Source organism: Phyllobates terribilis, unplaced genomic scaffold (genome assembly GCF_046119375.1).
Source record: "Phyllobates terribilis strain yellow unplaced genomic scaffold, ASM4611937v1 Scaffold_13__5_contigs__length_258822181, whole genome shotgun sequence".
NCBI classification, from domain to species: Eukaryota; Metazoa; Chordata; class Amphibia; order Anura; family Dendrobatidae; genus Phyllobates; species Phyllobates terribilis.
The window spans coordinates 125,155,887-125,216,834 of record NW_027362773.1 but is presented as its reverse complement, the minus strand read 5'-3'; the positions used below and the strand labels follow the sequence as shown (position 1 = coordinate 125,216,834).

The following is a 60,948-nucleotide window of genomic DNA, read 5'->3' as shown; positions in this document are numbered from 1 at the left end:
GCTTTTCCAAGCGATTTTAGCATCACTTGGAATAATGCTTGACAACTTGGTCACACTATATAAATCCATGCAATCGACTCCGTGAACCAGGGAGGGAGCGGGCAGGTGGACCAGGTGCCACTCTGGGACCGACCTTGTATGAGAGCAGGTGACTCCCACGGGTCAGATGACAGAAATTGACCAGTACAGCGGATGAGAACGGCAGGAAGGCAGATGGGTGGTCCGGGTAGACAACCTAGCGGGCACGACAGGTAACAGGCAGGTGCTCCAGGTAGGCAGGCAGGCGGGCACAACAGGCAACAGGTGAGGGGAACGGCGTCGCCGATGCTACACCCCTGTAATGTAAACTTCCGTAATTGTGCATCCCAGTTATAGTGGTGCACAGTAGATGTGCAAGAGTCTCCTGTGATTTACAATCGACGCTCCACTATAACAGGGATAGCGGATAACAGGTATTTGCATATAGATGTAAGGGGCCCCTAGGATAAATTCCTCCTGTGGGCCCCAGTCCGACCCTGGTTGCAGAGGTAACGCTTCCTCTGCCAGTAGCTTGTGAGAGATCAGTCAGTTTGGACCAGAGGTACGACCATGCCATTGGCCTGAGCTGTCAGCCTTCAGGAGCGCACTGCCACTGGCAAAGCAATACGCCAGGGGCTGGGAGCGGTGCTCTTGTGAAGACTATCTTGAGACAATCAATTTTAACTTTTTATCTAAAGGAGACCATGCACCTTAGATAATTTGTTTGACCAGCAGCTCCTCTTCCTACTCCCTTATAGACGTTCAAACAACTCAATCCCTCTCTTCCATGAAATCATTGGTAAGGAGAAAGTGAGACTGCCTCTCTACACAGTACCTGATCAGACGGTCTGCTGGATTTCAGTGGGTTTGGATCGTAAGTGCAGCACCATTCAATGCTTACATCGGGCTGCCGCCAGGACTGGTAGCAGCCGATGGGTGGTGGTGGCCACCAATCAGATAATGATAACCTATGACCAAGGAAATCCTCTATAGCTACAGACTTGTGGAGACTTTATCATAGATCCGTACTCTGTTCTGGTAGCCAGGAAACCACGGATGGAACCACGACCCCAGGGTAAGTAGAACCTAAAGGTATGCTGTGAAGAATTTATATCTGAAAGCTGACATTTCCCATTATAACCATTATTCAGGAATAGGATCTACAAATGCACCCAATCCAGTTCAGATGGCTGCCTAACCACTGGCAAAGGTGACCTCATGTGTCCATCAACGCTGTGGTCACCTGACATGCAACAGAAGTGCGGTTAGTGATAGTCTGCCAGTTGTTCTACCTATCATGCAGTTTGTCAATGATAGCTGAGGCTCTAATTTACAGATTTTTTTTTTCTTGAAGGGGATGTCCACTACTTTAGCATTGATGACCTATCCCTAGGATAGGTCATCAATGCCTGATCGGTCAGGGTCCAACAACCGACACCTCGCCAATCAGCTGTTATCGGTGTCGGTGGCCGAGGCCGCCGGCCAGAAGTACTCACTAGCTGAGCTGGCCGTCTTCTGATAGTGGCCGCCACAGGGTTCTACACATCCGCCCCTTATTGATTTGAATAGGAGGCAGATGTTTAGTACCCTGCAGCAGCCACTACTAGAAGATGGAGCAGCTCCGCAAGTGAGCACTACCTGTCGGCAGCAACAGCTGACCGGCGGGGGTACCGGGTGCCAAACCCCAACCGATCAGACATTGATGATAGGTCATCAATGCTAAAGTAGTGGACAACCTCTTTAAGTTTAAAAGGGGTAGATACATCTGATGCATGAACCAGAAAGAAAGACAATGGGACAGATTAAAAAAAAGTGGTGTACTGCCAAGTGGTATTCTAATACAGCATGTAGTGTAGATGTGCTGTAGTCACCAAATTGTACCGTATGTGAATGACCCTTCTTATCTTTAAGGGGTTGTCCATTTTTAGAAAAAAAGATAAAGCTTCCTTTATTGTAAAATAACAAAATCAGATAGTACTCACCATTCCTGGGTCCATCACTTTACCAGCCTCAGTGTATTGTCAGCTAAAATAACCACTGCAGCCAATCATTGAACTCAGCGGCTTGGCAATGCAAGCGGCATGAGCCACTGAGCTCAGTGATTGGCTGCAGAAGTCATTTGAGCTTTCAACGGGATGTCACCGCTGTGGCCAATACAGTGAGACCGGAGCAACGATGGAGAGCTGGCAATGGACCTGGGGAGGGTAAATACTATATGATTTTGTTGATTTACAGTACTGGAAATGTTTGAGGTCCACTTTTCTAGAACAAAATCGGAGAGACTACCTATACAAATGCGACAGACTGGACACATGAACAGTGGCACTCCCAAGACGATGATGGAAAGCGAATATTGGCATACAACGGGGAAATGTGATTGTCGCACATCGTCGAGCCTTACATGAATGATGTAAATATTTCACAATTTTCCGGGTCCTATACTCATGTAAGCACATTAACTTTAGAAAGAAAAAAGCCATATAGATATACCAGGCCCTGCCACAGCACGCAGCATTCCTTTCTTCAAGTTCCAACACCTTGAAGAACTTCTAACAAGCAAAGTGATCAGTTTAACTATATGGAAAACTCGACCAAAAGACTCATCAATCATCCTGAACTTTATTTTTAAGGCTGGGCCTAATTGAGGGACATTTGTTCTCTTGGTGCAGGCACTAAGTTGCTATAATAGGGACATAACATGAAGCAGCACGCAGCTTTGAAGACGGACCATAGCCTTGATTATTTTTTCATGGTCATTCGTTAGCCAAAGTATAATATTAGTGAGTGCAAGTGCCAGCAACAGTCACATAACGCTGAGCTATACGTCTGCTATGTGGTTCTTTGTGAAATTCACAAATTACATTCTAACCAATATTTTTGTGGGTCTTTTACCTGTTATGCAATGTAAAGACTTTTTGTAATATACAAAATGTGTGGCTGTGAGTCTGTAGGAGGTATTGACTTCTTGCTGATGCTGGTGCTAGGGAGCAGAAAATAGATGCATGCATGGCGGTTTTCTGCCCATTTCCCAGCTGCGGACTAGAGAACGGAGAGCGGCGGCTCCCTGCTCCACCATAGGATGCAACCTTATGGGTGTCATGTTGACAGATCAAACTGGTGCTTGCCTGGAGATGTGGGGCACCCGGCCAAAGGTCTGGGGCATGTGCACTAGCCTGGATCTTCAGCGCTTGCAACGCAACTTCTTAGGGGCCATATACAAAATGTATGACTGTAAAGTCTACCTGCCTGTAGGAGGTATTGACTTCTTCCTATTTTCCAGTTGTGGACTATAGAATGAAGAGTGGTGGAATGGGGAGCCGACGTCTCCCTGTTCCACCATAGCGTGCAACCTTATGGGTGTCATGTTGACAGGATCATAGATCAAAGAGGTGCTTGCCCGGAGATGTGGGGCACTCGGCCAAAGGTGCACTAGCCTGGATCTTCAGCGCTTGCAACGCCACTTCTTAGTGGCAAAAATTTTCAAAAGGAAATAGAAAAAGGTTTTTTTCTTATATTTTGCATCCATATGGCCCATTCTTAAGAGCCAGTCAGTTTTCATTGAGGGCAGGAGTTCTATAATGAATGGTTTCTGCACCTCCATTCACTACTTATATGGTGCCCGTTGTTGCTACATGCTTACTAGTATGATGTAATAATGTCATCAGGCCAGCCAGCGTGAGGCTGAGGACTGCCCAGCGAGAACAGCCGGCCAAGAACTGGTTAACAGGAGGACGTACGGCTGGTTTAGACAGAGCAGGTTCACTATAGGACTGCACGGCTGGTAGGCAGGATGGATACTGGACCCGGCACGGACAGGATAGGTTCAAGAACACAGGACGGACTCAGGTGCAGAATCACAGGTGCTGGTTCAGACTTCACAGGTGAGGGTAACGGTAAAGATGTGGACAAGACGGAACAGGCTCACGACTAGGTGAAAGCAGGACTGGCTCAGGACCAAGATCAGCAGGATGGGCAGAATCAGATTCTGGGAGCACAGGCACAGTGACCTTACAACTAAGTAACAGGAATACACACTGATCACTAATGATGCTACGGCACCTCCTTATAGGGGAAGGTGCCTTAAATATCAGATGTCTCCCAGCGATTGGCTGGGGACATTTCAGAATAACCCCTTTAAGAAGCAGGGAGTGCGCATGTACACATGCCCTAACCACACTCCCAGGAGACCAGCAGGTCCTGGGAGGAAGCTGACACGACTGGGACCGGAGCAGAGAGGGTGAGTGAGCGAGCATGTCGGCGTCCCTGCCGGGAGGAGGAAGGGGAATCATGCAGGGATGCTGACGCTGTCATTAAATAGTGTGGCTCTCCTGCTAAGGGCAGGTGCAGACGACCGTTTTTTTTTCTCCATCTGAGAAAAACGGTCCAATTATGCTAATTCCATTCTGATCAGACTTTGATCAGAGTTTGATCAGAGTGGGATCTGTTTTTCTCTGGAAGTCGGAGAGAGAAAAAAAAGTTTCTCCACCTTTTCTATGCAGTCAGTCTATAAAAATCGGACCGAACTCGTTTGTCATCCAAACGCGGACCGATTTTTTTCACGGACCCATAGACATGAATGGGCGAGTGCCATCCGATTCTCGGAGGCAAATTGTGCACGCTGAGATTTTTTTGGTGCGAGGAGAAAATCTGGCATGTACACAGTGCCATAGAATAACATGGGTACGGGTGAATCCGACAAAAAACACTTGTCCGATTTAAACAGTCTTCTGCACGAGCCCTAAGTGAGGGGCTGGGAGCGAGTTACATTGGAGTTCCAGGAGCTTCACAAATACGGAGTGACAAGTGAAGAGTTTGTAAAACTAGCAAAGTAAAAAGTTACAGATAACTCTTACCCCCACACCCTTCACCTAATAAAGCATGGCTTAATTATGAGTGTGACTTTTTCCTGTACCCAGGGTGTATCCATTGAGTCAGATGAGTTGTGATCTAGTGGAAGCGAAATTTTGCTAATGTCAGTAGGTCAGTGCTAGCAGGTGAGGAGGAGTTGGCCGAGTACCAAAGTTCTAGTCATCATATTAAATTACTTTGACTTCTCCATAAAAAAACATTGGCTTCCTGCATAAAAACTATTCTAAGGAAACGTAATTACTCTTCTCATTTTCAAATAGGCCATGGGAAAATGTAAGCTGGAATGTGAATAATTACCTTTTTTATTATTTTAGGATATTTTTATGCATGAGTTATATCTCACCTGAAAAGGTGGATCCTCGAAACCCAGGATGGTCTGGTTGGACGGACCAAAAAAGGGGGTAGAGATCAGACAGCAACTGGATCAATTGAGTAGAAGTCCACTAGGAAGCCAGAGGTTCAGGGTAGGGAGGCTGATGAGGCAAATAGTGGCACAGCAGAGTAGATTTAGTGATGATGCAGAGTAGAGTATATCATGGAGTCTTTTGAAAAACTGTGGTAAAGTGGTATAGTAGAGCCAAGCAATATAGCAGAGTTGAGTAAGTCAGATGAGCTACTGTGGCAATGTAGCAGAGCCCAGCAATGTAGTAGAGTTGAGTAGGTCATGAAACCCACTGTAGTGAGGGTGCAGAGCCCAGTGATGCAGCAGGTCTGAATATATCAGGAGGTTCACTGTGGTGATATAGCAGAGTTCAGTGATGTAGCAGATTTGAGTAGGTCAGGAGACTCACTGCGGAAATGTAGCAGAGTTGAGTAGATAAGGGGATTCACTCTAGTGTTGTAACAAAGTTAAGTATGTCAGGAAACTCACTGTGGTGATGTAGCTGAGCCCAGCAATGTAACAGAGTTGCGTAGTTGAGTAACTGGGTGTTACAGTTACTAAGGCGACTGTATGACATAAAGCAAGTTTTGTATACATGACCATATGATACTCATCAAATTCATGACAAGTAGCAGCTTCCTTCAGTCCCTGACTGTGGTAAGGTTTGTGGTGAGGCGCACAAAGAGGGACACTCTACTTCGTGCCTCGCCTGATTCTTTAACAGGCATCTGTCACGACATCAGGGCTGCAGGCAATCAATGAGCTCAGGGGCTCGTACTGACTACATCAGCTGCAGCCAATCAACAGAGACCCAGGCGGCAATGGAAGGCAGCTCTGGACCCATGGAGGGTAAATAAAGCTCAGTTTGCTATTTTACACATCACTGAGCCTTTAGCCTTCAAATTGGTGAATGAGGAAAACCCCTTTAAGGCTAAGTTCAAATTTCTATTTGCATATTACATTTCTTCTCCATTTAGAGGAACAGACAAATGGCAGAGGCACTCCACTGATTATTATGGGGTCCGGCTGGGTTCCATTCTGTTTCATTTTTTTAGACAGGATGAAGAAGCGAAGTTTGCAGAACTTTCCCTTCTTTTCTAAGAACATAAACCGATTCCAGACAGACCCCATAATAATAACATATAATGGAGTGATAATATGGGGAAAACAGAACTCCTGCATTGAATATATTGTACTTAAGCTATGTTACATTTCCGCTCAAACTCTTTCCACTTGTCTAATCTATTTACAGGAACAGACAAATGGAATTCATGTGAAAAACTGCCGTTGCATAACTGATACAAGCAGAAACAGAAGGAAGTAGGGTCCTGCTGTTTCTGCTTGTATCAGTTATGCAATGGATCGGTTTTTCACATTAATTCCATTTGTCTGTTCCTGTAAATAGATTAGACTAGTGGAAAATGTTTGAACAGAAATGTAGTGTAGCTAAAGTACAAATGTATTCAATTCAGGAGTTCTGTTTTACCCATGTTATAACTCTGCTATGTGTCTGTACTTCTTTCCAAGTTGAAGCAGTAGACTGAAATATGAATATGTGAGTGTCATGGTCATTTATTAAAAAAAGGGGGTGAATATTTCCATCATGACCGTTATGTATATATGGTACTCTGCTTTTCATTGCTTGTGTACAGATGTATGATTAGTTACAGAAATATTAACATGTGAACACACAGGTGAAATGTAGAAGCTACGGCACAGGTACTGTAGAATCACCATCTTATTATGCAGCCATATCATCAATACTGACACTAAACATTATTATTTTAATAGTGCCCACTGCTGATATGATAGGAAGATGTGCTGTATACAGATAGGCAATGATGTTGGTCATGAAACCAAAGCAGTGACCATTTAAAAACAGTTGTACATTTTGTAACCAAGTGCAGAGGCTCTGGTGGTCCTACATATCTTCGTTTACAAGCGTCCGGCACACGATAATTGCAGCCGTGGCATCATACTCCCGTTGCTGAGCTGTGATGCCAGTTGACTACTGCAACCACTGATTGGCTACAGTGGTCACATGTCAGTTGTTGATACACAAATACCGGAAATAAGATGTAAATATAGCTATTTTTTCAGATATAATGTAAAAAAGTAAAAGTTGGATAACCCCTTTACAGTGGACATTGCTTGAATTTATGAATCAGAATATTTTACATGTGGCTCATAAGTGGAGAAAGAAGCATATTCCTCTAGTAAAATATATTACAAAGTTTCTTATATTAATTTGAAAGAGCCCTTACAGTTATCTGATTGATGTGCATCAAGGTATGAGGTATGGCATTCTAAGCTTTTTGGTAACACCTGGATGGCTGAGCGGTGCAAATAGTCCCCTCCATTATAGTATCGTTCTGTGGGTGGGAATAAACCCGTAGGCTCTGATTCATCACAGTATTTTTGCCAAAATTCTAGCATAAAACACTTTGAAATATCTCAAAATTCAGAGTCAGACAACCATATAAATCGGAGCGAGATCAGAACGCAGTGCACGGATTGGCCGGCGACTCTCCCCACCCAAGTGTGACAGCTTCATGTTGAGTGATAAATAATAGCATTTCCTATTATTTGGAGGTTTTCATGTTTATTTCATGTGTACAACTGACATGTTGTGTATTCTGCAGATTGGTACAATTATGGCAGTACCAAATGTATGTTTTTTTTAATGTTTTACTACTTTTACAACATAAAATCAAATATATTATTCTTGCTATATACGGAGACCCATAACTTATGTTATGGGCTCTTCTGGTGATTCTGTAAACCGTAGGTCAGGGTGAGAAGGAGAGCAGCGGGGACTAGAGATGATGATGCAGCACATGGATCAGCAAGGACCAGGACAGCAGGGCATACACATATGCAAGCGAAGCTGGAGATTGTGTATATAACAACGCTACAGCATCCACTAACAGCGAAGAAATATATAGAATCAGAGACTTTCAGCAAGGATATGGTTAACTGTAGGATAGCAGTGCAACCCTGGAACTTGCCAAAGGGACATGGTTAATTGCAGGTTAGCAGCAATGTATTGGTAAGCTGGTAACTTGCTTACAGATATACGGAACACACATAAATAGAAGTACTTAGCAAACTGGTAACTTGCTTACAGAGATGCATTAACACACAAGTATTTTGACAGTAGTGATGATGGCAAGAACAACAAAAAGAACAGTTGAGAATCTTGATAGCAGGATTATAGGTGGATAAAACCTACACTAGCTGGACCAAGCTTGGAAATAAATGCTGGAACTACAATTTTAATTAGGTGTAGCAAAGGATATAATTAGACATATAGTTGGAGCAGGGCCTAGTAGAAAATGAAACAAGTCATTGGGCAACATGGTGGCTCAGTGGTTAGCACTGCAGCCTTGCAGCGCTGGGGTCCTGGGTTCAAATCCCATCAAGGACAACATCTGCAAGGAGTTTGTATGTTATCCCCGTGTTTGCAGGGGTTTCCTCCGGGTTCTCTGGTTTCCTCCCACACTCCAAAAACATACGGATACGGAATTTAAATTGTGAGCCTCGATGGAGACAGTGCCCATAATATCTGTAAAGCGCTGTGGAATTAATGGCACTATATAAGTAACATAAATAAATAAGTCATGATAAATATGTGGCTGCTAAAGACTATGCTTTCTCAATACTCAGGCAAACGACAGCTGCCCTGAGGCCTTAAATTGCCTAGGATGATAAAATCAATAATGAGTGCTGGGATATCACAATACCTGGCGCTGTCAGCACAAACAGAGCCAGCTATAGGGGAAGGAAGCAAGACCCGGCTCTGGAGTTGGGACAGATGACCAACACTCTGTCATTCACATAGAGGAGAGTGATGCCAGGCAAGGATAACTTAAGAAGAGCGACCAAGTGCAGGTGCACTGATACCACCCCAATGCACTTGCAATTGAATTTGCATATTAGGAGAAATAAGATTTCTCAGCAATATAGAAACAAGTTAGAACAAAAAAGTAGTTTTCATTTCTGAACCCTGATAAACAACGTACCATCACTCGTTGCCACACTTAATTGCTGTTGACAGACTCCCTTTAATCCCTGTCCGTGCATCTACGGGATTAAATTGCCAAGATTCAGAGTAATCAAGAAGAATTTTATACGGAGCCATAAAATGTCACCCATTGAGGTTCTCCTATAATTACTATATATGACCCACAACTTCATTCAAAAGGATGTTGGTCATAATTTGAAAAAAATATATAAAAAATTAAATTATAAAAAAAATAATTTATTGGATACTAAACTATGCAGGTACTTCCTGCTAAGCCACCATATAACAGCACATGGAAACCCAAAGGCCACATAACACATAGTACACGTGGCTCTGAATGCATACATTAAATTCCACAAACATATTAACACAAACTTTTAATACAGTTTTATTAAATCAAACAAATAAATATTACAATAGTGTTTAATTTTAATTAGCAAAGTGTGACAAAAGGCAGGAACTGCTATTCCATAACACTATAAAATAGGATGAAGCGGCTGTGCCCTTCCCACTGTAGAAGCATCATCTGGCAACTCGATCACCTTGTCCCAAAATCGCTAAATATGAACTTATTACTTCTGGAAAGGTTAGAGACTATTTTGGGCTCATGAAGCGCTGATTGATTTTGTCTGTAAAGTATATGTGACTATATCCGTATACACAGACAGATTCAGAAGATGGACACCATTGTGTTTCTAAGTCCTTGTTTTTCCCCATTTACTGGCTCCATTTGAAAGACGAAAAATGGTTCTGGGCGAAAACTAGTGATTCTACAGGAAATTGAGGCTGTAATTACTAAACATGCATTTTTGCCTTATGTGTACTTAAGAGCTTTACAAAGCAAAGTCTGAAGTCAACAGGTATGCTATGGCCTGTGCAAGGCCAGTGGGGGGCGGTGCAAGACATTAAAGGGCTCCATTCACATTAGACTAATGTCGGCTAAACTTGCCGATAATCGACAGGTTCGGCCAGTTGTCTGATGTGTATATGGGAGCCAGACGCCTGATTATCGGGAGAGGTGTTGATCTGACATGTTTGATTTCGGACTGCTGATCGCGTTGCTCTCCCAAAGATAAATTGAGGGCCCAAATGTTGGGCGGCAGCTTCTTCATGGAGAACACAGGAGCACTTGGCCGAACGAGCGTTCCGGTGTATGGGTGACTTGGCTGAGATGAATAACCGGCCAAAGCTTTGTCTGGCCGACAGTCATCTAATATGTATGGCCAGCTTAAGAGGCAACCAGAGAATCCTGTCATATCCCACCCCCTCCTCCGGGGGTCCAGGTATCAGTTTCAGTGCAGTACTAGGCACGGCCATTATAAAACATATGGAGCTGTACCGGGTGAATAATGAAGGCGAGTCAAATCTTTGTAGAGCGCCATGTCTCATTTGACTGATCGGTGGAGAATTCGGCAGTTTGATATTGATGGCTAATCCTCAGGACAGATCATTAGTGTTATGGACCTAAAAAACCTCTTTTCAGGGAGTTAGTACAAAATGACTGCTCAAACCAAGTACAGGTGCACGGTGCACCCTTGGCGTGGCCAAACAGTTCAGTGCACCTTCCCACCTACTTGTTTTCCATATATCTCTGTCCTTCTTCAAATCAAAAGCCATAAATCAAGAGGCAGTCAGAGATAGATGGAAAACAAATAGGTGGGAAGGTGCACTGAACTGTTTGGCCACACCAAGGGTGCACCAAGCATCTGTTCTTGGGTCGAATAGTCATTTTGTGTTGACAGACTCCCTTTAATGTCTTTGGCCAATTTTTGATCCTAATAGCAGAAACTGCAGGTATTACTTTTTGATGCATAGGTTTCTGACGCCCTGTGTACACAATGCTGAAATGTGCAGGGTAAGATGTGAGGAGTAGTACATCGACTCACCTAGAACTATAGCATTACGCTGGCTGCAGAATATGTCAATCACTGCACATTCTTACAGTGGAATGTTCTTGATTTTACAATTTTAGAACTTAGTTCAAGAGAAGTGAGAGGGAATCCCTGTGGATGGAGTGTGACATATCATACTCATAACTCCTGCTGCGGCATCTTTGCATGTTTTGACCTAGAAAATCACAACAGCATTTCTGTCTTGCTTCTTATACAAAACGTAATACTGGTAGGAGCGATGATCGGCCATCTGGCCACAAGACATTGTCTTCACATCGGGTGTAAAAAATATTGATACACAAGATAAATTTTATAACAACGAAAGACAAAAGGAGCTTTTTGATGCAAATAAGGAAATACTTTATTAAATATATTAATACACTATAAAAATTCATATAGAGTCCATAAAAAGATTTTATAAACGATGTGTTCAGAAAAAGAGCAGACACCCCAACAGAGTAATCAGCCCACGGTAAGAAGTGCAAGATAAAGAGAGATTGTAGTAAGGCACAACCAAAAGTCAGCACATTAGACACCTGGTCAATTGAAGGCTTAAGGGACAGGGAAGCAGACAATGCTGCTATAGTACCCCACAATGAGTCAAAACCAAGAAGACAAGAGGCAACTGGTAGGCGATGTAATGATGAAATATGCTGAAAAATGGAGCATAGGTAAAAAGGGTAACAGGGCACTTACCCATGGGCTGAGAACCCCCCAATGGGGATGAAAGGGTGCAATGACACCTACCCAACGCGCGTTTCGCGTGGACAATGCGTTGCTTTCTCAACAGGGGGGGGGGGGGTGTTTCTCAGCCCTTGGGTAAGTGCCCTGTTACCCTTTTTACCTATGCTCCATTTTTCAGCATATTTCATCATTACGTCTCCTACCAGTTGCCCCTTGTCTTCTTGGTTTTGACTCATTGTGGGGTACTATAGCAGCACTGTCTGCTTCCCTGTCCCTTAAGCCTTCAATTGGCCAGGTGTCTAATGTGCTGACTTTTGGTTGTGCCTTACTACAATCTCTCTTTATCTTGCACTTCTTACCGTGGGCTGATTACTCTGTTGGGGTGTCTGCTCTTTTTCTGAACACCATCGTTTATAAAATCTTTTTATGGACTCTATATGAATTTTTATAGTGTATTAATATATTTAATAAAGTATTTCCTTATTTGCATCAAAAAGCTCCTTTTGTCTTTCGTTGTTATATGTATCTTGGAGCTATGCTGCTGGCACGACACGTGCGTACTCACAGGTACCCATAGGTATTGACGTGTCCCCAGCAATCATGCTTTTGGGTTTATTGTTTCTACAAGATAAATTTTGTCTGATGATTGGCAAATTATATGTACCCGACTAAGATTATTGTCTGCAAAAAAAATGTAAAAAATTACACATACATATTATATATATATATTTTTTTTTTTCCTGGGTGTGATCATTTGAAACTACACGTGTATGACATGACGGTCCAAGTTTGGTCAATTGTTATTAGTGTTTTTTATTTTTGAAGCAGTCTTCCTAATCAGTAGCATTCTCACCAATCATGTTTATAGTCTCTGGAGCCAAACCCTCCCTGATCATCAATGCTATTCAGAGACTATAAAAACCTTTTACAAAATATTACTTACACTTTAAGAAAAAAAAAAAAAAATTACAATTCTGCTGGCTCATCAAAAACTCAATCAACGGTTCCTGCGGACTCCATGGCTGTCCAAAACTTGTGCTGGTAATTTCTGTCAAATGTAATTTTCACGCCATGTACCGTACAGTAATCTGAAGTAGGCAAAACTAAACTTTCCACTGCATTATAGGAGTTCAGCTGCGTGTGCAACTGTTTTGGTAGAATTGTGAATGCAGCACTGGGTGATATAATGCCTTCAGTCAAGAGGATCGGTAAAGTTTCTGCTTGTACACAATACATAGGATGACGCCCTTTTATGCACTAAATAAAGCCTGGTTGCGCCTTTCCTTTTATAAAGTAAAATTATGATTCACTTCACGTCATACTTTCGAAAAAAAAAAAAAAAAAAGTGTATAAAGAAACCAAACTAAAAAATAAAACAATGCAAAACACTCCATTCCAGTGTTCCTCAATGGACCCCTATTTTCTGCCACCGGACCCATGTGAGACCCTATTTCAGCAAAGATCCCGTTTGTGAGGTCTCCGTAACTCCATTCACACTACATAAAAAAATTTCAGAGCGGATTTTCATCTTCGTGGTGGAGCAAAAATCTGTGGCTTCTGCATAAGAGAAGCTGGTGTCTCAGCCATGCAGCACGTCAAGTCTCGGGATCATGTAGTAACTACTTGTCTACATGTGTGAATATACCCTTAGGCGAATATCAAGCATTCTTCGTGTTCATAATCACTTGAAAAATTCTTGATAATTTTTTTTTCTCTAGAAAAATCAATAATGGGTGTTTGTCTCTCATTGTTAAATGGGTTCGGTACTATAAGAAAATGCCAAAAAAAAATTATTTTTTTTTTCAAGAAATCCTCAAACAGCGGCTACCAGATAGTAGTAACAGCCAATAGTTCAGCTAGTGGAAACGTGAATGAAGCTAGAAAACATATCACAGCCTGGAAACCAGCTGCACAGGCAGATGAACATTTTAATCAACATATATTAGTGATCCTTAATAATGTTATCTTGCCTGGGATTCTCACTTTCCCCATTTCTAAGGGTGCGTTCTTATTAGCTGATATGCAGAGTTAAACGACCACCAAGCAATACATTTTTGTGGATCGGCGGCCGAGTAAAAGAATGTTTAGAAAGGCAGACCACATATTAATACGTGCACAGAGCGACCGATAAAACAATTGTTCGGTACCCATAGGCTGGCATTGTTCTCGGCAGCACAGGTCTGGTTTACGCCCAATGATGATCTTTTGGGCAAACTAAAAGATGGACGAGCATTTTGCTCATCTGTTGGGTGATCGGCGGCTTATTTAAACTGCGCGATTATAGGGAAATAAGCGAGAATCGTGCACTATAAGTCTGTAAAAAAAATAATAATTTGTGCCCATCCAACCAGTCTTCGTTTAAGGACTACAGAAAATGTGAACCAAAAAAATGTGAGACAATATTACAAGATATTCACTGAAAAAAAAAAGATCTGTACAGCGAATGTTACAACCGATCATACTTGGTTTATGTTATTCTCTTAGAGAGAGATAAAATCCATTGTACACAGAAAATCAGGATTATTAAATTAAACTGAGGAGCAAATATGTCGTCCACGACACCTCTATGATGTTTGACGCGTGGTGTGTGCCATCTCTAAAGGCACTGAAGGATCCCACAGCCCATGTACCCACCGATTCCTCCATACATCCAGATCTCCACCCTGGGTAGAGAAACCATTACAGTTGGAATAATAAGTCAGTTCTCCGAGTGTAAAAGAGACTTGAGACCATCCCATTACACAAAGGAGACCACCAATGTACTTTTCCACCTTGGAATCTGGGATTTTTTGGAGGCCTTAGAACTAATTTGCGGTGGGGACAAGGTCCATTTCTTCGTTCTTTCCTTGGAATGCTGCAGCATAATCTACTACTGCCCAACCCGGATATGAGGGTTGAACAGAGGGTTAAGGTTTGGGTCATTGTCAGCGGAAGCTCTGCCCCATTTTGACATGAGAAGAATTAGAGTTAGAAAGCCCAATACACCAATAATGAGAATAATCAGGAACCGTTGTTTGGTGGAAACAGGTCGGGACTTGGATCCGGTGCGATTGCTGCAATGAAATAAAACAGAATTATTCTCTAATCGGACTGTAAACGATTACAAGTCATAATCGAAGTGTGAGGCGATGTACCCACCAGTTGTTGGTAGAGGCATAGCTATGTCTTCTGGATTACAATGATAATTGCCTCACATTGTTGAAATTAATATAATATTAAAATGAGAACAATTTTAATATTATATTATTTTCAACAAATAAATTAAAGGTAAATTAGGATACACTTATTATTGGCAGAAGACTCGGCCAACTAATGGTGAAGACCATGCATTTCCATGGTCTGTATGGTTAAAAATAAAAAAAAGTTTGAGAAGCCCTGGTGTAAGGAAAAAGTACAAGACGATACATCTTTCCACTTATAAGATATATCACCAATTTTCCTATATTCAAAGACAAATGTCTACTTCCCGGCTGAAGAATAGCAACATGTGAAAGTAGTTTTAAAAAAAAACAACCCTGAAATGAATGGTGGCAGACAGCTTACCGGAGTATCCGAGCCAACCAACTTAGAGTTGGTCTCCTCCTGTATTTGTCATCATCAAAGTCGATCACGGCGTCTTGTGAGACGGCAACATCTCGAGTGTCGTAAATCTTTCTAGGAGTGGAGGCTACAGTAGGAGGAAAAAGAAAAATACACGTTAAAGGTGTTTTCCTATTATTAACACTAATCGCAAGAGTTGAGCAAAAACATTCACAGGACCTTAGTACGGCAACAAGGTTGGAAGTCCGAGGCCACAGGACCACAGCCTGGAGATCCACCTCCTACCTGTTGGCATCTCCGGCGTCAACTTTGTGGCATGACGTTGCGACGGGCCATACTAATCAGAAGAGGCACATAGGATGCTAACAGGTTCTCAAGGCCCTGGTCCGGTGGCCACTCGTCAAGGGTCCTGCAAGTCTTTTGCTCAACTCTACTCATCACCTACATCCACAGAATAGGTGGCAAGTGTCTGACTGTGCAGGCGCACCTGGTGTAACCCCCAAGCATCCCAAGTACAGGAGTCCCATGTCTCCAGCTGGAACGGAGGTCAGCAAGTGCAATGCCTCTTTATTCAAAGACTATGGAATGGCTGAAATCAGAACTCAGCTTTTGCCTAATTTCCGGGCAGTAAAGCATGTTTGTGATGCAACACCACTTATTCCCTGTAAGTAAAAAAATATATAAAAAGCGACCTTGGGCTTAAAGCGAGAAATTTTAAACCCCAAAAGGTAATAACTGGAATTGCAACCACAATTTTCCGTCACCTTATAGCGTATGCATTAATAAGGTGTTTTCTGGCATTACCTGCATTGATATTAACACTGTCAGCTACTGTATCTCCAATCATCACATTGTGGTCTTTAGAGATGCTGCCAGATAAGCCGTGCTGAGCTGTGGGGGCAGGCACCGAACTGTACAGATACCCGGACTGTTGCTGTACTTCTGAGCTTTCCGACATGTGATCAGAGGAGGAGGCTGAAGATGAAGCAAACAGAAGAGTCACTAACACACAATTATACCTGCAATATATATATATTTATATGGACAATAAACTTTACAGCTAAAACAGTACTTTCTTCAGAACAAATGAATAGCAAAACAGTTCTTTCCCTGAGTAACAGAATTCATCATCTTTCCCCCATCTCATTCACCCCCCCCAACCGACCATTCTATCAACGTCAATGGCTGTCCACTCTCCCCAGTCCCGCAAGCTCGCTGCCTTGGAGCAACCCTGGACTCTGATTTCTCCTTCAAACCACATATGGAAGCCCCTTCCACTTCCTGCCGACTCCAACTCAAAAATATCTCCTAGATCCGCACCTTCACTCAACCACAAATCTGCAAAAACACTAGTGCATGCCCTCATTATCTCCCGCCTCGACTACTGCAACCTCCTGCTCTGTGGCCTCCTTTCTAACATTCTAGCACCCCTTCAATCTATCGTAAACTCTGCTGCCCGACTAATCCACCTGTCCCCCAGCTATTCCCCGGCCTCTCCTCTCTGTCAATCCTTCACTGGCTCCCCATTGCCCAGAGACTCCAGTTCAAAACCCTAACCATGGCATATAAAGCCATCCACAACCTGTCTCCTCCATACATCTGTGACCTAGTCTCCCGGTACTTACCTGCACGCAACCTGCGATCCTCACAAGATCTCCTTCTCTACTCCCCTCTTATCTCCTCTTCCCACAATCGTATACAAGATTTCTCCCGTGCACCCCCCTACTCTGGAACTCTCTACCCCAACATATCAGGCTCTCGCCTACCGTGGAGACCTTCAAAATGATCCTGAAGACCTACCTCTTCCGACAAGCCTACAACCTGCAGTAACCATTGCTCCACCATACAGCTGCACGATCAGCTCTGCTCTCACCTACTGTTTCCTCACCCATCCCTTGTAGACTGTGAGCCCTCGCAGGCAGGGTCCTCGCTCCTCCTATACCAGTCGCCGTCACGTTTTGTTCAAGATTACTGTAATTGTTCTTGTATGTATACCCCTTTTTTACATGTAAAACGCCATGGAATAAATGGCGCTATAATAATAATAAGGCAATCAAACAGTCTCATCAACTTGCTTGTCCACCATCAATGGTCTTTCTCCAGCTCCAAAACACCACATACCCTGCTGAGCTATTCCCAGCTGCCTGTTATTAGACCTGTAATACCCAGACTGGAGTATGGGAGCGACCTTTCCCACCCAGCCTCTTTTGATCGCTCCTAAATCCTGGACCCAAAATAAAAACCATCTCAGTAACTCATACCTGTTATCCAGGACCTTACCTCCTGCTTTCTTACAATAAATATTACACACACACACACACACACACACACACACACACACACACACACACACACACACACACACACACAGTAACATATGATAAAAGCACTCACAATTGACAACTGACCAATCCCTGTAATCTGTGACATCGTGTTCTGTGACCTCCTCTACAGCTGCAGTCTCTTCAATCTACCCATAAAAAAATATATAGGTTACATATCTATGGACATAGAATACAGTGTGGAAGCTCTGAGGTCACAAAGTGACTTAGTAAAACCATAGTCATCAAAATATCCTTAATTACGAGGGCTCACCCTGCTTGTTCTTAGTGGTAACTTACCAGAGGGAGGCCCAGTCCAGCCCGCGCCCAGTTAACTGTAGAAAGCTTCTCCCGCAGGGTGGAGGCCACTGGACTAACAAGATTTCCCGGGGGAAAGATGGGTCCTTGACAGCTTGGACACTGGTACCCAGCTGGTGCAGTGTTCGGTGGAAGCTGCGAGGCCAAGTCATTCAAACAGGACCAGTGGAATAAATCTGGAACAACACAGAAAAATAATGGTCATTTCTAAACTACAAAAAAGGCGGTCACTGGTGTGTAATACAGCAAAATTAATAAATAAAAACACTAAGTGCTTTGTACATGGCGTTCTATTGCTGCTGTGTAGGTGGTATAATAGTGGTCGTGGACATTTGTCAGCATATCCCATTTTGCTCAGCCAGATGTGGCGATCACTTAATATCTAGCGGCATCTGAACAATCAACTAGCATTTATTTTTCAGAAGAAACAAAGCATCGATGGTGGGACCGTAAAGGGGTAACAATCAGCTTCTTCCCATAGTTATTTTATATTTATGGCTAGCATTAAAGGGTTATCCTCACCCTACCTTCAGGAGTGCAGCTGCCACTGCCTCCTGGCTTCCTGCTTGTCAGAGGGCGGTGCACGCCTGCTTGATTGACAGATCAGACCAGCGGCATCAACGCTTTGCTGGTCAGAACGGAGCATTCTCCAATGCTGCATCAGAGGAGTGTAGTGACACAGTTGGCCAGATGCAGTGACCCAGCAAGCTTTAGAGCAGCACTTACAAGCTCTATAGAAAACAGCTTATAAGCACGGTGTGCCATTCCTAGGAAACCCGCTACCGCTGATAGACATAAAATTAATAAAAAAAATATAACAAATAGGTGGGAAGAAGCACTGAACTGCTTGGTCATGGCAGTCCGAAATCAAGCACCTCATTGGCATATTTTAATAAAGAACCATTTCTGGCAAAAGAAGCAACAAATTAGAACAATAAATTAATGATTTTTATTAGTGCTACGCCCCCAGCAAAATAATGTGCTTAGTTTGAACAGTCATTTTGTGCTGATATTACGCCGATTGCAAAGCTGCTTGTTTTAACAAGTAATTTCCTATTTTAACCATTTATGAGAAAGAGAAAACCCCTTTAATGTTCTTTTACATGCACCTGATGTGCAAGAACTGCAGAGCCCCTGTGTAGAGATGACAATTTATTTACTTCCAGAGTTATTTAAGAATATAAGACAATCTCATACCATAACACACAAGGCGGGCGGTCTCTTTAGAAGACAACAGGGTGTTACACAGCCGGCAGTTCGGATTGTAGTCGCTGTCCTGAAGCCACTGTAGGTACGACTGAACAATGCACTGGAACACAAAACACAATTACATGTCTCTACAGGGTTAGTCCCAGCTCAGATATCTATGGCAGGTCCTCAGCAAGCGTCCGAGGGTACTGTGTGAATAGGGGCAGCCTGACGTGTGGCCACCACTCTATTCACAGCAGCCGCAAGACCAGCCTCCTTCATGAGACAGATGAAGGTCTCACCGAAGAGCCTGCATCTATCAGACATATCCTGTGTATGTCAGAAATGAGAATACTCCTTTACGAAGTGGCAGGAGATTGTGGACGATATTAAACACAGGATCGGCCCGATGGCTACCAGCCTCACCTTTGGATGATTGGCCACCAGACAATGTTCACAGACATTTACACGATGTTCAAAGCAGAAGAGATTCGTCACTTTCCTCTTAGGACATTTGCAGAGACCCATGATGGCAGCGACACCTGTTAGAGAGATCGAGAAAAAAAAAAAAAAAAAAGGATTATTTAAAGGGGTTATCCACTTTTTGTTATAACAGATCCCTGACCAATAAGCCAATCACAAGATATCCTATAGTTGAGTTCTTCACGAATCGGATTCAGTCTGTAATGGAAACTGGAAGCAAGTGTTATCCCCTGAAACAGCACAAAAAGCGAAACTAAGCTTCAATTAAAGGGACAAGTCAGATCTCATGCTAAAGGGGTTTTCCACTTTTTGTTAGAGGGATCCCCTTCCAATAAGCCAATTACAAGATATCCTGTAGTTGAGTTCATCACTAATCGGATTCAGTCTGTAATGGAAACGGGTGGCAAGTGTTACCTCCTGAAGCAGCACCAAGAGTGAAACTCAGCTTCCACTAAAGGGACAACTCGGATCTCATACTGTGGACTTACAATCTGCACCGCAGGTTAACTTGCGTGCAGATTTTCATCCAGGCTGTGGATAAGATTTGGCAAAATCTCATCCTATTTGCTAGTCCTATAATTGTCTCTGGATTTTCCATCCGTCTCATGTGAACATTCCCTAAGACGGAGTTAGCCTGTCTTCACATTTGCGTTCTTCATTTAATTTATTCTGCTCAGTTATAGGAGCAAAAACAAGAAAATGACAGCAGTGTAGCCGTGCCATCTAACGCCGCACGCGTTGTCCTCCTAACACACGAATCACCCCCCGGGAAATGTGCCAAAATAAGGAATAACATCCATTATAAAGGTATAAACTCAAATGCAAAAATTACAACAGTAATCACCAAATAAATCAGATCAAAAAGGATTCAGATAACAATGAGTACAAAAAGAACTGGAGCAAGTGAGATCCAGGATAATTATATTACAGGTCTGTCAACTAGGGCGACTACAGAAGTGATTCAACAATGCCCGGACACACGTATAGGTGGTGCAGACACTAGGGAACAGCGCATATATTATAGCAGGACGCTTAACACCAGCGACTACTTCCTGGGGGGAAAATAGGATGTGTAACAAATGTCCAGGAATCAGGGAACGCGATGAAGCAGAACATGCTCACCTTGTAAATTCCCCACCGCTCCGGTGGTTAGTTGTCTTGCAGTCATGATTTTCTAACTGCTGCACACAATCACTGTCGTCACTGGTCATGGTAGCAAGGTGGGCCCGTCACTACTGAGTACAATGATTGTCTGCAGCGGTCTGTTCCATCTGCTATCCACCTTTTTTACAGAATAAAAGGATGTGTGTTTTTGGGTCTGTGCAAAGACGAAACGGATGCAAACTGGTGACAGCGCAAAAGAGGAGGAGCGAGAGCAAAAGAGGAGGAGCGAGAGCGAGAGCAAAAGAGGAGGAGCGAGAGCAAAAGAGGAGGAGCGAGAGCAAAAGAGGAGGAGCGAGAGCAAAAGAGGAGGAGCGAGAGCAAAAGAGGAGGAGCGAGAGCAAAAGAGGAGGAGCGAGAGCAAAAGAGGAGGAGCGAGAGCAAAAGAGGAGGAGCGAGAGCAAAAGAGGAGGAGCGAGCGCAAAAGAGGAGGAGCGAGAGCGAGCGCAAAAGAGGAGGAGCGAGAGCGAGCGCAAAAGAGGAGGAGCGAGAGCGAGCGCAAAAGAGGAGGAGCGAGAGCGAGCGCAAAAGAGGAGCGAGAGCGAGCGCAAAAGAGGAGCGAGAGCGAGCGCAAAAGAGGAGGAGCGAGACTGAGATTTACCAGGTCCGTAGTCCCGATCCCTTTTGATTTCAATGGCTTCTGGGTACAGTTCTGGTTCCCGAATGGAACTTTGAACTAAAGTTTGGTTGGGTACCAAAACCCGACCTTCCCTGGGTCCGCTCATCAGAATAGAGCGGGCAGTGCGTATGCCCATTCATTCCCGATGGGGCTCGGCTTTTCCAAAGTGGTGGTCAATCATTGTAGTGGGATAACAGCGCCAGTTCTGCCGATCTGTTAAGGCCCCAGCGGCCTTGTTTTCACTGATGAACTTCTTTAACAAAAGCCCAACTGGCTGTGATTTTATAGATTTAGTTGTTGTTGTTTTTTTTCCAGCCAAATTATTTAGCCTGAAATGGCTGATAATAGAGAACACTAGACGGATTACATAGACTGTATGTCTTGATTGCTAAAAGCAAGACCCCACAGTGATGATGCAATGTACATCCCACCCAGTGCCATCAGCAGGTGTGGAAGCCTGGGATGGCTGATAGCAGAGAACAATAGATTGCATAGACAGAATGTCTGGAGCCCTGGTCACACACAGAGGGGTTACAGCCTTACCTTACACTGCCAGGGTCAGTCACGCCCCACTTCCGTGTTATCTCCTTGGTGTCACTGTGTCTTATCCTTTCCGCCCCCGCTCCCCATTACACTCCACAGCCGGTGACTCTCGCCCTTCACCCCCTCAAGCTGTTTTCTATTTTTCCTTCCCCTCCACCAAGTCTGACTTCTATCTGCCACGTCTCTTCCGTGTGACAGTGACAGCCTCGGTGTCAGGGCGCAGCTCACTGCTCGTCACTTCCTCCACACGCAATATGGCGGCGGATTGCATGTAGTGACGTCACTTCCTGTTCCGGGAGCAGAACGGGCGCGCGGGACATTTGAACGCGCTGCTTTCTCCGATCTTGGCAGCAGAGATTGTGGCTTGTGCGATGGTCGTCGGGTTCAGCTTTATATAGAGTTGATAGACTTGTAGGAGGTTTTAACAAAGAGGAATCCAAAAAGGAAGCTGCGACCTGGGAGTGGTGTGCGCGTTATGTAATCCGGTGCGGTACCGGAGCGATATACTGTCATCGTGTCCTCGGGGAAGAGATCTGGAGCCGCTGCCATGTCTGATCGGAAGAAGAGGGGCGGCAGCCGAGGGACGGTCACCTGGGAGAAGGACAGTGAGTGTCCCCTGTGCTGTGATGTCCCCCATAAAGGCTGCACCCAGGGCAGGTGGGGGCCACAGGGACCTGGACTATGTCGTCGTCCCCCCGGCCCGAGCTGTGTCCGTCGTCGTCCCCCCGGCCCGAGCTGTGTCCGTCGTCGTCCCCCCGGCCCGAGCTGTGTCCGTCGTCGTCCCCCCGGCCCGAGCTGTGTCCGTCGTCGTCCCCCCGGCCCGAGCTGTGTCCGTCGTCGTCCCCCCGGCCCGAGCTGTGTCCGTCGTCGTCCCCCCGGCCCGAGCTGTGTCCGTCGTCGTCCCCCCGGCCCGAGCTGTGTCCGTCGTCGTCCCCCCGGCCCGAGCTGTGTCCGTCGTCGTCCCCCCGGCCCGAGCTGTGTCCGTCGTCGTCCCCCCGGCCCGAGCTGTGTCCGTCGTCGTCCCCCCGGCCCGAGCTGTGTCCGTCGTCGTCCCCCCGGCCCGGCCCGAGCTGTGTCCGTCGTCGTCCCCCCGGCCCGGCCCGAGCTGTGTCCGTCGTCGTCCCCCCGGCCCGGCCCGAGCTGTGTCCGTCGTCGTCCCCCCGGCCCGGCCCGAGCTGTGTCCGTCGTCGTCCCCCCGGCCCGGCCCGAGCTGTGTCCGTCGTCGTCCCCCCGGCCCGGCCCGAGCTGTGTCCGTCGTCGTCCCCCCGGCCCGGCCCGAGCTGTGTCCGTCGTCGTCCCCCCGGCCCGGCCCGAGCTGTGTCCGTCGTCGTCCCCCCGGCCCGGCCCGAGCTGTGTCCGTCGTCGTCCCCCCGGCCCGGCCCGAGCTGTGTCCGTCGTCGTCCCCCCGGCCCGGCCCGAGCTGTGTCCGTCGTCGTCCCCCCGGCCCGGCCCGAGCTGTGTCCGTCGTCGTCCCCCCGGCCCGGCCCGAGCTGTGTCCGTCGTCGTCCCCCCGGCCCGGCCCGAGCTGTGTCCGTCGTCGTCCCCCCGGCCCGGCCCGAGCTGTGTCCGTCGTCGTCCCCCCGGCCCGGCCCGAGCTGTGTCCGTCGTCGTCCCCCCGGCCCGGCCCGAGCTGTGTCCGTCGTCGTCCCCCCGGCCCGGCCCGAGCTGTGTCCGTCGTCGTCCCCCCGGCCCGGCCCGAGCTGTGTCCGTCGTCGTCCCCCCGGCCCGGCCCGAGCTGTGTCCGTCGTCGTCGGCCCGGCCCGAGCTGTGTCCGTCGTCGGCCCCCCGGCCCGGCCCGAGCTGTGTCCGTCGTCGGCCCCCCGGCCCGGCCCGAGCTGTGTCCGTCGTCGGCCCCCCGGCCCGGCCCGAGCTGTGTCCGTCGTCGGCCCCCCGGCCCGGCCCGAGCTGTGTCCGTCGTCGTCCCCCCGGCCCGGCCCGAGCTGTGTCCGTCGTCGTCCCCCCGGCCCGGCCCGAGCTGTGTCCGTCGTCGTCCCCCCGGCCCGGCCCGAGCTGTGTCCGTCGTCGTCCCCCCGGCCCGGCCCGAGCTGTGTCCGTCGTCGTCCCCCCGGCCCGGCCCGAGCTGTGTCCGTCGTCGTCCCCCCGGCCCGGCCCGAGCTGTGTCCGTCGTCGTCCCCCCGGCCCGGCCCGAGCTGTGTCCGTCGTCGTCCCCCCGGCCCGGCCCGAGCTGTGTCCGTCGTCGTCGCCCCGGCCCGGCCCGAGCTGTGTCCGTCGTCGTCGCCCCGGCCCGGCCCGAGCTGTGTCCGTCGTCGTCGCCCCGGCCCGGCCCGAGCTGTGTCCGTCGTCGTCGCCCCGGCCCGGCCCGAGCTGTGTCCGTCGTCGTCGCCCCGGCCCGGCCCGAGCTGTGTCCGTCGTCGTCGCCCCGGCCCGGCCCGAGCTGTGTCCGTCGTCGTCGCCCCGGCCCGGCCCGAGCTGTGTCCGTCGTCGTCGCCCCGGCCCGGCCCGAGCTGTGTCCGTCGTCGTCGCCCCGGCCCGGCCCGAGCTGTGTCCGTCGTCGTCGCCCCGGCCCGGCCCGAGCTGTGTCCGTCGTCGTCGCCCCGGCCCGGCCCGAGCTGTGTCCGTCGTCGTCGCCCCGGCCCGGCCCGAGCTGTGTCTTATGCCCCTTCCTCTCGCCCTACAGGTGTCACTCCTCCTGCTAGAAGATCCCAGAGAAATTCTGCGTCTCTCAACAAATCTGCAGACACCCCGGTGAGTGTATGGCACAGACCTGTCATATATGTTGGGTGTGGGCAACACTAGCCGATCACTGAGTCATTAAAGGGTTTGTCCTTGCCTCGCTCTCCAGTGACAGGTGAGTGTGACAGGTGACGCCTTGTTAACAACCTGTCAGTGGCGCCTCACATTGCAGAGACGAGTGGGTCAGGACACAACCTTTAAAGAGGAACCGTCCTTTAAAATCAATAGTACACTTGGAAATAAGTAACTTTGTATTAGATCTTATCAGAGAAATTGCATATTTCTCCTCTTGGACTGATCAGTAAGGCTGTGTGCACACTATGTGTTTTTTAAGCGTTGCCGCAGCGTAATTTCTGCCGCGGAAACGCTTAAAAACGCTTGTTAAGTTGTCTGCAATGGTCCCCAAGGATAATCCGCATGTGCTGTGCACATGCTGCTGAAATTTCCGCTGCAGATTATCATTGTGGAAAAATCCGCAACATGTCCATTAATTTGTGGAATCGCGGCGTTTTAGCCGCCATTGACTAGTCATGCTGATATTAAGCGATTCAATGCGCGGATAGTACCTGGGTCTGGAGAAGAGGAGACTCTCTCTCCTCCAGACCCGGGTACCATAGTACCTGTAGTTAAAAAAGAATTGAAATAAAAAGTAAACATATACTTACCTTCTGATGGCCCCCTGTCTGCGCCTGGCGGCGCTGCTGGCTCTTCGGCTGCTCGCGGTGGTGTACAAGGACCTTCCATGATGTCATTTAGTCATGTGACATGTCACGCAACCGCTGACGTCAGCGGTCAGGTGATGGTTGCTTGACCTGTCACATGACTAAATGACGTCATGGAAGGTCCTTTTACACCACTGCGAGCCGCAGAAGACACCGGACGCACCAAAGGAGGAGACCGAGGGCCATTGGAAGGGGAGTATAATGTGTTTTTTTTTTTTTTTTTTTACTATTGATGCTGCATTTGCCGGTTACATGGATTTATATAGTGTGACCAAGTTGTCAAGCACTTTTCCAAGTGATGCTAAAATCACTTGGAAAGCGCTTGACAACCCTCATGCGAAATCACATGTGCAAAACGCTTCACTTACGCTTCTACCTGGCAGAAAAAACACATGTAAAATCTGCATGCTTTTTTTCTGCCAGGGAGACACAGAAACGCTCAGGAAAAATCTGCATCAATTCTGCATCGTGGGCACATAGCCTTATTCTCAAAATTCTAAATTTACAGGTAAAATCTGTATTCAATGAAGACAGATAATTACATTACTGAGATAGGAGATGGCAGTTGGTGCTGATAAGATTCTATGTAGATGGGAGAAGAGTAGGGAAGATCTGCCCCATCTGCATAGACTCTTATGAGCACCAGCTGTCATTTCCTATCTCAGTAATGTCAAAATCCTTCACTGAATACAGATTTTACTCTTGAATTTAGAATTTTTAGAATGGCTGATCAGTCCAGGAGGAGAAATGAGCAGATTTCTCTGATAAGATCTTTTACAAAGCTGCTTAGTTTTATTGTGCACTACTTGTTTATGGAATAATTCAAATATCGGTTACACTTTAAAAAGTATGTCATTTTAATTTTTCATAAATCAGTAGTTGCAGAACAGGCAGATAGTTGGCAAAATAAAACCCTAATAGTCTTGGATAACCTGTCATGATCCTATAGAGGAGGAAAAGCTGGACAGATGAATATATAACGTATTCGTACCATAAGACACATCTAGTTGTTAGAGGAGGAGAATAGGGGGGAAAAATTATATACTGATTTAATGGATACCTGTAGAAGTTTTCGTGCAATAGTCTCTTCGAGCATCGGGTGGGACTGTAGGTGTTGTCTTAGACTCTGCCCCTCTGCATTTGTACAAGCCACCTTTTTTAAACTTTGTGCTAGCGCCACCTATGCCACGGGTGGTGCTTGCGCACATTCAAGTCCTGGCATTCTCCAGCAAAATGGCGCCGGAGGCGGGGTTCATGCTCAGATTAACCTCCGATGGTTTTCAGCAAAATGGCGCCGGAGGCGGTGCATGCTCAGATTGGGGTCTCTGCTCAATGACAAGCTGAGATCTCGATTTGTGCATGCACCGCTAGCGGCGCCATTTTGCTACACACCGTAAGGTGGCCTCCTCCGCTGGGACACCCCCTCCTCCCAGCCCAGGGCCTGCAGCATCGCCCCACTCCTGCCAGTGATCTTACTGCCCCAAAGCGAGCCAGGTGAGCTGCATTTGGATTATAAGTCGTACCCCCATGTTCCTCCTAAATTTGAAAAAGTGCCTCTTATAGTCCGAAAAATACGGTGATTTTGGATTTTGTTACTGTACTTTAGGACTGTGCATAGACAGCTGTTAATCACACTGGTGCACAGAAGTGAGAATAATACAGTTCTCCCATCTTACATGTTCTTTATTCCAGATGGCTGCGCCAGTAATGAAACGATCCATCACCGCTAAGAAAATCCTCCCTCGTAAAACACTGGTGAGTTAATTTATTCTCTTTTACCTTGGACCATAATTGTCTTTCTGCACTGATTTTACCCCTGTGACATGACAATATTTATTTTCCAAAAATAATGGAGTTGATCTATGTACAGATCTGTCCTCGCATTTCCGCTTGGCATCAGATATCCTGAAATAAACAACTATAGGGGAAAAAAAGTCAGAACTGTTGGGCTTTGTTTCCGCTATATGTTTGTGAGCGACGCTGTATTGAATTAGTGTGATGAGAAATTGGAGTCCTTAGTAAAGTTTGCAGAAGGGTAAGGATAGACATCTGGAAATAAATTACTCCACTCAAAAGGAAAGTTAAAGGGATTGGCCACTTAACTTTAAAAAAACATGACTTTGTGGCATCTACAAATATATAAGGGACGTGACTAGACTCCTTTAGAGGGAACCTGTCACCTGGTTCATACTGCCTAAACCGGTGACGACTGCCAGGTATGTTTCAGAGTCCATATACTTTAAAGATCCCACCACGGATGAAAGGAATAGACTTGACTAGTCCGGTGCGCCCCTGGACGGCTTTTCTCCGTGCCACTGCAGGTGATTGGCAGATCTTTTGCATAGCTAGAGACATGTTACTCATCTCTAGAAATACCTTAGAGAGCCAGATGGGGGCGACACCAGACTAGTCTTGTTCATTCCTTTGGTCCTCTGCCATATTTTCTAACTATTTTCTCTGAAATGCTGGATAATTTCACAAAAGATATATACCTGTCTGCAATCGTGCAGCAAGGTGCTGATTCTTGCTGCCGAGGTTTAGACAGTATGAATCAGGTTCCCTCTAATTAAAAAAAAAAAAAGTTTCCAGTATGAAGTTTTGTTTCAATAGGAAGAGACTGATTGACAGGTCTGGTCACATGATCCTCAGTCAGCAGCCAGGAGCGCAGGTGCGAAATTCGGTTTGTGATAAATGCTGTATTAAAAAGTGCTGGAGGAGAACCTATAATACTAGTAAGCACCGCAAAATCATCTCCCCCAACACATCTGTTAAAATAAGGTGGCTAACCCCTTTAAGGTTGCCATATTTGTGAGATGGCTATATGCCACTGCTCCTGACTACCCAAAGGCATGTAAACTGAGGTAGGTAGAAGAGAGAAACCAGTATCCGACTTGTCTAAATCAATAACTCTGAAAAACAAAGGATGAGGCCTACTGAAATCCAACATGTCCAATCCTTCTTTCCCTAATGTTTGGCACCTTAGGATATTCGGGTTGCCCCTATACACTATGTTGGTCCACTGTTCTCTATGGAATCAGCAGACATTTATATAATGTGTATGGACAGCTTCAGAAGATCTCTCAGCATTATGAAATGGTCCATTTATTAGGGTAGATCAGCGGCTCGTAAGTAAGGACCCTCTTTTACATGGGCCGATGCAAACTGCAGGGGGAGGAATGATTGTTAATACAATCGGTTGGTTCCCATATAGTTTACATATTGTCGGCAGCACATCTACGGTTTCCATGGGGAAGGGGGGGGTGCTGCCAACAATCATTTTTTAGGCCACATAAAAGATGCTGCCTAATTGGGAACTAGGGTTCTTAAGACCCATTTTTCAGCTGAGGGCTTTCGGTAAGGGCCCATCTACAGACTGATGTTGGGTTTTTTCATAGATGTAATGGTAAAATGGGACCAATATCAAAAGCATCTCTTGAGAGGGGATGTCATCCTCATATTGAATCATAGCTCTTTTTTCCATTTCAATTTATGATGAAACTAACATTCTATCTGACCCTGGTTGCTTTATGACCTCCTGCTGTGAACAGGTAATTGAAGTAGGTCATCTGATGGAGATCATGAAGTCCAGACAAAGTTTGTACAAGAAGCTGGGAGGTGTGACTTTTCTCGCCTGTGGAAATAAATTTCGGCTCTTCAAAGCCACATTTGAGCAAGAATGTCAGACAGGATGGCACTGTTTCAAGTTATGAATATTTGGGTTTTTGTGACCAGTGTGGGTTCTATAGTTATGGGAGACATATTTTCGATTGAAGTGGTGAACATAATGCATTTACTTACATCACTGAGCGGCCTGCGCATCAGCTCCCAATTAATATCTGCTCCCTGGATAACGTATATCCCATGTTTCCTTTTTATAGAAAGCTAAGATCATGATGGGAAATATGGCATTAATATCTCTCGCCTGGGACCTTCAGGGGGTAGATATCCTGAAAGATGGGGTTCTCTTAATTTTTGTGACAGGAGTAACATCCCATTGATCAGCCCCCTCTAAGCTCACCAAGTGGAGGTATGGGAGTGACTGTTATCTAATAAAAGCAGATTCTGAATGATAACCATTGTTCAGCACTGGGAGATGGAGATCGCTGTAGAACTGCTCCATTTTCCTGTCGGAGCGCTCTCCTCCCTAAGATCTGCACAGTTTCCGTGACATCAGATCTGGTAATTTTCTTCTGTTTATCTTTTTTATTTTGTGTGATTATATATACTCTATTGCTTTGTCCATTTTCTAATGTCTTTTGGTTATTTTTATAAACACTGACTCATTTTTGGGATTAAATATATAATATTTAATAACTTCGAGAAGAAGTAAATTTGCGCTAGTGGTAGTGAACAGAAGGACGGCACAAGAGATTTTGAGTGCAAGGGATAATTTTATTTAATCGAACATGTGCTTAAAAATAGCTACCGTATATTCCGGCGTATAAGACGACCTGGTGTATAAGACGACCCCCCTACTTTCCTGTTAAAATATAGAGTTTAGGATATATTCACCGTATAAGACTACCCCTTTTCCAATGCATACCAAACACCGGTAAAAATTAAAAAAAAACAGATTTGAATTTAACATGGTCCTTTTTTAATTTAAATTCTTATGACATGCAGGTATATAGCAGGAAAACTGTCACTCATAAACATATTAAAATAGGGGGGACCCCACGTCATTTTTTGGGGGGGTCCCCCATTCTAATAGCTAGTAAAGGCTAGGTATTCAGCTGGGGGCTGATATTAGTAGCCTGGGAAGCTCCGTGGGTATTACCCCCTTCCCAGACTTCAAACATCTGCCCCAGCCGTCTGCTTAACCTCCGCTAGAGACTATAATGATGGGGGATCCCACGCCAATTTTCTTTTTAAAAAATCCTTTATTTTAACACTAAATGACAATTGAGGGGTTAATAAAGATGCAGTCCCTAAATTATTATTAATTTTGTAATTAATTTTTCCCAAAAATGTTGACGTGGGCTTCGCCATATTTTTGTGTCCAGCCAGGTACAGCAGGCAGGAACGGGCTGCCCCCAACCACCAGCTGCCTATTTGTACCTGGCCGGACACAACAATATAGGGAAGCCCTTTTTTTTTTTAATTATTTCATGAAATAATTAAAAAAAAAAAAGACGTGGGGCTTCGCCCTATTTTTGTGTCCAGCCAGGTACAACTAGGCAGCTGGGGGCTGGAATCTGCAGCGCAGGGAGACCCAAGCTTTCTGGGCCCCCCCCGCTGCAAATTGCAGTCCGCAGCCACCCCGGAAAATGGCGCGTTCATAGAAGCGCCATCTTCTGGCGCTGTACCCAACTCATCCAGGGCCCTGGTGCGGTGGCTCACTGGGTAATAAAGGGGTTAGGGCCAGCTTGGCATTATCAGCTGGCCCTAAGCCCGAAATTCATGGGGTCACGCCAATATTAGACATGACCACCATGAATTTCTAGTAAAGTAATTAAAAAAAACACAACACCCAGAATAAAGTCCTTTAATTGAAATAAAGACACAATTTTTTAATGTTCTAAATTAAACCATACTTACCGTCACGCCCATTCCAGCTGAAGCCAACGATCTCCTGCAATAAAAGTAAAATAATAAAGCAACCTCATCCTTACCTTTCCATGGTTCCCAGGACCGGTCCAGCTCTGCTACATTCACATGACAGGCTGCACCGCAGCAGAACGCTGCCGTTCAGCTTGCCATGCGGCAGACACTGAGAAGCGCAGGCATGCTTGTGCTCCTCAGTGTCTGACTGTGACGGCATCCAGATGAGCCGAGATCATGTCCAATGAACTCGGCTCACCTCATACACGTCACTGACAGCGTGGGAAAATTCTCCTGCTCCCCGCATGCGCAGTAGAAGTTTCCCACGCTGTCAGTGACGGACGTCCAGGAGGTGAGCTGAGTTCATTGTCGGCTCATCTGGATGCCGTCACAGCCAGACACTGCAGAGCGCAAGCATGCCTGCGCTTCTCAGTGTCTGCGGGATGACAGGCTGGATGGCGGCGTTCTGCTGCGGTCCAGCCTGTCATCTCGATGTAGCAGAGCTGAAGCTGTCGTGGGAACCATGGAAAGGTAAGGATGATGTTGGTTTATTATTTTTCTTTTATTGCAGGAGATCGTTGGCTTCAGCTGGAATGGGCGTGATGGTAAGTATGGTTTAATTTAGAACAATAAAGAATTGTCTTTATTTCAATTAAAGGACTTTATTCTGGGTGTTTGTGTTTTTTTTAACTTTTACTATGGGGTTAGTAATGGCGGTGTCTTATAGACGCCTCTCCATTACTAACCTGAGCTTGATGTCAGCTGGCATTATAAGCTGACATCAACCCCAGCCCTATTACCCCCTGCCACCGCACCAGGGCAGCGTGGAAGAGCGAGGCTAAGTGCCAGAATTGGCGCATCCTATGGATGCGCCATTTCTGGGGCGGCTGACGGCTGGTGTTTCTAGCCTGGGAGGGGGCCAATATTCATGGCTCCCTTCCTGGGCTATTAATATCAGCCCCCAGCTGTCTGCCTAGCCTTTGCTAGCTATTAAATTAGGGGGGACCCCACGTCATTTTTTTTTAAATAAATCCTTTATTTTAACACTAGATGACAAGTACAGTAACCAACACTGTCACTGTACTTCATATATATGTGACTGACATGTTTCTATCTATCTAATCTATGTGTGATGCTCTATTCTGTCTGTTATAAATTGTCGGGTACCGCTGCTGAATTGCCGGCCGGCTTTTTTAAAGAGACGGTGCATGAAAACACTATTATTTGTTTTAATAAATCCTTTACACTAAATGACAAGTACAGTAAGCAACACTGTCACTGTACTTCATATATATGTGACTGACATGTTTCTATCTATCTAATCTATGTGTGATGCTCTATTCTTTCTATTCTAAATTGTCGGGTGCCGGCTTATGCCGCTGCTGAATTGCCGGCTTTTCATATATTGTCACAGAAGCGACGCGAACTTCCCAGCTCCGGACACAGCGCAGCGCTTCTGTGACAAGTGAAAGCTGTCGGCACAGAAGCCCTGCGCTGTGTCCGGAGCTGGGAATACGCAGCGATGTGTCAGTTTCAGCACAGAAGCGCTGACTGTCTGGACCTACCGCCGCCGTATTTTAACTCCCTCCACCTTATATTAACTCCGACATGGCAGGGATACGGCCACGGCAGCTTATTAACACCCCCAGAGTATCCCCGCATGTCAATTTCTGAAAGTTCAAAAGCATTACCGGCGTATAAGACGACCCCAGACTAGACAGAAGATTTTTCAGTCTTCAAAAGTCGTCTTATACGCCGGAATATACGGTAGTTAAAATTATTCAGACTCAGTGAGGTCACTGGGTCGGATATAAGAATAGGTATTAAGTTATAAAATCGATAAATAAATCGGTGTCCACTGATACAAGGTAATCACTGATTGATAAAAATAGGCCTTTTTCCCTCGTAGTCTGAGGATGTTCGGTTGCAGTAGATGTATAAGGAGGCAAAGGCTTGTATAAATATGGTATACTAATGAGCGATGGGGGAAGGGGTAGGTATCTGTTTGTCTGTGGTTACCTGATACTGGTGCCTCGTATGGGGTATGGAGGTTCACTGGTGGCACGTGTTTGTGCCTGGGAGGGAGGACGAGGAGTACCTAGAGTGGGGTACACAAAAAAATGTATGGATAAGTGGGGGTGGAACTCGACAGAGATGTCTCTGCTGGACTCTGAGTTGGGTCGTGAGTTACCTGTTCTTGGTATGGTACTCAATAGACTGTGGTAGTAGTTGGCTGTTGTTCCACAGTAGCACTGCTACCGGTGTGACAGTCAGCAGGCTGTGTAGATAATATTGGATTCACCGGAGCAGTACTATAGGGAGTGAGAGGAGACAAGTATTAAGAATAGGGTGCAGGGCTCAAGGGTTAAGATACTGGGTTCGAAGGGGGCAGTTTTGGATTAGTTACCTTCTAGAGGGTAGCGGGGGTGTCCTGATTATTTTGGATGACTAGGAGGTATCGGTCCTGGTCCTTCTTGGAGAGAGGTAGAGGATATGTCACACACGGCTGTGGGTTGATGATCTGAGTTAGATCTGCAGGGGAAGGAATAGGGATAGATCATAAATGAACTGATCTAGCTGTGGTACAAGCCTTGGAGACAAGAGGTTTAGGGTTACCTGTTTGTAGGTACAAGGGGCATCCAGGGACGTCTTAGACTGAGCTGGAGGTAGTAGTCCTGGTCCCTTGTTGAGTGGAGGTAGCACGAGGAGGTCAGAAGTAGGATGCAGCAAGAGGCTTGTACTAGCATGTAATGCCTCTGTTCGCTGTATAGAGATCTGTAGGGAGGGGGTGTATCTGTTAGGGTATCACTGGGTTGTGGCTGTAGCCTCCAGTTTTTACCCAGAGATCGTGGTTTACCTGCTTCGTAGGGATTAGGGTGTCAATAGTAGATGCTGGTTCAGGTCTCCGTAATGTAGATACAGCAGGGTGCTGTAGTAGGAGGCTATAGTTATGTCAGAGGTAACCAGAGATAGGAAAACATAAGCCTCCTGCTGTATCCTATGTTGGGTGCACCAGGAGGCTCTGGCTGGAAAAAGTGGGTGCCAGATTCAGCAATAGGGAGGGTGGCTGGTGCAGAGCCCAACTGAAGGGGTTGATAGCAAGTACTGCGGGGAACAGGGAAAAACCGTTAGAGGGTCAGCTGGGTACAGTATGGACTTGGTGGGGCAGGGGCCCATTGTTACTTACGGTCTGTAGAGGGCTTTACCGTCTGGGGGTGGTCGAGGTCCGGAGCGAGAGCGGAGTCCCGGCCGGTGACTGCCGCGTGCTCGCTACTTCCGGGTAGGAGGAGGAGAGAGAGAGAGAGAGTGTATGTGGAGAGCGCGCGAGAAGGTGCGCGTCTCCAGGAAAGCGCGCGAGAGGGGGGCAGCGTGACGTAGGGTCACGTGGTGTGCAGCGTGCACAAGGTACGGAGGCCTGTGGGCGCCTCTTTAGCTGGGTTAAGGGTCAGTCCGACGCGTTTCAACAGCTGCGGCTGTCTTCCTCAGGGATGACTAGCTATTTTTAAGCGCATGTTCGATTAAATAAAATTATCCCTTGCGCTCAAAATCTCTCGTGCCGTCCTTCTGTTCACTACCACTAGCGCAAATTTACTTCTTCTCGGCTATATCAACACTTATTTGGACAACCCTGGTTCCCTGTCCACAAATTTGCTGCCACTAGTAGTGACGAGCCCACAGCGCCTCCTGTACCCATATACTAACCACTATTTAATAACTTTGTTTCACTTGCTCCATAACCTGCTCCCCTGAAGCCTCATGAGGCCATACGTTACCAGAAACCTGTATAACTGATTGGTGGTGGCAGCTAGTTTTTCCTGGGTTATTGCAGAACTTGACAGTGTCCGTACCATAGTGTATATATTATTATTTCATAGCTACCTCTTTCTTTTCCAGGCTGCACTTGTCTCTGCTGAATCTCAGTCCAATGCTACATCCACGGTAGAACAACCCAGACCTTCCTCTGGTTCTGCTCGACCCAGCGCTGTACAGGCTGCACAACAGTCCACCCCAAAAGTAAGTATTTCAAGGAATCCTGAGGAAGGCCGATCTTATGCATCTGAATATTGACACCATTGTTTGGACCTGTGAAACGGCCTAGTGCTTACAGAAATCTGCTGTCGTGTGTGTACTCGCTCCTAGGCAGAATACACATGCAGGCACAGAGCCGCACCACACCTATAGAGCTAACACTATAAAATATTGCATAACTTAGAGTAACCGTCATTTAATTGCTTTTCATAAATTAATAGTTCACGAGAAAATAAGAAACTTTGTAATATATCTTATCCAAGGAATCTACTTCTTTCTCCATCAGGACTGATCTTTTACAATCAAAATTCTCAATTCACGGTCAAAATCAGTCCGCATTGAAGACAGACTTTCCAATTACTGAGATAGATGACAGTTGGTGCTCATAAAGTTCTATGAAAAACTTGCAGCGGAATGTCTGACGGCCTCTAGCTCCTCCCTCTCCATAGAATTTGTAAAGCACCAACTGTCATCTATCTCAGCAGTGTGAAAGTCTGTATTCACTGAATACAGATTGTACAGATTTTACTTATGAATTGAGAATGAATGAAAAATCAGAGAGGAGAAAGAAGCAGACAAGATATATTCCAAAGCTTCTTATTTTCACGTAAACCAATGATTTATGAAATAGAAATTAAAACAACAATTACTCTTTTAAGTTTGTGAAAAAAATTAATTTGTCGAGAACTTTGCAAATTTTTACTAAGTTTTTTTTCGATTTTAGGTGTCAAATGTTGCTGCCGCTCCTAGGAGAAGCGCAAGGGTGAGTCCAGCCGCAGTTAAGTGCGTTAGTCACCATATGCTGCTCATAACTACCGAAATGCAAGCCTATAAAAGAGTATATTAAACCAAAATATCTTTATTAATTAAATGAAATTAAACCAAATAATTATTAAAATAAAGTGCTGCTATGAATTTCAGGGATACATAGTATATCTTTTCATCGGCTGGATACACAAGACATAGTGCTATCATAAATGTCTAGCATAAACCTAATTATAGAGAGAATCACTTAAAATACAATTTGCTCAAATAGTACATCCATCTAGACCAGGTCAATGTGGCAAAAATCACTCCTATTGGTGACCTGGTTCAGCTATATGAAGGACTTACATGTAGTACTGCTGATCAGATATTATACCCGTGCGCCCCAACGTGCGTTTCGCCTTTTCTTCTTCATCAGGGGGCATAACAGTGTATATAGGCAGCTGTGTGAGGGTTCACAATGTATAAAGGGTACTCGCACTGTATATAGGGGGCCAGGTGGGGGCTCATACTGTCTGCATATTAAATTCTGCTCAATGTTAAGTGACACAGTTAATAATAAGACACAATTATAATATTGAGCAGAATTCATTTCAGTCTGTTGGTTTGACAACCCCCCACATCTGTCACGGTCTCTCGTGTAGCCCCCTGGGGAAATTGCCCACCCCTGATTTAGACAGCCGGAAATGTTTACAGTTATATGTACCTGCAGATTACCGCTATGCCTGCAGGTATATTCAGTTTTGTTTTTTTTTGGGGGGGGGGGGGGGTGTTTGCTGACAGGTTCCTATTTTAAAGTGCCCCTTTGCATGGGCCATTGTTTCTAGCTTCTACCAAACCAAATCTGCCCGTTTATATGAGAGATCCAACACCTCGATCATTGGGATCTAAACTGTTTTACTAGATTTGCTTTCTTCAATCCTGGTCCACTCTGGATTCTCTGATTCTCAGCTCATGCAATCACTTCTAAGTTCTAACAACTTGTTATTCCCTTACAGGTGTCTCCTCACACCGGGAAGGAGAATGCAGTGCTTGACAAGTCCCAAGACATTGCGAAAAGTGTCCCCGACCAATCCACAGCCTCTAAAATAGACGTCCTGTCTCCTATTCTTCTGAACGTCCCCCAGTCACCTACCACTGATGACCGGCGGGAGGTGATGTCTCAGAAGGTCCGGCGCTCCTACAGCAGGCTGGACATGTCTATGAGCGGCAGCTCATTTCTGTACAGTCCCACCAAAAACTCTGATTCATCTGACACCTCCACCCCAAACTTGGCATCAAAACCGGGCCGGAAGTCACTTTTTGGATTTGCTAAACTGAACACAGAAGATGATGTGGAGAGCAAGAAAGATGGTGAGAGAACGAGACAGACATTTAATGAGAGCTCAATGGGAGCCTCCATGCGGCTATCTGCGGAGGAGCCGGATCTGAACATCCCTGGGGTGGTTCTCGTCAAGCAGAAGAGGAGGAAACGCAAAGTTCCACAGATTGAGGTATGGGTGGCAAACGTGGACTTATTTTTTTTGTGATCCATTGTTAAACATTGTGTGAACTTAAAGTAACATAAGATGCTGAACTGATCTACAGGAAACCACTTGGTCTTTCCATATATATCACCGGAGCGGTATAAAAGGGAATCTGGCACCTGGTTTCACCCTCCCAAACTGTCCCTAACGAGTTTTTAGTCTTTTTAAACTCCTACCGTATTTTTTGGACTAGAAGATAAGCCTTATTATGCGACAATTCTGGGGCGACTGAGGGCTGGTGTTCTTAGTCTGGGAGGGGGACAATATCCATAGCTCCTTCCCAGCCCATTAATATCCGCCCACAGCTGTCTGTTTAGCCTTTGCCGGTTAGTAAAAATAAAGGGGGACCCCCACATCCATTTTATTTTTTTTTTTTTTTGGGGGGGGGTCCACTTTTTACTAACAAAGGCTAATCAAACGGCTGTGAGCCTATTAATAGGCTGCGAACCTTTATGGCTAACGGCTCACAGCTGTTTGCTTAGCCTCCCCAAAAAAAAGAAAAGGCGTGGAATTCCCCCTTATTTTTACTAACCAGCAAAGGCTAAACAGACAGCCGTGAGCTGTTAGCCATAAAGGTTCCCAGCCTATTAATATTTGCCCCTTCCCAGAATATTAACACCAGCTGTCAGCTTTCACTCAGCTGATTAGGAAAATAAAGGAGGACTCCACGCCGGTTTATTGATTTAATACATGCGATACAAAGACAGCGGATGCTAACTCTAACTCATCAGCGTTGCGCTGTTCACGGGGAGACCAGGCGAAAATGATGAGTATACAGGATACAGGTCCTGGGAACCGTGCGAACTGTACTGCTCCTCCCAGACACCGGTACGTGTCACACTGATGGTGCACATGGATGTTACACACGGATAGGACGCAGCACCGGTACTGTTTTTTCCAGTACCAGAAATATCAGGATTTATGAAAGAGCCCTAAGAGGGATTTTAGGCAGCTTAGAGACCTTATTAAAGGAGTTATCTGTTTTTGGAAAAAAAACCCTCTTCCCTGGCTGCAGTTTATTAAAAAAAAAAAGTACTTTCTTTACTCCCCCCTCCCCTGGTCCAGAACAGAGTCTCCACTGCTGCTCTCCACGGCTGCACCGTACGTGGAGGGGGATGCACGGGTGGCTGCACCGTACGCGGAGGGGGGGGGGGTGCACGGGTGGCTGCACCGTACGCGGAGGGGAGGGGTGCACGGGTGGCTGTACCGTACGCGGAGGGGTGCACGGGTGGCTGTACCGTACGCGGAGGGGTGCACGGGTGGCTGCACCGTGAGGGGAGGGTTGCACGGGTGGCTGCACCGTACGCGGAGGGAGGGTTGCACGGGTAGCTGCACCGTACGCGGAGGGGGGGTGGATGGGTGGCTGCACTGTACGTGGAGGGGTGTGGTGGCTGCACCGTACGTGGAGGGGGGGGGTGGACGGGTGGCTGCACCGTACGTGGAGGGGGGGGGGGGGGGGTGGACGGGTGGCTGCACCGTACGTGGAGGGGGGTAATGGACGGGTGGCTGCACCGTACGTGGAGGGGGGTAATGGACGGGTGGCTGCACCGTACGTGGAGGGGGGGGGGTAATGGACGGGTGGCTGCACCGTACGTGGAGGGGGGGGGGTAATGGACGGGTGGCTGCACCGTACGTGGAGGGGGGGGGGGGGGTAATGGACGGGTGGCTGCACCGTACGTGGAGGGGGGGGGGGTAATGGACGGGTGGCTGCACCGTACGTGGAGGGGGGGGGGGGTAATGGACGGGTGGCTGCACCGTATGTGGAGGGGGGGGAGGATGGACGGGTGGCTGCACCGTATGTGGAGGGGGAGGATGGACGGGTGGCTGCACCGTATGTGGAGGGGGGAGGGGGGAGGGGGGGGTGGATGGGTGGCTGCACCGCACGTGGAGGGGGGGGGGGGTGGACGGGTGGCTGCACCGCACGTGGAGGGGGGGGGGGATGGACGGGTGGCTGCACCGTACGCGGAGGGGGGATGGACGGGTGGCTGCACCGCACGTGGAGGGGGGGGGGGTGGACGGGTGGCTGCACCGCACGTGGAGGGGGGGGGGGTGGACGGGTGGCTGCACCGCACGTGGAGGGGGGGGGGGGGTGGACGGGTGGCTCCACCGCACGTGGAGGGGGGGGGGTGGACGGGTGGCTGCACCGTACGGGGGGGGGGGGGTGGACGGGTGGCTGCACCGGACGCGGAGGGGGGAGGGGATGGACGGGTGGCTGCACCGGACGCGGAGGGGGGAGGGGATGGACGGGTGGCTGCACCGGACGCGGAGGGGGGAGGGGATGGACGGGTGGCTGCACCGGACGCGGAGGGGGGAGGGGATGGACGGGTGGCTGCACCGGACGCGGAGGGGGGAGGGGATGGACGGGTGGCTGCACCGGACGCGGAGGGGGGAGGGGATGGACGGGTGGCTGCACCGGACGCGGAGGGGGGAGGGGATGGACGGGTGGCTGCACCGGACGCGGGGGGGGGGATGGACGGGTGGCTGCACCGCACGTGGGGGGGGGGATGGACGGGTGGCTGCACCGTACGCGGAGGGGGGATGGACGGGTGGCTGCACCGTACGCGGAGGGGGGATGGACGGGTGGCTGCACCGTACGCGGAGGGGGGGATGGACGGGTGGCTGCACCGCTCGTGGAGGGGGGGGGGGGGGGATGGACGGGTGGCTGCACCGGACGCGGAGGGGGGAGGGGATGGACGGGTGGCTGCACCGGAGGGGGGAGGGGATGGACGGGTGGCTGCACCGGAGGGGGGAGGGGATGGACGGGTGGCTGCACCGGAGGGGGGAGGGGATGGACGGGTGGCTGCACCGGAGGGGGGAGGGGATGGACGGGTGGCTGCACCGGAGGGGGGAGGGGAGGGACGGGTGGCTGCACCGGAGGGGGGAGGGGAGGGACGGGTGGCTGCACCGGACGCGGAGGGGGGAGGGGATGGACGGGTGGCTGCACCGGACGTGGAGCGGGGAGGGGATGGACGGGTGGCTGCACCGGACGTGGAGCAAACCCTTCAGTGTACAGATATAGATGTATTGATGAGTCTCTGCCCGGGTAGTGCTGAGGGCAGCAATCCATTATTGGATGGGGCTATTGGTTGCTCAGTGCTCGGGTCAATACCCGGCGCCAGCGGTGCATCACTCTATTATACATTGTGCTCATCGCCATCATACCATTATTTCATTGTACAGTCATATCGGTTCTGTGCAGCAGGAGGGATCTGCCTTCTCACAATGCTGGGAATCTGGTAAATTTCCAGTATAGAACTAAAACTAAACACAAATAACAAAATTTCTATGATTCCAAAAAAAAAAATGTTGTTTGTGTTTAAAGGTAATGTATTATCAGAAAATGAGCCAGGATTTTGTGTTCAGTGAATTCTTTTAAACGTTTTGGCAATGTTTCCTTTTTTAATATCGCTATATTTAAATATATGCAAAAAAAAATCTCACAATCATATTGGGCACTTCCTGAGCTTTACAGAAGAGTTTTCAGTAGTCTCATTATCATCAGGGGCAGGATTACAATGACAGGTAACGCCTCTGTACACAGCTGATAACACAGGATCCACCAATCACAATAGGTGATGTCACAGCTCACCTGCTCCCCCTCTCTTCAGTGACGTTGGCACTCGCACATTAGATGCTACGGCGTGAGTCAGTCTATTGCTGCTAATGGTCATGTTGATTTTCAGGAAGGACAGGAAGCATTAGTCTAGAAAAATCCCAGAGACCACTCCGTTATATATTTTATTTTCATCCCTTTATTAGGGACCACATATATGATTGAATGCATGTAGTTACATGCGCATCGGTAGCCATTGTCGCCCGTTTCATCCCCAATGCGGCACCGCGACACTGCAGTTGTGACAGTCTGTCGCACAGTGTTTGGTCACTTTTTTCTTTTTTTTTTTTTTTTTTTTTTAATCTTTTCAACGCAAGTCTATGGAAATCCAGAACAAAGGTCTTCAACCTCATTCTGCGTCCCATAAACTTGTATTGGGAAAAGTGAATTCTGGAACACAGCGACCCGGTGGGGTAAGAAAAGCTGTTACGTGATGCGGGAGTGAACACAGATGAAGGCGCCGACGGATGAGTATTACACTCACATACGAGATCCCTAACTGAGGGATAAAAAAAAAAAAAAAAAAAACAGCCCAAAAACACTAGTGGGGTTTTGACGGAAAAACCTAATTAAAACAATAGGTCATATGCTGATGGTACAACTCCTGTGATAGGAGTGTGTGGACTTACTAAACTATCCCATAGCGATAGGATAGGGGGGTTACTTATTGACTGCTGGGAGGTCCAACCACTGGGACCCCACTGATCCTAAGAACAGGGCTCTTTTCTGGCCATTGGGGTAGATCTATAGGGATCAGCGCCCCGGTTTTACAAGGGGCAGAATGGCTGATCACAGGCTTCTGCTGCTGGACTCCGGGGGGTCGGTTTTCTAATTTCTCAGATACAGTTTAATACATTTACGAGATCATGTAAAAATGATAATTTTTCTTTTTTCCAGGTTTCGGCCCTGGATGAGTGGGCGGCAGCCATGAACGCACAATTTGATGAAGCAGAGAGATTTGACCTGCTTGTGGAGTGACAGAACCGCACAGATTGGACTCTGCCTGTACATAGAATAGACTTGCTCCAGAACCATCTTGTCCTTTTTTTTTTTTTTTTGTATATATATGTATTTGTTGCCTATTTTACAGTGGCCGGTTCTTTTACTGAAGATGGATTGTGTTGTGTGCTCTCCATTACAGCTTTGATTTTTGGGCAGAATTGCCTACAAGATATTAAATGCTCAGCCTGAAAAAAAAAAAAAAAAAAAACTGTTAAAGGGGTTGTCCTGCGAAGAGGATAGGTAATAACTTGTAGATCGGGGGCCCAAACCCCAGGACTTGTAGTGATTTGGCAGAACTGGGCAATTTTATCCCCCTGCCACTGTGCACTGGCGATAAAGTATCAGTCGGACCCCCATTGATCACTTATGTTCACTGGAGGACCCCTTCACTGGATTTGTAACTGGTAACCTAATGGTGGCACTTTGTGAAATCATGGCGTGGGTGAGGGCAGGTAATTCCACCTCGAGATATAGCAGAGCTGACTTGGCGGTCTTCCTGTTACATCAGCATATGTATATAGTTTAACTGCAGGGGGGGGCAGGAAATATCCCCCCCACACAAAGTTTAGTAAGTTTACAAAACTCTTATATAAAAGTTTTAACTGAAGTTAATCAGTAAATTTACAACATGTCCCATAGTGAAAACTGGGGAAGGCATCTGGTAAACTGCAGAGTGGTCTATATTACCCTATAAAAATATATCCAGATCTCTCACATAAAGTAATACATGTGTAGGTGAATGAAGGAAACCTGGCACTCATTGACAAATAGAGGGGGGGGATGCAATCTTGTCTGGTTAAATAAGGGGATCGGACAGAGATACATTTTTATATTGACACAAACTTTTTTTTATGGTTGCACCAATCTTTGTTGTAAACTTTAAAGGAATAGAAAAAAAAATATATATATATATATAATATATTTTCTCTAAAGGAAATTGCATTGTGGATACATTTCTAAATTAATTTGCTTAGCAAAAGAAACATGTGTAAGTGGAATATTATGTATCTGCAGAGGACCTGACAGTGGATACATGCTGCTCGATCCACAGATGGCATGTGTCAGGCGCTGGCTGTATGATCTCGGCCAGGTATGTTTGACTCGAACTTTGTGGCGTATAGGAGAAAAACACCTTAAAAGCTGCCGATGACCCTCCTCAGTCCCCAGCGGTTTCTCCCCCCGTTTCACTGGAGTGACAGGTCTCTTCCTGTGTGCGTGTATAGAGAGAGACCTGTCCGTCATTGGCAGCCCCCGGCGACCCACCGGTCTGACTAGTCTCCCGGACGGCCTTTAAAATACCATATGTTTTTTCTGTGAAACAACGCAATGTCTCGGAGTCAAATATGTCTGGTTGAAATGATCCAGCCAGTGTTTGATCCTCACTGCCTGTGGATCGGGCTGCATGATGTATCAGCTGTCAGGTGCCATCAAAATGCTGAAAAAGTTTAGAAGTTAATTTAAAAGTTTAGAAGTTGATGGCACTGTATAATCTTGGGTAGAAGATGACCTGCCCTTTTAAGGATTTCTGTTACTGCAATAAATCCTCAACTAATAAAACATACACATCCATAATCCTATAAAAGTTCTGTAATACAAAGTCGCAGAATGCAGACGACTGCAATTATATTTGTCAAGATTCTTGGTTTTAGTGATTTTGCTCTTTTATACTTTTTTTTTTAGTAGTTGCACTTAACGGGTTTTTTGTATAAGGACAACTCACCACCTGTATTGCCTATTCAAACACTAAAGAGAACCTCCTGCATGATTGAGTATAAGGCATAGCCCCTACTAAGACGAAGTAATGATGGAAACACAATCTGTCTGGGAACAGTCGGGAGACCCCCGTACACATTAGATGGTCACCTAAAAGCGGTGGATTTGGCTGACTTTATTGTGTCATGAGAATTACGGCAGCTATACGATCACATACATTACCCAAGAGGGCGGTGACGCAGTTTTATTCATACATTTCATGCCAAATAGAAGAGCCGATCCTATCAGAATAAAAGAAAAGTCTTAAAGAATCTGTGCTGGTAAATGACATTAGCTGCAGCTCTACTCGTTGATGTATTCAGGCGCGCGCTCCTCCCCACAGGCGCGCGCTCCTCCCCACATGTCTGCACACTTCTGCTCTTGCATTTGCTTTCAGTGACTCCTGAATTATTCGCCACGGTTTCCATAATGAATGTTTCAACCGTTTTTCATACATCATATTTGTTACTTTAGTAAACCTAGCCATGCTCCATGAATTGTCTCCTTATTTCTCTGACAAGAACTGATCATTTATATGTATATATATCTTATGTTTGGTTATATATATTACACTCTGTGACAAATCCATTTTCTAAATTAATTTTGGGTTTTTGTTCCTATAATGGAAAAAGGCCTTATTTCACATAATCAGCGAGACCATTTGAAATAATCCCACTGACTTTATAGGCAGATGTATGGTACATGATAGCGGTATATGGGTGTGTATATATATATATATATATATATATATATATATATATATATATATATATATATTGTACTGAAAGGAGCAGTCTGCTGCCTAAATAATATTTTAGATGGAGAACAGCAACAATATTAAAAAACAATTCACCTGATTCCAAAATCTAGAAATCTAGTAGCTGACTGTCCATGAAAGTGCAGCAAAATGGGCGTTTTGAACTCCCCAAGTGAGCAGGTTTTGGCTGCAGAAAAAAAAAACCTGGTGTGAACATAGCTTAAGGGTACAAAGTCTTCTCATCAATAGGGAAACAAAACATCTTGAAATAAATCTATGATGTTGGCAAAATAATTGGGGAAGAGTATACAAAGGAGACGTGTGTTTAACAGCTCAAGCAGAGTGAAGGCAAAAACTGTTTTTTTTGTGGGTTTTTTTTTGGTGCGTTTTTTTTCTCTATATAGAGTTTTGGCATGTGGGAATATGGCCAAAAGAGGATAAAGGTAATAAAAGAAAAAAAAAAGGGGCAAACTACACAGGAAATAGAAGATTAGGGGTATACTTGCCGTTGTTAGGAATCTATTTAAACTTAGGACATACATGTTTAATGAAGTGGCAATGATCATCCACAGACCCCCATGTTAAAAAAAATGTGTATATATGTAATTTTTTTTAATCTCTCTCAGGATATACATTAATAATATTATTAAATCCATTGTGTTGGGCGACCGTACGACACTGCGGATAGTCTGAAAAGGGCCTAAATGATAAACATGTACCGTAAATAGCGCAAGATATATATTTTTAATTCACATGATCTGAAACAGATGTGAATGGAAACAAACATCATGTTCCTGAATATTGGGAAAAATTGTTAGTGATCACAGAATTGTTCCTTTTCTGTGTTGTTTTAGACAAATATGCAAATAGATTCGAGCAGCAAGAACAATAAAGATGTACATAACCCAAACTTTTGGGAACGCCTTTGCTAAAAATTTGCACCAGGAATTGAATCCACACTTTGCTCACGTAAATGTTTTATCTGGGCTGGTATATGGCCCCGGCACAGTGCGCATCAACAAGAGGCGCTGATTTTTGGGTCACATCTCACTCATTCAATAGCTGTCAGCAGAACAACCCATTGTCTGCTGAGATCCAAAACTGTTGGTCTGTGCCCAACCACTATGATCTTTGGGTACCCACTTAGGAAATGTGTATGGCCAGCTTTTTGGTGGCTTATGCTAGTTTCCTATACTTAAAGGGAATCTGACAGCAGCATGATGTAGGGACGGAGACCCTGATTCCGGCGATGTATCACTTAATTTACTGGGTGCAGCATTTGTGATACAATCACAGTTTTCTCTGCTACATAGCTCGGAATGCTGAACCCTGTATAACCCCGCCCACACAACTGATTGGCTGCTTTCTGTGTACATTTATCTGCTGCAGATCTAGCAGTTCTCGGAATGCTAAACTCTGTATAACCCCGCCAACACCCCTGATTGGCTACTTTCTGTGTACATTGGCCAAAGAAAGACATATTATTGTAGTTTTTTATTATTTTTAGCTGGGTAACAAAACAATCCATCAAATAAAATTAGAAAACAACTAAAAAATATTAGGCAAGACATGGTTTATTCTGGTCCAAAAACTCTTCTATTTCAGTGAATAGATCCACAAAAACATCAGACAGTACATTGAAGATATCCATGTTGCATCTGTTTTTTCACTGACTTGTTAGCAGAAGCTTGGGAAACCTATTAGGGTTTTTTTTTTGTTTTTGCATGTAAAAAAATCAAATGACAAATGAATGGTAAAAATGGATAAATGCATCAGAAACGGATAAAAAAAATTGTCCATTTTTGGCAGACGAGAAAAAAATAAACGGATGCTGTTTAACCATAAAACAAAAAAGGGAACTTACAAAATTAGAAAAATGATTTTATTTTACTATAATATATCAGTTCTGTGAACACATCCATCAGTATAAGCTATGGATACTTACAACCTGGTTGGTTGCTGTTGCTACGTCCAAGGACATGTACATGCGTGTATACAGCTTATATTTACATTACTTTCTGCATATAGTGAACTGGAAAGATGTATACGAGAAAAAAAAAAACATGTAAATTGCCTCTTCAGAGAGAATGATGACTTGAATTCTAGAGCCTCCTATTGGATATTGCAATCCCAGAAGTCAATATTGACCCTTGCCACATGATTTAGGATAAAAGCCAAACCAGAATCTCAATTTGCAGAAATGATGTTTTGGGGTATTGCCCCTCCTCAGTGCAAAGCATGAGATCTGATTTGACAGCACAAGAGGCCTCTGACTGGGGTCTAAGAGGTAAACGTCTCCTTGTGGAGAGTGACATGCCTGCCAAATCAGATCTCTTGCGTTACACAGATGAGGGGCAAACAACCCAAAACACGTGTCTGCAGATTGAGATTCTGGTTTAGCTTTTATTAATGGTCGATGCAAATGAGTCAGTATAATGTTCAAACCATCAACCGTTAGGCCATAAATTACATTTTATTGGACAAACCTACCAATGATAACAGAATTTTTTTTTCAAAATAAAAATCCCCTCAAAATGCACCAAATTATTATACACAAGAGAGGTTCCAAACATTTTATAGGTTGTAAAGAACTAAAAATGATCATCTGTTGAATTTGCAGCATTAAAAGCATTAACTTTTATATAAATCAACAGCTTTTCAATCAAAAACCTCTTAACAGGCCAAGTTAACATAGGTCCCCTTCTTTGATATCACCTTCACAATTCTTGTGTCCATTGTCAGGGTCGGACTGGGGTTTCTGGGGCCCACCCTACATCTATATGCAAATACCTGTTAGCCATTATCCCTGTTATAGTGAGCGGCCGCTGGGATGTCTGACCACAAAAACATTCATTCTCTTTGGGGCTTCCAGAACAAAACAAGAGCAGAACTCACAGACACTGAGTGAATGAATGGATCAGTGGTTAAGTCTCACATGCCGCTCCAGCCTAATGGGGGATAAGAGCTCCACATTCTGCCGATTGGGTCCCAGCAGTCGGACCCCCCTCCAATCAATACATTATCACTTATCCTGTGCAGAGGTGATTACTTTTTTTCACCAGAGAACCCCTGGAAGTGCATCTATTCCAAGTACAATCTCTAATGGAAATAAAGAATCTTCTAATTAATATCAGAGAAAACAAATGACCGCCATACACCACACAATCCACTATACCAACACCAATAATACCACATACAAGGGATAAATACCGCCACACCATGATCAGACCACATATTTCCAACATATAGTGACCAAGTGATACCACATACAAGGGACAAATACCGTCACACCATGACCAGACTACACATTACAACCACATAATGATCGAATAATACCACATACAAGGGACAAATACTGCCACACCGTGACCAGACCACATATTACCACCACATAGTAGCCAAATAATACCACATACAATGGACAAATACCACCACACCGTGACCAGACCACATATTACCACCACATAGTGACCGAATAATACCATACAAGGGACAAATGCTGTCACACCATGACCAGACCACATATTACCACCACATAGTGGCCGAATAATAACACATACAAGGGACAAATACCGCCACACCGTGACCAGACCACATATTACCACCACATAGTGACCGAATAATACCACATACAAAGAACAAATGCCGCCACATCATGACCAGACCACATATTACCACCACATAGTGACCGAATAATACCACATACAAGCATACACAGGAGCTCTGCATATAGTGTACAGGTAATACAGTGATCACCAATGACATACACAGGAGCTCCGTATATAATGTATAGTGTGCGTGTATATGTAATACACTGACTCACCAGTGACGTCCCTAGGTGAAGTCCTTCATCTTCGCTTTTCTTCTTCTTCATCTGGCACAGACCGCCATTACTTCTTCCATCCAGGACTCGCCTCTGCAGAAAGTAATACACAGTTATCAATAGCTGATTGCTTCTAGAGCTTGTTCCCAACTTTTTCCCCAACTTCTACACTACGTCAGATGAATAAAAAAAAAATCACACAGTGCCGCCCTGCACAGTAACAGGACCTCCCTTTTTGTCCCCCCCCCAAGAAAAAGTTTCCTAAAAAGTAAATTATATTACAGTAGTAATAATGTCCCTAATTGGACCCTAAAAAGTAATTATGTCCCCACTTGCCACCATAAACTAATAATGTATGCTCCTCAATCTGGTCCCCAAACAGTAATTACTGTAAGTACCTTATTCTGGCCCCCTTTATTTAATAATGTGCCCCAGCCTGGCCCCCATATCTGCATCCTGGCCCTCATATCTGCATCCTTGCCCCCAGATATCCATCCAGGCCCCCATATGTCCCTTGTCCTGCCCCGCCACCCCCATATATCCATCCTGGCCCCATATGTCCCTTGTCCTGCCCCCCCCACCCCCATATATTCATTCTGGCCCCCATATGTCCTTTGTCCTGCACCCCTTCCCCCATAGCAGTTTCCTGGCCCCCGTATGTCCATTGTCTTGTCCCCTCCATATAACCATCCTGGCCCTCATATCCCTTCTCCTGCCCCCCACCATATAGCCATCCTGGCCCCCCATATATCCGGGCTGACCCTCATATCCCTTGTCCTGCACCCATATATCAATGTTGGCCCTCATATCCCTTGTCCTGCCCCCCATATATACATGCTGGACCCCATATCCCTTGTCCTGGCCCCACATATAGCTATCTTGCCCCCCTCATATATCCATGCTAGCCCACATGTCCCTTGACCTGCTCCCCATATATCCATGCTGGCCCCATATACATTGTCCTGTCCGTTCATATAGCCATCCTGCCCCCTTCCATATACCCATGCTGGCCTTATATCCCCTGTCCTGCCCCTTCATATAGCCATCCTGCCCAGGGGCGGACACAGACTGTAGTGGGCCCCTGTGCAAGAAATTTTTGCCCCCCCCCCCCCCCCTGCGCTTCATAAGGCAACAAAGTTATGTAAACATAACCCCCCCATGTGCATCTCTCGCCCCCCCCATGTGCAGCTCTCATCCCCCCCATGTGCAGCTCACCTCCCCGATGCATCTCTCATCCCCCCCGTGCATCTCTCACCCCCCCATGTGCATCTCTCACCCCCCCATGTGCATCTCTCACCCCCCCATGTGCATCTCTCACCCCCCCATGTGCATCTCTCACCCCCCCGTGCATCTCTCACCCCCCCGTGCATCTCTCACCCCCCCATGTGCATCTCTCACCCCCCCATGTGCATCTCTCACCCCCCCATGTGCATCTCTTACCCCCCCATGTGCATCTCTCATCCCCCCATGTGCATCTCTCACCCCCCCGATGCATCTCTCATCCCCCCGTGCATCTCTCACCCCCCCATGTGCATCTCTCACCCCCCCATGTGCATCTCTTACCCCCCCATGTGCATCTCTCATCCCCCCATGTGCATCTCTCACCCCCCCGATGCATCTCTCATCCCCCCGTGCATCTCTCACCCCCCCATGTGCATCTCTCACCCCCCCGATGCATCTCTCATCCCCCCGTGCATCTCTCACCCCCCCATGTGCATCTCTCACCCCCCCATGTGCATCTCTCACCCCCCCGTGCATCTCTCACCCCCCCATGTGCATCTCTCACCCCCCCATGTGTATCTCTCACCCCCCCATGTGCATCTCTCATCCCCCCATGTGCATCTCTCACCCCCCCATGTGTATCTCTCATCCCCCCCATGTGCATCTCTCATCCCCCCATGTGCATCTCTCATCTCACCCCCCCCATGTGCATCTCTCATCCCCCCATGTGCATCTCTCATCCCCCCCATGTGCATCTCTCATCCCCCCCATGTGCATCTCTCATCCCCCCCATGTGCATCTCTCATCCCCCCCCATGTGCATCTCTCATCCCCCCCATGTGCATCTCTCATCCCCCCCACTCCTAGTTAATTAATTGTATTTAAGAAAAATAAAACTTTGATATCACCTTCACAATTCTTGTGTCCATTGTCAGGGTCGGACTGGGGTTTCTGGGGCCCACCCTACATCTATATGCAAATACCTGTTAGCCATTATCCCTGTTATAGTGAGCGGCCGCTGGGATGTCTGACCACAAAAACATTCATTCTCTTTGGGGCTTCCAGAACAAAACAAGAGCAGAACTCACAGACACTGAGTGAATGAATGGATCAGTGGTTAAGTCTCACATGCCGCTCCAGCCTAATGGGGGATAAGAGCTCCACATTCTGCCGATTGGGTCCCAGCAGTCGGACCCCCCTCCAATCAATACATTATCACTTATCCTGTGCAGAGGTGATTACTTTTTTTCACCAGAGAACCCCTGGAAGTGCATCTATTCCAAGTACAATCTCTAATGGAAATAAAGAATCTTCTAATTAATATCAGAGAAAACAAATGACCGCCATACACCACACAATCCACTATACCAACACCAATAATACCACATACAAGGGATAAATACCGCCACACCATGATCAGACCACATATTTCCAACATATAGTGACCAAGTGATACCACATACAAGGGACAAATACCGTCACACCATGACCAGACTACACATTACAACCACATAATGATCGAATAATACCACATACAAGGGACAAATACTGCCACACCGTGACCAGACCACATATTACCACCACATAGTAGCCAAATAATACCACATACAATGGACAAATACCACCACACCGTGACCAGACCACATATTACCACCACATAGTGACCGAATAATACCATACAAGGGACAAATGCTGTCACACCATGACCAGACCACATATTACCACCACATAGTGGCCGAATAATAACACATACAAGGGACAAATACCGCCACACCGTGACCAGACCACATATTACCACCACATAGTGACCGAATAATACCACATACAAGCATACACAGGAGCTCTGCATATAGTGTACAGGTAATACAGTGATCACCAATGACATACACAGGAGCTCCGTATATAATGTATAGTGTGCGTGTATATGTAATACACTGACTCACCAGTGACGTCCCTAGGTGAAGTCCTTCATCTTCGCTTTTCTTCTTCTTCATCTGGCACAGACCGCCATTACTTCTTCCATCCAGGACTCGCCTCTGCAGAAAGTAATACACAGTTATCAATAGCTGATTGCTTCTAGAGCTTGTTCCCAACTTTTTCCCCAACTTCTACACTACGTCAGATGAATAAAAAAAAATCACACAGTGCCGCCCTGCACAGTAACAGGACCTCCCTTTTTGTCCCCCCCCCAAGAAAAAGTTTCCTAAAAAGTAAATTATATTACAGTAGTAATAATGTCCCTAATTGGACCCTAAAAAGTAATTATGTCCCCACTTGCCACCATAAACTAATAATGTATGCTCCTCAATCTGGTCCCCAAACAGTAATTACTGTAAGTACCTTATTCTGGCCCCCTTTATTTAATAATGTGCCCCAGCCTGGCCCCCATATCTGCATCCTGGCCCTCATATCTGCATCCTTGCCCCCAGATATCCATCCAGGCCCCCATATGTCCCTTGTCCTGCCCCGCCACCCCCATATATCCATCCTGGCCCCATATGTCCCTTGTCCTGCCCCCCCCCACCCCCATATATCCATTCTGGCCCCCATATGTCCTTTGTCCTGCACCCCTTCCCCCATAGCAGTTTCCTGGCCCCCGTATGTCCATTGTCTTGTCCCCTCCATATAACCATCCTGGCCCTCATATCCCTTCTCCTGCCCCCCACCATATAGCCATCCTGGCCCCCCATATATCCGGGCTGACCCTCATATCCCTTGTCCTGCACCCATATATCAATGTTGGCCCTCATATCCCTTGTCCTGCCCCCCATATATACATGCTGGACCCCATATCCCTTGTCCTGGCCCCACATATAGCTATCTTGCCCCCCTCATATATCCATGCTAGCCCACATGTCCCTTGACCTGCTCCCCATATATCCATGCTGGCCCCATATACATTGTCCTGTCCGTTCATATAGCCATCCTGCCCCCTTCCATATACCCATGCTGGCCTTATATCCCCTGTCCTGCCCCTTCATATAGCCATCCTGCCCAGGGGCGGACACAGACTGTAGTGGGCCCCTGTGCAAGAAATTTTTGCCCCCCCCCCCCCCTGCGCTTCATAAGGCAACAAAGTTATGTAAACATAACCCCCCCATGTGCATCTCTCGCCCCCCCCATGTGCAGCTCTCATCCCCCCCATGTGCAGCTCACCCCCCCGATGCATCTCTCATCCCCCCCGTGCATCTCTCACCCCCCCATGTGCATCTCTCACCCCCCCATGTGCATCTCTCACCCCCCATGTGCATCTCTCACCCCCCCATGTGCATCTCTCACCCCCCCATGTGCATCTCTCACCCCCCCATGTGCATCTCTCACCCCCCCGTGCATCTCTCACCCCCCCATGTGCATCTCTCACCCCCCCATGTGCATCTCTCACCCCCCCATGTGCATCTCTTACCCCCCCATGTGCATCTCTCACCCCCCCATGTGCATCTCTCACCCCCCCGATGCATCTCTCATCCCCCCGTGCATCTCTCACCCCCCCATGTGCATCTCTCACCCCCCCATGTGCATCTCTCACCCCCCCGTGCATCTCTCACCCCCCCATGTGCATCTCTCACCCCCCCATGTGTATCTCTCATCCCCCCCATGTGCATCTCTCATCCCCCCATGTGCATCTCTCATCCCCCCCATGTGCATCTCTCATCCCCCCATGTGCATCTCTCATCCCCCCCATGTGCATCTCTCATCCCCCCATGTGCATCTCTCATCCCCCCCATGTGCATCTCTCATCCCCCCCCATGTGCATCTCTCATCCCCCCCATGTGCATCTCTCATCCCCCCCACTCCTAGTTAATTAATTGTATTTAAGAAAAATAAAACTTGTTATATTTACCCCCATGCGATCCCTGCAGAATCCTGGCGCTCGTCCACGTCGCTGCCACCAGGCTCTCCTGACGTTCGGCCATGTGACGGTGCCACATACATAGCCAACAGCTTTTGTTTTGGCCAAAAGATTTTTAAAGCCGCCACCACGATAAGGTAGACTCTTCTGGCCGGGCCCTACTCTAACCTATTAAAATTTTCTTAAAATATCCAATACTCTTTTTAGATATATTTTTATTTAGTTTTCTTTAAGGGAATGTGTCATATACATTTTTTTTTAAAATGACCAATAATACCACATACAGGGAATACCGCCACACCATCACCAGACCACATATTACCACAACATAGTGACCGAATAATACCCCCCACAAGGGAGAAAAACTGCCACACCATGACCAGACCACATATTACCACCACATTACTAATATTACCACCACATTACTAATATTACCATAAGTGTCATTATACACGGGAGCTCTATACATGGTATGTATAATGTAAGTGTCCAGGTAATCTAGTGATCACCAGTGACATTATACACAGGAGCTCTGTATATAGTGTCAGTGTACAGGTAATACAGTGATCACCAGTGACATTATACACAGGAGCTCTGTATATAGTGTACAGGTAATACAGGGATCACCAGTGACATTATACACAGGAGCTCTGTATATAGTGTACAGGTAATACAGGGATCACCAGTGACATTATACACAGGAGCTCTGTATATATTGTCAGTGTACAGGTAATACAGTGATCACCAGTGACATTATACACAGGAGCTCTGTATATAGTGTCAGTGTACAGGTAATACAGTGATCACCAGTGACATTATACACAGGAGCTCTGTATATAGTGTCAGTGTACAGGTAATACAGTGATCAACAGTGACATTATACACAGGAGCTCTGTATATAGTGTACAGGTAATACAGTGATCACCAGTGACATTATACACAGGAGCCCGGTACATAGTATATAGTGTAAGTGTACATGTAATGCACTGACTTACTGGTGACGTCTCTAGGTGAAATCCTTCAGCTACGCTTTTCTCCTTCATCCAGCACAGACCGCCATCACGTCTTCCAGCCAGGACTCGTCTCTGCATAAAATAACACAGTTATCTAGAGCACATTCCCCAACTTCTACATTACGCTGCTGAATACAGACGTGCATCCACCATCAATATATGGTTAGTTATTATGCAACCCACCATTCCAAATATAAATTGTAATCCACCACGGTGCCCCCATTAACTGTAAATAGGCACTTAATATATAATTTAATTAGAACTTCTACTCTATACTTCCTGCTCCCCGCATTCATTATTTACATGCACCCCCTGCCCCAATTCATTATATCATGTCCGTGCTCTCCCCACCCCATCGTCATTTATCATTTACTCTCCCCCACCCCACATTCATTATGTGCAGCTCATTATCCCCCTACTCCTAATTCCCCCATGTGCAGCTCATTTTCTCCCAATTCCCCCATGTGCAGCTCTCACCCCCCCATGAGCACATCTCTCATCCCCCTCCCCCACATGTGCCCCTCTCTCACCCCCCCCCACATGTGCCCCTCTCTCACCCCCCCCACATGTGCCCCTCTCTCATCCCCCCCATGTGCAGATCTCACCCCCCCATGTGCCCCTCTCTCACCCCCCCATGTGCCCCTCTCTCATCCCCCTCCCCCACATGTGCCCCTCTCTCATCCCCCTCCCCCACATGTGCCCATCTCTCATCCCCCCCATGTGCACCTCTCTCACCCCCCCATGTGCACCTCTCTCATCCCCCTCCCCCACATGTGCCCCTCTCATCCCCCTCCCCCCCATGTGCATCTCTCATCCCCCCACATGTGCAGCTCTCACCACCCCCTCCATGTGCACCTCTCTCATCCCCCCACATGTGCACATCTCTCATCCCCCTCCCCCACATGTGCACCTCTCTTAACCCCCCCATGTGCATCTCTTATCCCCCTCCCCCCATGTGCATCTCTTATCCCCCTCCCCATGTGCATCTCTTATCCCCCTCCCCCATGTGCATCTCTTATCTCCCCCCCATGTGCATCTCTTATCTCCCCCCCATGTGCATCTCTTATCTCCCCCCCATGTGCATCTCTTATCTCCCCCCATGTGCATCTCTTATCTCCCCCCCATGTGCATCTCTTATCTCCCCCCCCATGTGCATCTCTTATCTCCCCCCCATGTGCATCTCTTATCTCCCCCCCATGTGCATCTCTTATCTCCCCCCACATGTGCACCTCTCACCCCCCTCCCCCCACATGTGCACCTCTCTCATCCCCCTCCCCCCACATGTGCACCTCTCTCATCCCCCCACCCCATGTGCACCTCTCTCACCCCCCCACCCCATGTGCACCTCTCTCACCCCCCCACCCCATGTGCACCTCTCTCACCCCCCCACCCCATGTGCATCTTTTATCATCTCCCCCCATGTGCATTTCTTATCTCCCCCCCCCCACACACACACATGTGCATCTCCCATTCCCCCCACTTCTAGTAAATTGTATTTTGAAAAAAACAAAACTTGTTATACTTACCCCCATGCGATCCCTGCAGAATCCTGGCGCTCGTCCGAATCGCTGACACCAGGTTCACCTGACTTCCGGCCATGTGACGGCGCCGTCACATGACCAGAAGTCAGGGGAATCATGAAGGCGCTGCCGCAGCAGCGCAGCGCTGAGATGTCCCGGACCCGGCGCTTAGCATGGGGCCGGGGGCCCCATGAGGAGAGAGACTCACAAGAGGAGGGCCCCTACCGGCTGGGCCCCATACTGGAGTCAAGGCAGTCATGCCCTGATGGCGGCCCTGCTTGAGGCTGGAGGGGCCCCCTCTCCCTCGGGGCCCCCGTTCAATGAACCGGCTGCACGGGCGGTAGTTCCGCCCCTGATCCTGCCCCCTTCCATATATCCATGCTGGCCCCTTGTTCTGGCCGCCGCATCATGCCACATCCACAGAAGGAATAAAAAAAAAAAAAAGATTCCTCTTACCTTACTGCGAACCGGTGCCGCGCAGAGTCCTCCTCTACAGAACCAGAGCGCTCATGTTAAAATGGCCGCTGACCTAGCAGAGGCCAGCAGCTGACTTGAGTCTATCTGTCGCAGCCGGCTCATGACAGTGACGTCATACGCTGGCGACGCCAGATGAGTGTTCATCGGGACGTGTGGCGCAGCGGTTCAGGTAATGAACGCTGCGTGCGTGCGTCCCTGCACATACTCTGCCTGCGCTTTTAAAGGACCTATGCCCCTAAAAAACGCAGGCTTTTTTTTACTTCTTTTTCTTCCCCCATACCCAGCCAGGCCAGTCCGACCCTGTCCATTGTACTTGTGAGTTTTTGGATAGTTTCTGCTTGAATTTCTTTAGAATAGCCTCCCAGAACTGCTGTGTTGGTGTGAACTGCCTCCTACCCCTATACAGTGGTGGCCAAAAGTATTGGCACCCCTGCAATTCTGTCAGATAATGCTCAGTTTCTTCCTGAAAATGATTGCAATCACAAATTCTTTGGTATTATTATCTTCATTTAATTTGTCTTCAATGAAAAAACACAAAAAGAATTGTCCTAAAGCCAAATTGGATACAATTCCACACCAAACCTAAAAAAGGGGGTGGACAAAAGTATTGGCACTGTTTGAAAAATCATGTGATGCTTCTCTAATTCGTGTAATTAACAGCACCTGTAACTTACCTGTGGCACCTAACAGGTGTTGGCAATAACTCAATCACACTTGCAGCCAGTTAACATGGATTAAAGTTGACTCAACCTCTGTCCTGTGTCCTTGTGTGTACCACATTGAGCATGGAGAAAAGAAAGAAGACCAAAGAACTGTCTGAGGACTTGAGAAACGAAATTGTGAGGAAGCATGAGCAATCTAAAGGCTACAAGTCCATCTCCAAAGACCTGAATGTTCCTGTGTCTTCCGTGTGCAGTGTCATCAAGAAATTTAAAGCCCATGGCACTGTGGCTAACCTCCATAGATGTGGACGGAAAGAAAAATTGCTGAGATTTCAACGCAAGATTGTGCGGATGGTGGATAAAGAACCTCGACTAACATCCAAACAAGTTCAAGCTGCCCTGCAGTCCGAGGGTACAACAGTGTCAACCCGTACTATCCGTCGGCGTCTGAATGAAAAGGGACTGTATGGTAGGATACCCAGGAAGACCCCACTTCTTACCCCGAGACATAAAAAAGCCAGGCTGCAGTTTGCCAAAACTTACCTGAGAAAGCCTAAAACGTTTTGGAAGAATGTTCTCTGGTCAGATGAGACAAAAGTAGAGCTTTTTGGGAAAAAGCATCAACATAGAGTGTACAGGGAAAAAAAAGAGGCATTCAAAGAAAAGAACACAGTCCCTACAGTCAAACATGGCGGAGGTTCCCTGATGTTTTGGGGTTGCTTTGCTGCCTCTGGCACTGCACTGCTTAACCGTGTGCATGGCATTATGAAGTCTGAAGACTACCAACAAATTTTGCAGCATAATGTAGGGCCCAGTGTGAGAAAGCTGGGTCTCCCTCAGAGGTCATGGGTCTTCCAGCTGGACAATGACCCAAAACACACTTCCAAAAGCACTATAAAATGGTTTGAGAGAAAGCACTGGAGACTTCTAAGGTGGCCAGCAATGAGTCCAGAACTGAATCCCATAGAACACCTGTGGAGAGATCTCAAAATGGCAGTTTGGAGAAGGCACCCTTCAAATATCAGGGACCTGGAGCAGTTTGCCAAAGAAAAATGGTCTACAATTCCAGCAGAGCATTGTAAGAAACTCATTGATGGTTACCGGTTTGCAGTTTTTTTGGCTAAAGGTTGTGCAACCAAGTATTAGGCTGAGGGTGCCAATACTTTTGTCTGGCCCATTTTTGGAGTTTTGTGTGAAATGATCAATGATTTGATTTTTGCTTCATTCTCTTTTGTGTTTTTTCCTTGCAAGCAAATTAAATGAAGAGAATAATACCAAAGAATTTGTGATTGCAATCATTTTCAGGAAGAAACTGAGTATTATCTGACAGAATTGCAGGGGTGCCAATACTTTTGGCCACCACTGTATATCTTTTGCTTGAAGACTCTCCAAAGGTTTTCAATAGCGCTGAGCTCAGGGGAGGATGGTGGCCACACTATGAGTTTCTCTTTTTATGCAAATAGCAGCCAATGACTCAGAGGTATTCTTTGCTGTATGAGATGGTGCACTGTCATGTTTGAAGATTTTTGCTATGGATGGCACGGTTCTTCTTTTTGTACCATGGAAGAAAGTGATCAAACTATATTCTTTGCCGAGGTCATTTTCAAGGCTTCAGGGGCCAACCAGCTCTCTCCCCATGATTGTGGCCCAAAACATTGCTCCACACCTCCTTGTTGACATCACAGCCTTGTTGGGATATGGTGGCCATCCACCAACCATCCGCTTCTCCATCCATCTGGACCATACAGGGTTGCACGGCACTCATCAGCAAACAAGACTGTTTTAAAATTAGTCTTCATATATGTCCTGGCCCACTGCAATCATTTCTGCTTTAAGGGTGGCTAAATAGTAGGTTCATGCACAACTGCAACCTTTAGATGATCCTACATCTTGAGGTTTGTGGGACTCCAGAGGCACCAGCAGCTTCAAATACCTGTTTGCTACTTTGTAATGATATTTTAACAGCTCCTCTCTTCATTTGATGAATTTTTCTGGCAGAAACCTTCCTCATTATGCCTTTATCTGCACAAACCCATCCTTGCTGTGTATCAGCCCCAAATCTCTTCACAGTACGATCATCACGCTTAAGTTTTCCTGAAATATCTAATGTTTTCATACCTTTGTTATTTGAGGCTTTTCGGAGCAGAGAGATCCTTTTTCTTTCCCATATTGCTTGAAACTTGTGTTTGCTTAATAATATGGAACGTCCTTCTTATGTAGTTTCTCTTTAATTGGACTCACCTGGCAAACTAATTATCACAGGTGTTTAAGATTGATTTCAGTGATCCAAAGACCCTGAGACACAATACCATCCATGAGTTTATTTGAAAAACAAAAATTACATCTTTATGACACTTATATACACTGTGTTTCAAATTATTATGTAAATTGGATTTAAGGTCGCTATGATGCAGAATAAATTTATACCTTTGTGTTATCAATTCTTGATTCCTTTGCCGAGAGATCCCTATTCCAATTTTTATGCTAATGAGCTTCAAGTGCAGGGGGCTGGCGGGTTCCCTTTAAAAGACTTAATGTAACTCATTAAATAATATAGATAGGATATAGATAATTAAACCTATGTACGTTACTTGCACAGTAAATGAATGTTATATTTAGGATGCTTTGTTTGCGGCACCCGATAATAACACAACGACTCAATACAGAATATAATGATTTTTGTTTCCTAAAAAAAGAAATAGTTCTGCTGCCAAATGATTAGTATATGAGGGGTTATGTAACACTACCTTGTACATATTCATGCTCCACAGGTTAATTGATTAAATGTCAGGTCAGATTTTCACAGCCAGTTACATTTTGTGCTTTCCTTCTAATGGAATGGATTTTTTTCTTTTGCTCTGTGCCTATAGGTGTTTTTTTCACAGCAGTAATCAATATTGCTCACTGTGATGTGTTACATTTTCCACTCATGTGCCTTTCTGTACGTCAGCAAACCTCAGTTCTGTATTCATATTGTGATACAGAAGAGAAGGGGGAACTTATTTGGTTTGTGGTGGGCTCACAGTGGCTTTGAGAAACCATGAATACTAAGCAAGAGGTTAGAAGAATCAGACTTTCAGAACCGAGGGCAACCTGGGAGGATCAAGGTGGTTCTGAAGTGGCAGCTGGAAAACTGGAAGTGATGGAGAAGTTTTTTACTCCACTGCCTCATTCTTCCAGCCATAAATCAGGGAAGGGTCGGAGAAAAGAAGAAACGAGTTGGGAAGGGATTAGGGACCAATATTATAAAGAGTGCATCTCATCCTCCTCACCTTCGTCCTCTTCTTCTCCTTGGTCATCGGAATCCAATTTTGGAGTTACGGAACGGTTTTCTGGTTACCATTCTCTTGCACCTCAATCACGCTCTTGCAATGATCTGTCTGCGGCAAGAGCAAGAGGAAATGTAGAAAAGAGGGATATCATTGTGAAGCAGAAAGATGGCACAAATATAAGAAAAGCTGAGAGAGACGGTGCAGAACAAGAATCGCCAGGAATATCCAAAAGTGGATCAACTCAGCTGAGCCACAGTGGACCCATGAGAGATGTGGCACCCAACATCAAAAGTCTACAAGACGATAAAAGAATACTAAAAAATGGAGGTCGCAGAGCAAAATCCATGGAAGCACTGGCGGAAAAAGAAACAAGGAAGGGCCAAGGAAACGATCGGAAAAGGGGAGCGGAAGAGAAGCAGAGATTTTCTCGTTTTCTAGATGAAATTACCATACAAGTGTTAAGTCCTTCCAACCTCACTTCTCTAGGCGTAAAAGAAAGACACAGTTCACACAGTAATAGAGAACAGTGGAAGAATTCGAGCACAGATAGCTCAGGCTCTAGAGATAAAAGACCTCAGCACGGCACTGCTGTAGAGCAAGAGGTCCGAAGGAAAGGAAAAGGCAAATCCGTGTCTTCTGCAAAGACAAAAATTGCCACGGAACCTACT

At 46.5% G+C, this 60,948-nt stretch overlaps 2 protein-coding genes across 3 annotated transcripts; one reads left to right on the top strand and one right to left on the bottom strand.

The window, feature by feature from the left end:
• Positions 1 to 14,315: 14,315 nt before the first annotated feature.
• Positions 14,316 to 22,318, bottom strand: ZFPL1 (zinc finger protein like 1). The gene is made up of 8 exons (XM_073658604.1): positions 22,043 to 22,318; positions 19,663 to 19,778; positions 19,246 to 19,357; positions 18,031 to 18,224; positions 17,804 to 17,879; positions 16,214 to 16,384; positions 15,413 to 15,536; positions 14,316 to 14,922 (listed from the first exon to the last, which is right to left on the bottom strand). The coding sequence occupies exons 2-8, from the start codon at positions 19,762 to 19,764 to the stop codon at positions 14,739 to 14,741; spliced, it is 963 nt and encodes a 320-aa protein (XP_073514705.1). The 5' UTR covers positions 19,765 to 19,778; positions 22,043 to 22,318; the 3' UTR covers positions 14,316 to 14,738.
• CDCA5 (cell division cycle associated 5) lies at positions 22,294 to 44,183 on the top strand. Of its 2 annotated transcripts, none has more exons than XM_073658606.1 (7): positions 22,294 to 22,699; positions 24,681 to 24,748; positions 27,151 to 27,213; positions 34,894 to 35,013; positions 35,753 to 35,791; positions 36,792 to 37,286; positions 41,830 to 44,183. In XM_073658606.1, the coding sequence occupies exons 1-7, from the start codon at positions 22,669 to 22,671 to the stop codon at positions 41,908 to 41,910; spliced, it is 897 nt and encodes a 298-aa protein (XP_073514707.1). In that variant the 5' UTR covers positions 22,294 to 22,668; the 3' UTR covers positions 41,911 to 44,183. The 2 variants fall into 2 exon arrangements, with proteins under 2 accessions (XP_073514707.1, XP_073514706.1); XM_073658605.1 differs by having other exon boundaries at positions 22,296 to 22,647.
• The last annotated feature ends 16,765 nt before the right edge of the window (positions 44,184 to 60,948 follow it).

Bases quoted from the DNA above. Each gene is read 5' to 3' on its own strand.
- ZFPL1 (XM_073658604.1), bottom strand. From the start codon at position 19,764: ATGGGTCTCTGCAAATGTCCTAAGAGGAAAGTGACGAATCTCTTCTGC. The intron at 15,537-16,213 runs GTAATGCCAGAA...CTCCTACTGTAG, and splicing joins CAGTGTTAATATCAATGCAG to CCTCCACTCCTAGAAAGATT. The intron at 14,923-15,412 runs GTAAGCTGTCTG...ATTTCATTGCAG, and splicing joins TGGTTGGCTCGGATACTCCG to CAATCGCACCGGATCCAAGT.
- CDCA5 (XM_073658605.1), top strand. From the start codon at position 22,590: ATGTCTGATCGGAAGAAGAGGGGCGGCAGCCGAGGGACGGTCACCTGG. The intron at 27,214-34,893 runs GTGAGTTAATTT...TTTCTTTTCCAG, and splicing joins TCCTCCCTCGTAAAACACTG to GCTGCACTTGTCTCTGCTGA. The intron at 37,287-41,829 runs GTATGGGTGGCA...TCTTTTTTCCAG, and splicing joins GCAAAGTTCCACAGATTGAG to GTTTCGGCCCTGGATGAGTG.